At 42.1% G+C, this 51,776-nt stretch overlaps 5 protein-coding genes across 10 annotated transcripts; 2 read left to right on the top strand and 3 right to left on the bottom strand.

Annotated features, from left to right (window-relative positions):
• Window positions 1-24,370: 24,370 nt before the first annotated feature.
• Window positions 24,371-30,539, top strand: LOC127765062 (uncharacterized). Of its 6 annotated transcripts, none has more exons than XM_052289880.1 (4): window positions 24,371-24,521; window positions 24,684-25,174; window positions 25,328-26,293; window positions 27,188-30,538. In XM_052289880.1, the coding sequence occupies exons 1-4, from the start codon at window positions 24,418-24,420 to the stop codon at window positions 30,232-30,234; spliced, it is 4,608 nt and encodes a 1,535-aa protein (XP_052145840.1). In that variant the 5' UTR covers window positions 24,371-24,417; the 3' UTR covers window positions 30,235-30,538. The 6 variants fall into 6 exon arrangements, with proteins under 6 accessions (XP_052145840.1, XP_052145832.1, XP_052145847.1 ...); XM_052289872.1 differs by having other exon boundaries at window positions 25,328-26,893; window positions 27,290-30,538; XM_052289887.1 differs by having other exon boundaries at window positions 25,328-27,289; window positions 28,286-30,538.
• Window positions 30,540-31,198: 659 nt separating this feature from the next.
• LOC127783971 (zinc-finger homeodomain protein 5) lies at window positions 31,199-32,522 on the top strand. The gene has a single exon (XM_052311140.1). The coding sequence runs from the start codon at window positions 31,464-31,466 to the stop codon at window positions 32,160-32,162; it is 699 nt and encodes a 232-aa protein (XP_052167100.1). The 5' UTR covers window positions 31,199-31,463; the 3' UTR covers window positions 32,163-32,522.
• A 2,055-nt stretch (window positions 32,523-34,577) lies between these two features.
• Window positions 34,578-42,560, bottom strand: LOC127783963 (protein RAE1-like). The gene is made up of 11 exons (XM_052311128.1): window positions 42,403-42,560; window positions 42,188-42,274; window positions 41,996-42,064; window positions 41,687-41,880; window positions 41,255-41,396; window positions 40,434-40,514; window positions 39,530-39,658; window positions 39,141-39,218; window positions 36,450-36,521; window positions 35,298-35,378; window positions 34,578-35,015 (listed from the first exon to the last, which is right to left on the bottom strand). The coding sequence occupies exons 1-11, from the start codon at window positions 42,460-42,462 to the stop codon at window positions 34,974-34,976; spliced, it is 1,035 nt and encodes a 344-aa protein (XP_052167088.1). The 5' UTR covers window positions 42,463-42,560; the 3' UTR covers window positions 34,578-34,973.
• Window positions 42,561-45,230: 2,670 nt separating this feature from the next.
• Window positions 45,231-47,200, bottom strand: LOC127754993 (protein RADIALIS-like 2). The gene is made up of 2 exons (XM_052280616.1): window positions 46,610-47,200; window positions 45,231-45,492 (listed from the first exon to the last, which is right to left on the bottom strand). The coding sequence occupies exons 1-2, from the start codon at window positions 46,860-46,862 to the stop codon at window positions 45,488-45,490; spliced, it is 258 nt and encodes an 85-aa protein (XP_052136576.1). The 5' UTR covers window positions 46,863-47,200; the 3' UTR covers window positions 45,231-45,487.
• A 3,671-nt stretch (window positions 47,201-50,871) lies between these two features.
• LOC127760275 (protein RADIALIS-like 3) lies at window positions 50,872-51,428 on the bottom strand. Its single transcript, XM_052284505.1, has one exon. The coding sequence runs from the start codon at window positions 51,335-51,337 to the stop codon at window positions 51,056-51,058; it is 282 nt and encodes a 93-aa protein (XP_052140465.1). The 5' UTR covers window positions 51,338-51,428; the 3' UTR covers window positions 50,872-51,055.
• Between the last annotated feature and the right edge of the window lie 348 nt (window positions 51,429-51,776).

The following is a 51,776-nucleotide window of genomic DNA, read 5'->3' as shown; positions in this document are numbered from 1 at the left end:
GGCCTGGCCTGCCGGCCCATTATGCCGTGCTAGGCCGGCCCAACGTGCCGGTGGGGGGCCCAGGTACGGCTCGGTGGTCGGGCTGGGCTGGCACGGGCCCGACCCTGTTGGGCCGTTCCGTGCTTGGGCCGGGCAAAAATGCCGTGCCGTGGGCTGGGCTGTCGGGCCTTTTGGCCATCTATACTTGTGAATGAGTAAGAGGGTTAAATGCTACCCCCCCTCCCCCCCGAAAAAAAAAACTTCGCTAAGATTCTAGAACATATGAACACGAGGGGTTATACATGTTTAGGACATCCAAAGGTATAGTACTGTACCACTTTTCTATAAGTTATTTGTAAGGATCTTATAAGCTTATCGACTACACAGAGTAGTTCACCTTCCTTTCTATTCTGAGTTTCCTAAGAACTTAGACTAAACGTGTTAGTTTATCCTTGTCCACCTAGGATGTAATCCCCTCTCCCTTAGTCCCGATTCTTCCCTTATACTTGCTCCGGGAGACACCACATGATCGAAGTTCGAGGAAAGATTTTATTCATATCTTATTAAGTACGTAAAGTCTTGTCAGCAACTCCTATTTCTTTCAAACTCTGCCAGCCTCAGGGCTGACCCTAGCGGGGCCTGCTATGAGCTGGAAACTATAAGAGCTTGCCACACTAAGGTTGTGTTCCATCGAAGTAGAAAGGGAGTAGATTTATCTTTTTTTTTATGCGCATGCTTCCCGAACTGCTAAACAATGCATTTTTTACCAAAAAAAAAATCTATAGAAAACTTGCTTAAAGGATTAGGGATTTAGGTTGGATGTGGTTGATAGGACATTTAAAAACTATAAAAGAAAACACCAATAACGGTTAGGTTTGATATTAAAAATCCTAGTGATTATAAAGAGGAGGTGTGGTCGGCATGCCATAAATGAGTAGTTTCCCAGCCGTTGCAAAGACTTCGCGAGAACGGTCAGGGGCGCGGATTCGCCAAGCTAGGGCAAACAAAAGTTGCTATAGTTGATGGGACTTCTTGAAAGTGGAAAAAAAGAAATCCGATGGTGATTAGTTTCGAGTTTTAAAATACCAATTACAATAAAGAGGGGAGATAAAGGAGTAAGGTGTTGACGTTTGATGTAACTTCTAAAAACTATAAAACAGAACCTGACGTGATAATGAATTTTAAGAACTCAACTATAAGGTTCAGTTTTTTCAAGGATCGGGCAATATCACACCCTGCCCTGGCACCACCTAACAGCAACACCTTAACAATGACACCAGAGGTGTGCCATAGGAAATCAGTGCGAACTGACTCCCATGGAACCGCGATGCCAGTGGCAGTCCTAGGACACAATGCTGGAACCCACGGTCACTTGAGATACATCATTGCAACTAAACATAATATAAATAGATTACCCTATAGGAGGTCACACCTTCGAAGCAATTCCTGGAGTGTAACCAGCAAGCAAAGAAGCAACAGCGGAACCTAGCGTAGCTAGACCAAATCCACAAGCAAGTCATGAGGAGGGAAAAACGACGATTGAGTACATATGTACTTAGCAAGTCATGAGAAATATCAGTAAGCAGGCTACAAAGGAGGGCTTGATTTGTTGCGCAAACTTTTTGAAAACGTTTTTCAAAATACTGTGTGGGGTTGTTTACCATGTGTCAAAAAGAAGCTTTCGTCTCAACCCTATCTGTGAGTTGCTTTGCAACAACTCAAGCAAACGAAGCAAAATTTTAGTTAATTAAAATTATTCTGTCAGTTGTCCCACTATGACACCGGCCCATATCCTTCTACCCATCGGTAGCTCCTAGCTCATTTCTCATTGATTAGTTTCTTTTTCACTTTTAAATTTTAGCTGAAGAGAGGGAGGGAGATGAAGGAAATGGCGCTGCTGCCTGCTGAGGTAGATGGAGGGGATCGAGGATGGCTATGTGCGATGGATACCTACGCATCTTGCTGCGTGCCACTACCATCAAAGGAGGTAGACGCAGTGAAGAAGAGGGGAATCAGGAGAGCTACAGAGATGGAGAGGGAAGGTGAATGGGAAAGAATATGCAGCACAACAGCAGATCGATCGGTAGTCGGGACTCGGGAGAGAGGAAAGAGATAACCTGAGAAAAGAGATGGATTAGGATTGACACAAGAATGGGCCGGTTGGGCCATTGTCCTTTTCCTTTCGGCATCGTCTCTTTCAGAAAAAAGTACACCCAAGGTCCCTCAACCTATCATCGAGTTGCAAAATCATCCTCCAACCGCAAAACCAGATATCTGGCGTCCCTTAACTAATCAAAACCGGTCACACAATAGGTCCTTCGGTGGTTTTGACCCCAGTTTTGTCCTACGTGGTGGCTAAGTCAGCATGGGACCCACGTGGGGCCCACATGTCAGGATGCCACGTCATCCTTCTCCCTTCCTCCTCTCTCTCTCTCACACTCTTCTCTTTTCTTCTCTGAGCAAGCCGGCTGGTGGCTGGGGAGGAGGCCGCCGGGGCTAGGCAGGAGAGGGGGAGGGCGGCGCTACTATGGCGGCGGCGGCGACAGCCCGATGAAGAGAAGGAGGCGGCCAAAGATGGGGAAGCACGGTGGCAGCCTGACGCAGGGGAGATCCTGGTGGTCGACATCGAGGCCGCGGAGGGACTTGACGATAGGGGCAAGGTCGACGGCAATGGAGGCGTTCTTGTGAACGGAGTAGGCAAGGAGGAGAGGTCATCGGTGGAGAGGCTGAGGAGGGGAGCTCGACGTCCTCGAGCTCGCCAGCAGGGTCGGAGGAAGTAGAGTGCGAGCACGCGGGAGACAAGCCGCTCCTTCCTTCCCTGGATCACACCTGACACCCCACGTCATCGACGACATCTCGTACTCCGGCGGCAGCGCGACCGCCTTCGAGGAGAGCGGTGCCTCCGTCGCCCCCATCACCGTCGACCTCGCCTCCATTGTCAAGTCCCTCCGTGACCTCGACGTCGACCGCTAGAACCTCTCCCGCGTCGGGCTACCGGGTGTCGATGGGGAGGCGCGGGCGTGCACGGGCGTCGTGGGTGGCGGGAAGGCGCGGGCATCGACGGGGCGAGGCGGGAGAAGAGGAGGACGGCGCCGTGATGGCCGGCAGTGGGGAAGCACGGCGGCAGCCCAGCAGAGATGGGGAGAGGCGAAGGAGGGAGATGGCAGAAGGGGAAGGGGAAGGGTGGAGGGAGTTCGTCATTGTCGTCGTTGGCAAGGTGGGGGTGATGGTGGTTGCGTGTGGTGGAAAAAGGCCACGGGTGCGATGATGACCATCTCAACGTCAACCATCCCATAGTTCAGCCGCTCTACGCCGTCGGGAGGAAGGCGGATGGAGACTTGGTTGCTATCGCCGCTCTCCCTTGCGCGTTGACGCTTGGTCGAGATCGAGCTCGGTGACGCTGCCACTGCCACCGCCGCCCAGCTCGTCCCTCGCCGCCTGCCGCCCACGCCCGCCATACCTGCCGCGCCTAGCACCTGTCCGCCTGTCGCCGCCCGTGGAGAGAGGAGGATAGACGAGAGAAAGAGAGGTGGAGAGGGGAGGGGAATAAGAGGATGATATGTGGGGTCCACGTCGGTCCCACGCTGACTCATGCGCCACGTAGGACAAAACCAGGGTCAAAACTACCGAATGACCTATTGTAACCAGTTTTGATAAGTTAAGGGACGCCAGATATCTTGTTTTGCGGTTGGTGGAAGATTTTGTAACTCGATGACAAGTTGAGGGACCTTGGGTGTACTTTTTCCTCTCTATCCAAGGTTGGTGGAATAGGCCCATCCGAGAGGTTCCTGGCCCATTAAAATTTTACAAGGCTTTTAAATACAATTGAATATTTATCATGAGTGACTATCTTAGGGGTAATGTTGCATATATATATATATATATATATATATATATATATATATATATATATATATATATATATACATGCATCTGTTAATAGTTTCACAAGATTTTATAACCAAATGGTCTATACAAATGTATTTCTAGAGATGATTTTTAAAACATCAAATATGGTTTACTTTGTTAGCGTGTCCCCCTATTAGTTATGGAGATAATTAAGAGTTATGGAGATATTTAAGAAAAGAAAATCACATAGTGTCTATCACAGTATATTTTTGTTTTATATCATGGGATGCGACTCCTCAGTTAATCCCGTAACAACGTACGTGCATCATATAGTAGTTGAACTAGCCGTAATAATTATTTTTAATAGAAACATGCAATAAAATTCACATGTTAATTGAACTAGAAATAATATTTTTTTATAAAAAACTACAACAAAATTCTATTGGTCCCATAACGATGTACGGGCATTCTGCTAGTACTAATATAAAAGATGGTAGTCCACCATCACCACCCAACTACCATATGGAATCCATAAACTATGAGACAAAACTTTGCTTATCTTTTTTAGCCACCTGTTGACGGTCGTTAGCGAACGGTTTCGACCGTCAATATTACTAAAATAGAGGAGAACTAGTTATATGTCTCATACTTTGCTTATCTTTTTTAGCCACCTGTTGACGGTCATTAGCGAACGGTTTCGACCGTCAATATTACTAAAATGGAGGAGAACTAGTTATGTTTGCAATGCATATTTATGTTAGAATAATAATATTCCACTAGTATTTGGTTCACTAACTTTTTGCAGAGAATAACCATAAAGTGGAGAAGAATCCACATCAAATCAGACGATAAATCAATCGGACGATGTCGAGAATCAGACTTATATATGAATAGGCCAAGAACTTAGAATTGACACGATGAATTGGGCCAAAATTCACAAGTCTGCACAGAGAAGCAATAGAGGAGGCCACCTGCCGAGTTTGGGCCAGGTCGGCCCAGCCCATGGTTCAGCCCTATGGTGCCAATGGATGCAGAGTTTTAATGGACGGCTGGAATCGATCCCCAATGACGATTGGAGGGTATTACCGATCTTTCCAACCGTCATAACCGTCATTACCTGCCTATAAAAGGAGCTCATCTTCCCACTTCACTCACACATCTCAATCAAAGCTCTCTCATATTCTCTCAAGTTTAGTTTAGTGTTCTTAAGCTAGTGGAGTAGGAATAGAGTAGAAATCGGAGTCCAGAAGCCTTCGGAAGAGTTCGGGTATAGCTCTAGTAGCTTTTCTCTTCTCTTTTGTAAGCTTTGTACTTTCATTAGAATATTCTTCTATATATATTTATGGTATTGAAATACTTTCCGAGTATATGAATGCCAACTTTACATTATGTTCATGTTATATTGATTATACTGCTAGCTTATCTGGGAGATGCATAGGTATGGGTATAATGTTTGCTTATGCAATTACTTTATGTGATGATGATGATATTAGAGTAGTATTTGGTAGTTTAGGCGTGATGTCTAGATTACGGGATATCATTATTTGGGGTTATATGCTGCGGATGAGAGGTGGGCCGCTGATGGTGACAGCTCAGTACGGGTATTCCTCCGCGCATGTATATAGTCCTAAGTTAATTTCCTGGGAAGAATACTCCTCCTTATTTAGCCCCGGTTGTATGGTCATGACGGGCTGTCGTAAGGAACTCGGCAGTCAGGGGTGGCTTCTCGAAATACCAGGAGGGCATCAGATAGAGGGTATTAGCTAGTTAATCAGATACCTAGAATGTATGTATACTATGTATACTAGAAGTACAGGAATAGATTCTCTTTCTATTTTCTTTCCACTTAGCTTAGATATTTTAGTATGAGAATGAGTAGCTCCCTGTTTGTGTGTCACTCTACCCTTTGATTTATCTTAACCACAAGTAACATATAAATTATTAGTCCGGTTCTCTCTACTATGATCTTCCCACGGGATTTAATAAATATGATACCCTTGGAATACTCTCGGGTGAAATGCTATAATGATATATCTGTACGCTTGCGGATGAACTCTGTAACCATAATATACCAGAAGTATTTCTGTGTCATTGCTGAGAATTATATTTCTAGTAATGTTGTAAGAAATGCCAACACCACCACAACCCATAGAACTCTGAAGGAAAATATGATCAATAAAAATATTATATAATTTTTATCTTTACAAAATGATAACAAAATTAGCATAATGATACATTAGACAATTAGAAAAAAAACATTGCAACATACGGGTCTTATGCTAGTAATGAAAAATCAAATAAGTAAATACAACATATCATGAGAAGGAAGCACCACGTTTCTATACTACTTTTAAAAAGAAAGTAATGGTGGTGGCAGTGAATATGTCACCTCAACTACTCCCATTGCAGTTTTACAAATTACCTTAAACTTCTTAGTATTAAATATTGAGGTGATTATTCCCTTTAGCAAAATCATATGCTACACATGTCATAAAAAATATTTGTTATTTATTTTAGTAATATTATAATATATATTTTTTATCGGTGGCAAAGCACGAGCATTCAACTAGTAGTCTAGAAATTTCTACATTAATAAGAGAAAAAAGAATTATAATTCAAGTAGGAATGTAATTCGTAAATTGCTAAAATTTGGAATAAAAATAAGAAATTACGAAAGAAAAAGTCCATCTATTAGACACACTTTTGCTCTCAAGGCTTAGAAATTTCCATATTAATTTGATAAATAGAGAAGAATCTAAACTGTTTGATAATGGTGAGACTAGATTATAACAAAGCAAAACATCAACACATACATGAGCATTTCTAAATAATGAGGAAAAAGAGTATCCAGAGGACAAGCCAAGGGGGCGGCAAAAGAGTAGGGCAACAGCGGGCCTAAAAAAAGTGGCTAGCGAGATTCTAAAATATAGGAAAAGAGAACTCGAAAACAATCAAACTTGATTTTTAAAATCCCAATGATAATAAAGAGGAGAGACAATGGGAGTACATAAAGGTGTAGGACAACAACTGTTGATGGGACATTTAAAAACTATAAAACAAAACCTTAATAACGATCATATTTGATTTTTAAAATCCCAATAATAATAAAGAGGAGGAGTGACGGGAAGTTAGTAAAGGAGTACAGTTTTTAAAGGTCCCATGTAGAATGATGAATAGAAGCCATGGCCAGCAGGCAAACTAGTAAAGGGTAGTCAAAGAAGTAAAGGGTGGTGGCTAGTGTGACTTTTAATAAAAACTATAAATTGGAAAACCCGATGATAAGTTCGAGTTTTTAAAATCCTATGAAAATGATATGATTATTTATTTCTTTAAATGAAAATCATGTGTAAATAATTATATAATTTTATATGGGTCCTAGCCGCATAATTCGTAGGTCATACTGCTAGTTATAATAAGGGATAATTGCTTATTTGATCCTATTTTGAAACCCAGCTACCAATTTGACCATACCTTTTCAGGTTTGCTTATTTGACTCTGCTTTTCAAAATTAAAGTTTCTATCTGACCATGTTTTTACTTCATTGTTAAACTTCATTTATAAAAAAAGAAAAAAATACTACCCCAAAGTAACCAAAATACCCCCACGGTACTAATTAACCCTATCCCCATTCCAATCCCCACCTCTCCATCCCAATCCCCATCTTTCCCTAGTTTTTGTAACCAGCGACGGAGAGAGTCGCGGCCGGCCAGGCTAGAGGGAGCGGCGGGGAGCAGCAGCATTGGCGCTCGGAGGAAGCAGTGGCGTCGGTGCACGGAGCAGCGGTGGCGTCGGCTGCTGCCGTGAGGAAAGGCGGCTGCGTCGGTTACTGCCGCATGGAAAGAGGGAAGGAGGAGGAGGGATTGCAGCACCGGCTGCTGCCTGCGCGGAGGAGCGCCGCTAGCTTCTGCTGCGCTGAGGGGCGGTGACGCCAGCTGCTGGCGCATGGAGAGGGGAGGGAGGAGGAGGGGTAGCAGCCGGAGGGGGGCGGCGCCTGGCGCCGCGTGGATTGTTGGTCAGAGGAGAATTTTTTGTTGGATTTGGATGCGAATTTGTCATTGGATTCAGATCTGAAATTCGTTGTTGGACGATATGTTGTCAATTTTTTTTTAAAAAAAAATTGTGTCAAATTGAAGACAAATCTTTAAAACTTGTCTCAAATATGTTAAAGCTATGCCAAATATATTAAAAATATTTAAAAAGGTCCCAATGGAAAATAAAACTTTGATATAACATGGTTAAATGAGCAGGGGCAAAAATGACAAATTTCTTGTTAGTTAACACCGTTTTCTGGTCTTCACGAAATAGGGTAAGCTCTGATCTTCAGTTTGAAAAAGCATGGTTAATTGAGCTAACTTAAAAAAATGGATCATATTGGTAATTAGACAGCATAATAGGACAAATGAGCAATTTCCCCCTTACAATAAAAACCTTAAAAAGCGCCTAGCTTTTATCTGCATCCATGGCGATTTGGGCTCTGGCCAACCAATCGGCTTGCAACACGTCTCTAATCAGAACGGAATTGCATATGGCTGCGCTTATTTGGTGGGTTGCGTTTGAGGCCGTTCGATCCTGTGCATTGAGCCACATCCGTCCGTCCACGTCTTCGATGGGCCCATCCTTACTGAGCCGTGGTTTCCCTGTTGGCCGAGACATGAGACATCGTCCATCGGTGCTTGCTCTTCTTCTCTCCACCTCCCTTCCCAAATTTCCCCGTTCCTCTTACCCGCTGTGCATGCAGCGGCCGGCAGTGTGCCTCATCCCCGTCCCGAGCGTCAGCATCCCACGCAGCATTGCAGCTCCGTCTTTGTCCTTGGCACGGCAGCAAGGTTGCTTCACCGGTGGCATATATGGTAGGAACGGAGTAGAGCTTTCAGTTCCTCCTTGCGCCTCAACGACCTCCTCCTCCTTGGTGATGTTGCCGGCTGACTCTCATCCTAGGATATTCTTCTCCGATGGTCCTCCCCCTCCCCCTCCTCCTGAAATATGATGTTGTTGTGCTGGAAATTGTTCCAAGTTCATATACCGGCCGGTGCCCCAATTCCCTCCTCCTTTTTGTGATATGTGGAAGATCGAACACTGATGCCTCTGCATCCTCCACGAGGGGAATCCAAACAGAATAGTGTGATAACCCATTAGTGAATTGGTTGATTCGCAAACAACGTTGATGACTTGATGCTATGTCCACAACTCGTCAACTCCACAACCATGACAAAGGAGATGCAGGGCAGCAGTAACTAGGAACAGAATTGAACTTATTTTTGTTTTGCAGGAGCCAGGAGGGAGTAGCATGCAACAATCCACATGTTGAAATAATTTTTCATCCATCTTAGCTAAATTTTTACGCATCTTAGAGTGCAGTGGAATTTGATGTGTGCTCTGTGATTGCCGGTCAGTATTGTTTAAATTTTTTTCCCCATCTTAGATAAATTCTTACTCATCTTAGGACCCCTTTGAATCAAAGGATTTATCTAGGAATTTCATAGGATTAAAATCCTATAGGAAATTTTCCTACTTGGCCCTTTGATTCAAAAGATTGAAGTTTTCCAAATCCTATGAAATTCCTATGGAATGGCACATTGTATGTGGATTTTGGAGGAATATAGCAAGAGCTCTAACCTCTTGGAAAATTCCCTTTGAGTCTATCTCTCTTATCCGATTCCTGCGTTTTTCCTGCGCTCCAATTAAACAACTATTCCTGTGTTTTTTCTGTGTTTTGCAATTCTCTGTTTTACACTTCAATTCCTATCAGAATCCTGTGTTTTTACTATTCCTTCGTTTTTGTAAAATCAAAGGTGATTTTGATTATTATTCTGTGATGAACAATTGGGCATTGGAGATTATTGGTTTTGTTATTTGGAATTTATTCACGAAGTGGTTTTGGAGATGATTGGATTTCACAGGTGAATATACAGGAACTGCTGTGATTATATGTGGACCGGTCAGACCGGGCTTGTGCTGCCGGTCAGACCGGCGTGTAATGCGCGGTCAGACCGGCGCAGCCCGCGGTCTGACCGGCCGACACTGTGTCGGTTTCGGTTTCGGGTTGTTTATTTGGATATCTGAGTTTATTCCATGATTATGACTTCTAGATGGATACTATACGTATGTAATACTATTGTTTGCTGCTAATGAGTCAAGTTGGAGATAGCTTGGTCTCGGAATATGGTTTCTTTGTTTGTTCCATGTGTAGGTGACTCGATGTCTCGGGAGAGTATTTGCGGTGATGGACCGGGAGTCGGCTTGGGGATAAGACGACGTCCGTGGTGGTCAGAGATCATGCGGGATACTAAGGCTAGAGTTGATGCACGTGGTTGATGGAGATTCCATATGGCATACGATGGAGTTATTGTGTGCGTATGGAATGCGGAGTCGAATTTGGAAGGAGTCCAAATTTGGTACGTTTGGTTATGTAAAGTTTCTTTCTTGTACTAGTGGATTTCCTAAGGTGTTTAGGACTCCTAGTATGAGTTTGGTTCGTGGCTTTAGGCTGCCTACCTCATGTATAAATAGAGGGGGAGCGTGAGGCTTCCCGGTATCGCTTTTGAGAGCAATAGAGTTGAGTTTTGAGTTAGGGTTTCGAGTTTAGTCAAAATTTTTGTAAGGAGTGCTGTTGGTGCACTTTGTAAACACAGAGAGAAGTAATAAAGTCGTCATCCACTTTAAGAGTTCTTCAATTTGTGTTTACCGGGTTTCGGCGGTCAGACCGGCGGCTTACGGGCGGTCAGACCGGCGGCGACAGCGGGCGACAGGCGATCTCGGCGGTTAGACCGGTAGATCAACACCGGTCAGACCGGCGGCTACACTTCGGTCAGACCGGCTAATCTATTTCGGTCAGACCGCGATCCATCGATTTCGAGGGTAACTTTTATTTCCGCTAAAAGTTTTCGGTTTTTGGGTATACCAACCATTCACCCCCCTCTGGTTGGCTTAGTTCTTGTGATTCGATCCTACAAGTGGTATCAGAGCCTCGTTTTCTTCTTGGATTTTTATCGATCTAAAGTTTTTTCCATGGCTACTCCCGCTAGGTTTTCAACTAAGCCTCATGTTTTCGATGGAACTGATTTTCCTCGTTGGTGTAGTAAGATGCAATCTTACCTTATGGCTGAAAATTATTATATTTGGAGGAAAGTTTCTCATCCTTATGTGATTCCTGAAGCCATTAATTCTGATGCTTTAAAAACTGAGTTTGAAAATAATTGCAAAGCTCGTAATATTCTTTTGAGTGGGATTTCTCGTTCTGATTATGATCGTGTTGCACATCTTGAAACTGCTCATGAGATTTGGAATACTTTGAAAAACATTCATCAAGGAACAAATAATATTAAAGAGCTTCGTCGAGATCTTTTTAAAAAGGAGTACATTAAATTTGAGATGAAATCTGGAGAGGCTTTGAATGACTATCTTTCTAGATTTAATAAAATTTTGAGTGATCTTAGATCTGTTGATTCTTCTTATGATGATAATTATCCACAGTCTGAGATTTCTCGTCACTTTTTGAATGGTCTCGACATGTCTATTTGGGAGATGAAAGTTACATCTATTCAGGAGTCTGTTAACATATCTACTTTAACTTTGGATTCACTTTATACTAAATTGAAAACACATGAGATGAATATTCTTTCTCGCAAAGTTGATTCTAAATCGAGTGCTTTGGTTTCTTCTTCTTCTTCTTTGGTTGTTGATGCTTCTTCATCTATGCCTTCTTTTCTTGCTGCTTTTAATGCCACATCCGATGATCAACTCGCACAAATTGAGGAGAATTTGGCTTTGGTCGCTAACAGAATTGCTCGAGCTATGAATAATGCCAGGAACAGGAAAAGAGGTGGTTCAAATCGTTGCTTTGAATGTGGTTCAATTGATCATCTTCGTTCGCATTGTCCTAAGCTTGGGAGAGGCAAAAGAGAAGACAAAGATGGTGAGAAGACCAACAACAACAAGCCCAACAACTACAACAAGTCAAAGGGTTCTAACCAAGGGAGGAAGATGGAGAATCTTAGGAAGGCTTTTCAACAAGTTTGCGCTGCTTTCGAGCCACTAAGTGATGTAGATGGTGAAAGTGGAGATGATGATAAGGGAAAGAATGTCTCCGATGTTTGCTTCATGGCGCGTGGTGAATCTGACACAGAGTATGAAGATAATGAGGTGAGTGCTTTTGAAGAAGCTATTAATATTTTGAGTGCTAAAAATAAAAAGTGTGAGAAGATGTATAAAAAACAGAAATTTATCATTGAATCTCTTAAATCTGAAATTGATAGGTTAAAATCTCTTATTCCTAATGATGATGATTGTGAAAATTGTGAGGTTTTAATGAATGAGATTTCAAAAATTAGAGATGTTAATGCTGCACATGATTTGAAAAATAGATCTTCTCTTGCTTGTTGTTTTGCTTTGCACACACGCACTTTGGATGAGTTGTTTTTAACTAAAAAATTGTTGCAAAAATATCAAATTGCTTTTCATGCTAGTTTGATGTTTAACACGATTTCTGCTAAAAAGTTAAAACAACCTCATGATGTTTTGGATTGCTCAACATGTAATTTGAATAAGTTGAAACTAAAAGATGCTTTAGGTCGTGTTGAGTACATGGAAGATGTTGTGAAAAATAATGAAGTGCTTTCTTGCCCCAAATGTCGTAAAAGCAAAGGTGTCATGGTAGATTGTGAAAATTGTGCTAATTTGGAAAAAGAGGTTTCTTATTTGAAAAATTCTTTACTAAGATTTTCTGATGGTAAAAAGAACCTCAACATGATTTTGGATCAATCAAAGGTTAGCACAAATAACCGTGGTTTAGGTTTTGATCCTTATGCTCATAACTCTAGACATCCTCCTGTTGTGTTAGGTGTTAGTGCTAGAGGTGGTGAGATTTTGATTAAACATGATACTAATAAAACTGTGTTTAAATCTGCTGGTATCATGTCTACCATGAATGCATCTTCTTCAAAATCCAATGTTGTGCATGCAAAACCTCCTGTTTCTGCTTGTGTTGCTAAATCTTCTTGCTCTAACAATGTGTCTAAACAACGTGAAAAATATACTTGTTCTTTTTGTGGAAAAGATGGACATATTGTTGATTTTTGTTTCAGATTAGCTCATAAACAGAAAAAGGAGAGAGAGATTGCTTTTGCAAAATCAAAGTGGCAAAAATCTGGTTTTCCCTCGAGGAAACCGGTCAGACCGCAGTGGGTCCCGTGGTCAGACCGGCAACCGGTCAGACCGGCTGCAGAGCCTCGGTCAGACCGGACACCGGTCAGACCGGCGGTACAGAGGCGGTCAGACCGGCCCCCGGTCAGACCGGTCACTATACTTCGGTCAGACCGGCCTCGGAGGAATTTTTCTGAGAATTCTAAAATTGATTTTGCACGTGGATATATGCCTATTGGATCTTCTGGTCGTGTGTCTCAGTACTGGATTCCTAAATTTTTATTATCTAACCCCAGTACTGAGGCTTCGACTTCTGTTGTTATGTAGGCTTTGGTGGCAAGGAAGGAGAACGTGTGGATCGTGGATTCCGGTTGTTCGCGGCACATGACCGGTGATAAAAATTGGTTCTCCTCCCTCAAAAAGGCATCCAAGACTGAATCAATTGTCTTTGCTGATGCTTCTACTAGTGCCGTTGTCGCTACAGGTTTGGTTAAGGTAAATGAAAAATTTGAATTGAAGAATGTAGCTTTGGTTAAGGATTTAAAGTATAATTTGCTTTCAGTTTCACAAATTGTTGATGAAAATTTTGAGGTTCACTTTAAGAAAACTGGAAGTAAAGTTTTTGATTCTTGTGGTGATTCTGTGCTGAATATTTCTCGCTATGGAAGAGTGTTTAAAGCTGATTTTGAAAATTCTGTTTCACCTGTGATAACATGTTTGGTTGCTAAGTTTGATAAAGATGTGATTTTTGGCATCGTAGACTTGGACATGTTGGTTTTGATCATCTCACTAGGTTAAGTGGTTTGGATCTTGTTCGTGGTTTGCCTAAACTTAAGAAATATCTTGATTTGGTTTGTACACCGTGTCGTCATGCTAAGATGGTTTCTACTTCACATGCTCCTATTATTTCTGTGATGACGGATGCACCGGGACAGCTATTACATATGGACACTGTTGGTCCAGCTAGAGTGCAATCTGTTGGAGGAAAGTGGTATGTGTTGGTTGTTGTTGACAATTTTTCTCGATACTCTTGGGTTTTCTTTATGGCCACTAAGGACGAAGCTTTTCAACACTTTCGTGGTTTGTTTCTTTGATTGGAGCTTGAATTTCCTGCTTCTTTGAAAAGAATTCGAAGTGATAATGGTGGAGAGCTTAAAAATGCTTCATTTGAACAATTTTGCAACGAAAGAGGTCTTGAACATGAATTTTCTTCTCCTCGTGTTCCTCAACAAAACGGTGTTGTTGAAAGGAAAAATCGTGTTTTGGTTGAGATGGCTAGAACGATGTTGGATGAATATAAAACTCCTAGAAAATTTTGGGCTGAGGCAATTAACACTGCTTGTTATATTTCAAATCGAGTTTTCTTGCGTTCTAAACTTGGAAAAACTTCTTATGAACTTCGATTTGGTCATCAATCCAAAGTTTCACATTTGCGTGTTTTTGGTTGCAAGTGCTTTGTCTTGAAATCTGGAAATTTGGATAAGTTTGAGGCACGCTCTACCGATGGATTGTTTCTTGGTTACCCCGCACACACTCGTGGCTATCGTGTACTTATTTTACGGACTAACAAAATTGTTGAGACTTGCGAAGTTTCTTTTGATGAGGCTAGTCCTGGTACTAGACCCGATATTGCAGGTACACTGTCACAGGTTCAGGGGGACGATGGTCGTATTTTTGAAGATGAGAGCGACTACGACGACGATGATGAGGTCGGCTCGGCCGGTCAGACCGGGCGCCAGGCCGGTCAGACCGCCGGCACACCTCTGGTCAGACCGGCTCATGAGGAGCGGTCAGACCGGCCAGGTTCGTCGGGTTCGGGTACTGTTGATGCTGATCGAGATGGTCCTCCAGAGAATTCAACTTCGATTAGTACTGAAACAGAATGTGGATCAACTTCAGAAGTTACTGCTCCTTTTCACATTCAACGACGACATCCGCCGGAACAAATTATTGGTAATATAGGTGAGCGGACTACAAGGTCTAAGGTAACGACTCATGATGTTTGTGCAAATTCTGCATTTGTTGCTTCTTTTGAACCCAAAGATGTGTCACATGCATTAACTGATGAATCGTGGATTAACACCATGCATGAAGAACTTGAAAATTTTGTGAGAAACACAGTTTGGACTTTAGTTGAACCACCTTCTGGACATAATATTATTGGAACCAAGTGGGTTTTCAAAAATAAACAAAATGAGGATGGTTTGATTGTGAGAAATAAAGCTAGACTTGTTGCTCAAGGTTTTACTCAAGTTGAGGGTTTGGATTTTGATGAAACTTTTGCTCCTGTTGCTAGAATTGAGGCAATTAAACTTTTGTTGGCTTTTGCTGCTTCAAAAGGTTTTAAATTGTATCAAATGGGCGTGAAAAGTGCTTTTCTAAATGGTTTTATACAGGAGGAAGTTTATGTCAAACAACCACCAGGTTTTGAAAATCCTGATTTTCCCAACCATGTTTTTAAATTGTCTAAAGCTTTGTATGGTTTGAAACAAGCTCCTAGGGCATGGTATGATAGGCTTAAGAACTTTTTGCTTGCGAAAGGTTTTACAATGGGAAAGGTTGACAAAACGCTTTTTGTTCTTAAGCATGGTGATAATCAACTTTTCGTTCAGATTTATGTGGATGATATTATCTTTGGTTGTTCGACTCACGCTGTGGTTGTAGATTTTGCTGAGACTATGCGCAGGGAATTTGAGATGAGCATGATGGGTGAATTATCGTACTTTTTTGGATTGCAAATTAAGCAAACACCTCAAGGTACTTTTGTGCATCAAACGAAGTATACGAAGGATCTTTTGTGACGGTTCAAGATGGAGAATTGCAAGCCAATTTCAACACCAATTGGTTCTATAGCTGTGTTGGATCCTGATGAAGATGGTGAAGCTGTTGATCAAAAGGAGTATAGAAGTATGATTGGATCTTTGTTGTATCTAACTGCTTTTAGGCCAGACATACAATTTGCTGTGTGTTTGCGTGCACGCTTTCAAGCTTCTCCTCGTGCTTCACATCGTCAAGCGGTCAAGCGAATAATGAGGTATTTGAATCATACACTTGAGTTTGGAATTTGGTATTCTACTTCATCTTCTATATGTTTAAGTGGATATTCGGATGCTGATTTTGGAGGTTGTAGAATTGATAGGAAAAGTACTAGTGGAACATGTCATTTTCTTGGTACATCATTGATTGCATGGTCTTCTAGGAAACAATCTAGTGTTGCTCAATCAACTGCTGAATCTGAATATGTTGCTGCTACTAGTTGTTGTTCACAGATTCTTTGGCTTTTATCTACTTTGAAAGATTATGGTCTTACTTTTGAGAAAGTACCTCTCTTTTGTGATAATACTAGTGCTATCAATATTGCTAAGAATCCTGTTCAACACTCACGCACAAAGCATATTGATATTCGTTTTCATTTTTTGAGGGATCATGTTGAGAAAGGAGATGTTGAGTTGCAGTTTTTGGACACCAAGTTGCAAATTGCTGATATTTTCACTAAACCTTTGGATTCTAATCGCTTTGCTTTTCTTCGTGGTGAATTGGTGTCATTCATCCTTTTGGCATGGTTTGAGGGGGAGTTTGTACCTCATGGTTTTATCAAGCAATAATATGATAATAAAAAAAAATTGAGAAAAGAGAGCTTTGTTTATGCATATGGTATTTTCTTGTGCATGCTAGCAATACTTTGAAGGTTTATTTGTCTCTAGCATAGCTTGTATGTATTCTAGTCTTTTCATGAGATTTAGATTTTGCTTTTAAGGGAGATGATGCATGACACTTAAATTCTATACTTGAATTAAGAAAATATGCAATGTTGATGCTAGCATATGATTTGATTTATAAATGCTCTATATATATGCTTTATTGATTTGTTATTCCTCAAATACCTTTAATTGCTCATTGTGAAAAAGAGAATAAAAAATATAAAAAAATGAATACCGAATCCTTGGAAACAGTCTTGATGACAAGGACGTATTCGATGTGAGCAAAATAATGGGTGCCGAATCTCTGGAAACAGTCTTGACGACAGGGACGTACCCGGGATAAAAGAGGAAAAAAATATGAGCAAAAAGGCTCGAGAAAAGAAAAAGTTAAAAAAAATTCTCTTGGTTATTTTGTGCTAAAGGTTATTTGAGAAAAAGTGATAAATGCAATAGGTATATGTGTTTAGTGTTTATTCTTCAACCTATGTGCTTGTTAAGATGTTGCATTATAAATCGTATGAAATCATGAATTTTGACTGTTGATTCAAGCTTAATTGTAAAATCTTTGGTTCATGGTTATACTTTAATGCATGCTTGTTTTGTTATAGATGGGTTTATCTTCTTTTTATTGCAACACATGACTTGATATGCTATATGTATGCTAAGCTCTTGAATATTTATGAACATAATTCCTATGCTTGATGAAATCATTGTCAAAAGGGGGAGAAGTAATGTGAAAATTTTTGGATTTTTAAGAAGCGAGCATGTGTTTGGTTCAATTGGGAATTTCTTTCTTTTAAAAAGGGGGAGAAGTTTTCTTTTTGGATTTTTGAGAAGCGAGCATGTTTTTGGTTCAATTGGGAATTTCTTTCTTTTAAAAAGGGGGAGAAGTTTTCTTTTGGATTTTTGAGCACGATGTGTACATTTGTACGAAGTGTGTTTTTTACCACCAAATATCAAAACATTTTTATGCGTTTGCCAATGTGTTCATCAAGGGGGAGATTGTAAAATCAAAGGTGATTTTGATTATTATTCTGTGATGAACAATTGGGCATTGGAGATTATTGGTTTTGTTATTTGGAATTTATTCACGAAGTGGTTTTGGAGATGATTGGATTTCACAGGTGAATATACAGGAACTGCTGTGATTATATGTGGACCGGTCAGACCGGGCTTGTGCTGCCGGTCAGACCGGCGTGTAATGCGCGGTCAGACCGGCGCAGCCCGCGGTCTGACCGGCCGACACTGTGTCGGTTTCGGTTTCGGGTTGTTTATTTGGATATCTGAGTTTATTCCATGATTATGACTTCTAGATGGATACTATACGTATGTAATACTATTGTTTGCTGCTAATGAGTCAAGTTGGAGATAGCTTGGTCTCGGAATATGGTTTCTTTGTTTGTTCCATGTGTAGGTGACTCGATGTCTCGGGAGAGTATTTGCGGTGATGGACCGGGAGTCGGCTTAGGGATAAGACGACGTCCGTGGTGGTCAGAGATCATGCGGGATACTAAGGCTAGAGTTGATGCACGTGGTTGATGGAGATTCCATATGGCATACGATGGAGTTATTGTGTGCGTATGGAATGCGGAGTCGAATTTGGAAGGAGTCCAAATTTGGTACGTTTGGTTATGTAAAGTTTCTTTCTTGTACTAGTGGATTTCCTAAGGTGTTTAGGACTCCTAGTATGAGTTTGGTTCATGGCTTTAGGCTGCCTACCTCATGTATAAATAGAGGGGGAGCGTGAGGCTTCCCGGTATCGCTTTTGAGAGCAATAGAGTTGAGTTTTGAGTTAGGGTTTCGAGTTTAGTCGAAATTTTTGTAAGGAGTGCTGTTGGTGCACTTTGTAAACATAGAGAGAAGTAATAAAGTCGTCATCCACTTTAAGAGTTCTTCAATTTGTGTTTACTGGGTTTCGGCGGTCAGACCGGCGGCTTACGGGCGGTCAGACCGGCAGCGGCGACAGCGGGCGACAGGCGATCTCGGCGGTTAGACCGGGAGATCAACACCGGTCAGACCGGCAGCTACACTTCGGTCAGACCGGCTAATCTATTTCGGTCAGACCGCGATCCATCGATTTCGAGGGTAACTTTTATTTCCGCTAAAAGTTTTCGGTTTTTGGGTATACCAACCATTCACCCCCCCCCCCCCTCTGGTTGGCTTAGTTCTTGTGATTCGATCCTACAGTTTTTTCAACCATGCGATTCAAAGGGGCCCTTAGAGTGCACTGGAGTTTGATGTGTGCTCTGTGATTGCCTGTCAGTATTGTTCATGGGTGTGATTTTCAAACACCATTTCCTACTGTGATTCATTTAAACGGTTTGATATAAACCTTCATTGGTACCTTATAAACTCGCAAGACTGCAATAGCTAGGTCACCTCGTTTTTTTTGTTGAGATAGATAAAAGGCAAAATGACCAGCTTAAGCTCTGGATTGAAAGCTTACCAGAATCTTACACAAGTTGGGGTGACAACATGCGGCTGAATGAATGTTGCTTCAGTTCTTCTTAATGAAATTATTATGTAGTCCTACATAAGAACAATGATTTCATATTTGCAGGACAAGACAGCCGTTCATGTTCATGTTGTGGTGCTTGTGTTGCGGACTGAACAAAAATGAAGAATATCCATATGAACTTGCAATGAATCAGTCCAGGTGTCCACAGGTTCTTACTACAACTTAAAAGTATATGGAGGGACCTGATAACCAATTTCTTTGTCATGTTTTGATGTGCTCTGTGAAGCATTGTATCGTGCCGAATCATTGCTTAAATGTAAAGGTGTATACATTGATCATTAACGCTACGGGAATTTCCCAAATATTCCGAGGCTGGGCCGCGGAGCGCGTGAGCCCTTTTTAGTATCATTAAAACAAGCTTGAAAAGAGACACAAAGTTCATTCTGGAGGCTAGAAATTCTCATATTAATCGGAGATAAAAAAAATATTTTAGGAATATAATTTAGAACTAACTGAAATTTAGAATTAAAAACAAGAAATATTAGAAGAAGGATCCATATAGAACACAACAGGAGATTAACTAAAATTCAGAATAAAAAGTAAAATAAGCCCAAAAATTGGATTTCAATACAAATTCCAAATAAACTTAAAAATCATTAAAAAGAAATAAAAATATAATAAAAACTTGCTCTGAACACTAGAGATTCCCACCATAATTGGAGAAAAGGAAGAGTTCAAGTTGAAATATAATTTAGAAATAACTGAAATTCAAAAAAGAAGTGGACATTTGAAAGAAGATTCCATCTAGAACACAACATGAGTGTCGACTCTTATGATCAGCAATATAATTTATAGGGTGCACAAGATTAAGGAGAGAGGTGACACAGATGTTTATACTGGTTTAGACCCTCAGTGTGAGGTAATACCCTAGTCCAGTTAGTGTAGATTAGATCTGTGTAAGTGTGTGCAACACGATGTTGGAATAGGTTGTGGGCACGCATGTAGAGAATGAATAATTACCCCTAATAATTTCCCTCGGCGCCCCTTATAGCCTTGCCGTGAGTACCCGGGTACCGTGTACATGTTAATAGCAAAATTTGGCAAGATATACTCGGATTTGGAGATAAACACCGAGGTGGATTTGGAGGAGATTGGATCTTACTGAAACAAATTGTGTATCAGCTGGAGACTGTATCGGCTAGAAACAAAGACGAACTAGGATTGAGCCAATGAGGCGAGACACGAGCCGATACAGACACAGTTGGGCTCACGACAGACCCAAGTCGGATTGCAAAGCATTGCTGTTTAAGGAAAGAGTCCGTTTTAGGCAATTGTAATTATTGATTAGGTATTTAATGTCGGTTTCTCAGAGATTTGGCAAGAGTCCGACGTGTGGACTTGTTTGTATCTTTTTGTAGCTTAGGAAAGTTTGATTCATGTCCATAATGGACATAGTTAGTCAGCCCATGTAAAAAGAGGGAGGAATACAACACTTTCGGTGCATCGCCACCTTTTCTTTTAGTTCTTTTCGATGAGTTCTTGCTTCGAGTTAGAGCATCGGCTTCGATCTTCTAACAACAGGTAACTTGTCTCGATGGTTTGCATTATCGGGGCTATTATATCACTTTAGATGTATTAATCTCTTTATTTCAAGTCATCATTATCATATACCTTAGTTAATCTAGTTTAACATCGTAATTTGGTCATATCGGATGTGATTCATTTTAGGGTTTATGTTGGTATTGGCTAAATTATTTTGCTAGATTAGATTAGCTAAGGTATATACCATCCTAAAAATTAGTCAGTTACTTGATTGTTTAGACTTTAGGTTTCTTCACATACTTTGAGTTGCATCAACCCTATTCTTGTTTAGAACCCTAAAAACTAACCTAGAATTGATTAAGAATAAGGATAGTATTGGAGTTTCAGCCGATCTTGCCTGATATCATTGTTTCATCTTAATTTTTTAACTTTCTACATATTATATCTGCCACTTATATAAGAGAATTGATCCTTTTTAATATAGTATTAAGCATGACTCAATCTCGGTCAGATCGTTATATTTAAAGATTGAAACTTGTTTAGTATATTCGATTTGACCAACACTTTTATATAAGTTTGTGTTAGAATAATAGCTGATACATTATCTTTTTGCTCTAAATAATGGGTCATCGTCTGATCTTTTACAATATTGACATACATGATTGATATTATAGCCGATGGGACATATTTAGGGTTTTGTTCTACTCAAATTCATCACACATGAGCTGATTTGATCTGATTGCATCAGTTGATCCTTGATGATACGACATCGGTTTAATCAACCGATCGACTATCGTTTACCTAATTTTGTTTCTTCTTTGTCCTTGCTGGTTGCAGGATCAAACCAGCTGACACGCTCTGAACCCGAAAGCAAGATTTGGACAAGTACTAGAGTTAAGCAGATCTCTCAGTTCAGTGTGTGTGTGTTTTTTTTTTGCATCAACAGTACCCCACAATGAGTTTAATAAAATTCTAAAATCATTAAAATTTGGAAAAATACAATATTACATATCCAAAAGTAAAGAATACATGCCAACAAGATTTCATGGAAAATACAAAATTAAATTTCCAAAGTAAGATTTTTTTAAAAAAAAATAATATATAAAACTAAAACTGATGGAGAAAAATAAAAGAAATGGCTCCATGAGGAATATTGAGAGAAAAGCCCAACATGAAATAATTCAGAATAGAAAAATTCCATCCATTTATTATATTATTAAAGTAAATTTCAGATAACCCCATGTTTTATGGTAAAAGTTCTAGAAAACCACATGTATTATGACATGCATCACCTAACCCTAGGTATTGTGGTTCTAAAGTTTCACAAACCACACCCTTATGCATTTTGAGCATGGATTTACTTAAAATTTTAAACCGTAGAGTGTATATGAAAATTTTAATTATTAAGTTCTTGACTTAGATTGATAGTTGAAATTTTCACTACATTAAAAAAATTGTTTAAGATATGCTGAAACTAATCAACATTAATTTTAATAAAGGAAAAGAACCTTGAATGGAGGCACCATGCTACTTAAAATATACAAAAATATACAACTTTAGATTATGGTGGACCCATATTATGTTGATATTTAATTGAATAAATGAGCAAATTTAACTAGGTGTCTTCTTTTAAATTTAAATTGGACATAGATGTACAAGGGTAGTACTAGAATATCTACGTATGCCATTATTTTACTCATAATATATTTATGCATTGGTGGTATGTGGGGGTAAAACTTTTACCCATGCTTGTGTGATATATCATATAGCATTTTGCGTATAACATATCACCATACGAAGAAATTAAAGCTGATATAGCATGGTCACAACTCAACCTAGCCTGGAAAACAGTTTGAGGCGACCGAGGAGCAAATACATACCAGACAATTTACCAATTGTCCAAACAATATATCCAATCCATACATAAAGCATCTCCAAGTAACAAGGAAGAGGAGAGGCCAAAGGATGAGCCAAGGGGCGGCAAAGAAGTAGGGTAATGGTTAGCGAGACTTCTGAAAATTATAAAAATAGAACCCTAGCGATGATAAGATTTGATTTTTAAATCCCAAAAATAACAGAGAGTGGGGGTTGCGGGTGGGTGGGTGAGCAAAGGGACCACAAACAAGTAGACAGTATTGGTTGACAAGACTTTAAAAATATATATATAAAGCACCTCAACAAGATAAGGTTATATTTTTTTTAAGGTCCCAAGGAAAACAAAAGGAAGGAGCAGCCTGCTATGTGAGCAAGTGGAGGGGTAGCAAAGCACTAGGCTAATGGAGGCTGATGTGACTTTTCAAAATATTTTTCTTAGACCCAAAACAATGAGTCAACTATTTAATGAATTTTAAAAATAATTAACCATGCGTATAAAAAATACATATACTTTTATGTCATAATACAAATTTTTATTGGTGCTAACCGTGTAATTACGTCGGCCATCCTGCTTGTTCAGACAATATTAGTTCTATGTTGGTTATATCATACATATTCAGAAGGGCGTGTCATACAACTTATATTTTAGTTTTCTGATGCATATGATCAACTTGTTTAAATAAAACTATAGCATTATTTCTTTTCATAATGTTTGGTTTGTTCCTTTCCGGAAAAAAAAAAGAGAATGTTTTGTTTGGTCAAAAGCCTAGACTATTTTTTTATGACAGAGTCAAGTCACAAGAGAACAAAGGAACTTGAACAAGAAGGCAAGCATGTACTACAACATCTCAATAACACGTTAGCGATGGGTTGTACCCAACTACGGTATTTGCAAAGTATTGGGGATTTTGGTACCAAGACATACGTGAGATTATGGTAAAGAAGACTGGAGATATGATTTTTATACAAGTTCAGCCCCCACCTGATGGGTAATAGCCCTATTCCTGTTAGCCAAAGCCAGTGTTGCCATTATATAATCAATCTCTCACAAGTATAATAGAGAGGAGAACCACATTTAGTCTCTATCATTCTAGCAGTGTAAAGCTCGAGTAGATGGTCGACGGCTAGCAGTCATCAGCTTCCTCAAATTGAGAGGCGGCAATAGATCCCTCTTGACTTTTGTGGCGCTTGTGGATCGTATAGTCTGGTCTTGGTGTCTCTTTGTTGGCTTCTGTGGCTCTTGTGTTGGTTTGTCCTCTCTCTCCTCCTAGAGTTCTTGTATTTATACCCTTGGATGCCCATTTGTCCAAGTAGAACTAAGGAGGCAAGTATGGATACGATCCGAGTAGACCTTGTAACATCCAAGTAGGACTATATTTCTCCTTTCTTATTCGGAACATCTTCCATATATGAGAGTTGATTATGTATTGGACTTGATATATGGTGGGCCTTGTCGAGATTAATACACAAGTATTGGGTATCCCATATCTAGGATACCGACACATGTGTAGTTAAAAAGAACGTGACATTTTTCGATTGCTCCCGTCCCTTCAAAATTTTTGGGTTAACACTAAATATGGCTATCCTAAATGTCATTGTACAATCTTGTGTCCCTGTAATGAAAATTCTCTACTCCACTCGAAAAAACACATGCACGGTGGTATCCTAATATTGTCCTCAAGACTGGTTGCAGTTGATCCGGGCAATGTTCTTGTCCACACAACAATCCAAGCCTCTTATTTTGGACACAAAAAGCCAAACATAGGAGGGAATTCCATCCTATAAAAGTACATGCACCATGCATTTCCATTCGGTCGTACGCCCATCTACAAGGAAAGGAAAGAGATAATTGAGAGAGGGAGAAGCTCACCAATGGCGAACTTCTATAGCGGTGTTCTAATCTTCTCTGTGTTGCTCATCTCACTATGGACGGTGACTCCGGTGCTGTCCCATAGTGAGTTGGACTACGGACGCCGGTATGAAAACAATATTCTCCTAAATCTAAAGGCGCATGCATATCATGTGGGCTTATTACGATACATATTTAAATGTCAATCCTATACATGCATGTACAAAAAAAAGTGATTGTATTTTGCTTATGCCTATAATTTTCACACATTTATATCTTTTCTACTTAGGGCGAAGAATGAGAAAACGCCAAATGATGGCAATGATATGAGCAAGGAAATTGGAAAAGGGGAAGAGCAACATGTAAACCAGGAAGCAGCTGATGCTGCTGTTGTCCTAAAGACCAAAGAAGAAATTGCTAAACGTACAGCAGAACACATACAAAGTACCATTGGAAGTTCACGAGTTGCAATACATGAAAAAGAGGAGTTACTAGAGAAAACAGCTGAGGTAATGAGCCATATGGCAGGAGAGGTCTCAGATCAACTCTCTAAAGTAGCAAAGGAACACACGAAGATTGCTGTGGGTAGCATTGCAACTGCACTCAAGTTTAAGCAAGAAGTCCTAAAGCAGGCTGCACAACGTGTGAAGGATGTTTCAGAAGATGTTCATATGGCGACTAAGGCAAAGCAGGAAATCTTGCAAAACGTGGCCCATGATATGGGCAAAGTTGCAGGAGACATGGCAACCAGCATGGCTAAGATGGCTGAGGTTGCAGCAGGTAATACTAATATCAATGATGTAATGAATCAATATTTAAGGTATAAATATACCGTAGCAGAAAAGGAATATTAAAAATAGCCCATTAAACACAATTAAGCTAGTTAGGATTTACTTATATAAAAATATAACAAGACATTTCCATCCTTTATAGGAGTGGCTGGTGGTGCAGCGGCAGGAGTAGCTACTGGAATTGCTGGGGGTTTTGCTGGTGGTGCTCGGGTTCATGTATCTGGAGGTATACATGCAAATATTCATATTAGTGCTAGCGCTAGTGCCCATGCTAAAGCTAGTGCGGCTGCAAGTGCTGGGGTTGGAGCTAAAGCGAGTAAAAGTGTCAGTGGCAATGTAGGCAACAACGCAGAAGAATATGCAGGTGCCAACGGTAATGTCCATGGAAAAGCAAAAGCTGGTATCAGTGCTGGTTTTGGTATCTCCGCGGGTGCTACAGTTGCTGCTGGCATAGGAGCGAATGCTAGAGTTGGCGGTGATGCACAGACAAATGCAAAAGCCGGTGTAGGTGCTGGTGTTGGTATATCTGGAGACGCCAAAGTTGCTAGTGGCATTGGAGCGCAGGCGGGAGTTGGTGCTGATGCGAATGCAAATGCAAAAGCCGGTATAGGTGCTGGTGTTGGTATCTCGGGAGGTGCTAAAGTTGGCGCTGACATCGGAGCGAAGGCAGGAGTTGGTGGTAACGCCAATGCAAAAGCTGGTGTCGGTGCTAGTGTTGGTATCTCGGGAGGTGCTAAAGTTGGCGCTGAGATTGGAGCAAAGGCGGGAGTTGGTGGTGACGTGAATGCAAAAGCCGGTATAGGTGCTGGAGTTGGTATCTCAGGAGGCGCTAAAGTTGGCGCTGACAATGGAGCGAAGGCGGGAGTTGGTGCTAATGCGAATGCAAATGCAAAAGCCGGTATAGGTGCTAGAGTTGGTATCTCAGGAGGCGCTAAAGTTGGCGCTGACATTGGAGCGAAGGCGGGAGTTGGTGGTGATGCGTATACAAAGGCAAAAGCCGGTGTCGGTGCTGGTGTTAGGATCTCAGGAGGCGCTAAAGTTGCCGGTGGCATTGGAGCGAACGCGGGAGTTGGTGCTGATGCGAATGCAAATGCAAAAGCCGGTATAGGTGCTGGAGTTGGTATCTCGGGAGCCGCTAAAGTTGGCGCTGACATTGGAGTGAAGGCGGGAGTTGGTGATGACGTGAATACAAAAGCCGGTATAGGTGCTGGTGTTGGTATCTCGGGAGGTGCTAAAGTTGGCGCTGACATCGGAGCGAAGGCTGGAGTTGGTGCTGACGCGAATGCAAATGCAAAAGCTGGTATAGGTGCTGGAGCTGGCATCTCGGGAGGCGCTAAAGTTGGCGTAGATATTGGAGCGAAGGCGGGAGTTGGTGCTGACGCGAATGCAAAAGCTGGTATAGGTGCTGGCGTTGGTATCTCGGGAGGCGCTAAAGTTGGCGCTGACATTGGAGCGAAGGCGGGAGTTGGTGGTGACACGTATACAAAGGCAAAAGCCGGTGTCGGTGCCGGTGTTGGGATCTCTGGAGGAGCTAAAGTTGGCGCTGAAATCGGAGCGAAGGCTGGAGTTGGTGCTGACGCAAATGCAAATGCAAAAGCCGGTATAGGTGCTGGAGTTGGTATCTCGGGACGCGCTAAAGTTGGCGCTGGTATCGGAGCGAAGGCTAGAATTGGTGCTAACGCGAATGCAAATGCAAAAGCTGGTATAGGTGCTGGTGTTGGTATCTCGGGAGGCGCTAAAGTTGACGCTGACATCGGAGCGAAGGCTGGAGTTGGTGCTGACGCGAATGCAAATGCAAAAGCTGGTATAGTTGCTGGAGCTGGTATCTCGGGAGGCGCTAAAGTTGGCGCAGATATTGGAGCGAAGGCGGGTGTTGGTGGTGGAGCGAATGCAAAAGCCGGTATAGGTGCTGGTGTTGGTATATCGGGAGGTGCCAAAGTTGGTGCTGACATTGGAGCGAAGGCGGGAGTTGCTGGTGACGCGAATGCAAAAGCTGGTATAGGTGCTGGTGTTGGTATCTCGGGAGGTGCTAAAGTTGGCGCTGACATCGGAGCGAAGGCAGGAGTTGGTGCTGATGCGAATGCAAATGCAAAAGCCGGTATAGGTGCTGGAGTTGGTATCTCGGGAGGCGCTAAAGTTGGTGCTGACATCGGAGCGAAGGCGGAAGTTGGTGGTGACGCGAATGCAAAAGCCGGTATAGGTGCTGGAGTTGGTATCTCCGGAGGCGCTAAAGTTGACGCTGACATTGGAGCGAAGGCAGGAGTTGGTGCTGATGCGAATGCAAAAGCAAAAGCCAGTATAGGTGCTGGAGTTGGTATCTCAGGAGGCGCTAAAGTTGGCGCTGACATTGGAGCGAAGGCGGGAGTTGGTGGTGATGCGTATACAAAGGCAAAAGCCGGTGTCGGTGCTGGTGTTGGGATCTCGGGAGGCGCTAAAGTTGCCGGTGGCATCGGAACGAACGCGGGACTTGGTGCTGATGCGAATGCAAATGCAAAAGCCGGTATAGGTGCTGGAGTTGGTATCTCGGGAGCCGCTAAAGTTGGCGCTGACATTGGAGCGAAAGCGGGAGTTGGTGGTGACGTGAATGCAAAAGCCGGTATAGGTGCTGGTGTTGATATCTCGGGAGGCGCTAAAGTTGGCACTGACATCGGAGCGAAGGCTGGAGTTGGTGCTGATGCGAATGCAAATGCAAAAGCTGGTATAGGTGCTGTAGCTGGTATCTCGAGTGGCGCTAAAGTTGGCGCAGATATTGGAGCGAAGGCGGGAGTTGGTGCTGACGCGAATAAAAAAGCTAGTATAGGTGCTGGTGTTGGTATCTCGGGAGGCGCTAAAGTTGGCGCTGATATCGGAGCGAAGGCTGGAGTTGGTGCTGGCGCGAATGCAAATGCAAAAGCTGGTATAGGTGCTGGAGCTGGTATCTCGGGAGGCGCTAAAGTTGGTGCAGATATTGGAGCGAAGGCGGGAGTTGGTGCTGACGCGAATGCAAAAGCTGGTATAGGTGCTGGTGTTGGTATCTCGGGAGGTGCTAAAGTTGGCGCTGATATCGGAGCGAAGGCTGGAGGTGGTGCTGACGCAAATGCAAATGCAAAAGCTGGTATAGGTGCTGGCGTTGGTATCTCGGGAGGCGCTAAAGTTGGTGCTGACATTGGAGCGAAGGCGGGAGTTGGTGGTGACGCGTATACAAAGGCAAAAGCCGGTGTAGGTGCTGGTGTTGGGATCTCTGGAGGAGCTAAAGTTGGCGTTGATATCGGAGCGAAGGCTGGAGTTGGTGCTGACGCGAATGCAAATGCAAAAGCCGGTATAGGTGCTGGAGTTGGTATCTCGGGAGGCGCTAAAGTTGGTGGTGGCATCGGAGTGAATGCTGGAGTTGGTGGTGATGCGAAAGCTAATGCTAATGCTGGCGTCGGCGCAAACGCTAAAGCTGGTGTTGGTGCTAGAATTGGTGGTAGTATTGGAGCAAAGGCGGATGTTGGTGGTGATGCAAAAGCGAATGTGGATGCTGGTGCCGCTATCTCTAAAGACGCTAAAATTGATGCTGGTATTTCTAAAGAGGATAAAATCAATGCAAGTATTGGAGGAAATGCAGGTGCTAACGCTAATGCCAGTGTTGGTGCCGGTGTCGGGCTCGGCATTGGTGCTGGTATCACAGGAGGTGCTAAAGTTGGTGGTGGTATTGGAGCAAATGCCGGTGTTGGTGGAGATGCAAAAGCTAATGCTGATGTTGGTATCAATGCTGGTGCTGGTATTTCTAAAGACGCTAAAATTGGTGCTAGTATCTCTAAAGAAGATAATATCAGTGCCGGTATTGGAGGAAATGCAGGTGTTAATGCTAATGCTGGTATTGGTGCTGGTGCTGGTCTTGGTATTGGCGCCGGTATCTTAGGAGGTGCTAAAGTTGGTGGTGGTATTGGAGCAAATGCCGGTGTTGGTGGTGATGCGAAAGCTAATGCTAATACTGGTCTCAACGCTGATGCGGGTATCTCTAAAGACGCAAAAATTGGTGCTAGTATCTCTAAGGAGGATAAAATCAATGCTGGTGTTGGAGGAAATGCAGGTGCTAACGCTAATGCCGGTGTTGGTATCAGTGCCGGTCTCTCAGGAGGTGCTAAAGTTGGTGGTGATATTGGAGCAAATGCCGGTGTTGGTGGTAATGCAAAAGCTAACGCTGATGCTGGTCTCAATGCCGGTGCCGGTATCTCTAAAGAGGATAAAATCAGTGCTGGTATTGGAGGAAATGCAGGTGCTAATGTTAATGCCGGTGTTGGTGCTGGTGTTGGTATCGGTATTGGTGCCGGTATCTCAGGAGGTGCTAAAGTTGGTGGTGGTATTGGAGCAAATGCCGGTGTTGGTGTTGATGCGAAAGCTAATGCTGATGCTGGTCTCAATGCTGGTGCCGGTATCGCTAAATACGATAAAATTGGTGTTGGTATCTCTAAAGAGGATAAAATCAGTGCTGGTATCGGAGGAAATGCAGGTGCTAATGCTAATGCCGGTGTTGGTGTCGGTGCTAATCTCGGTATTGGTGCCAGTATCTCAGGAGGTGCTAAAGTTGGTGGTGGTATTGGAGCAAATGCGGGTGTTGGTGGTGATGCAAAAGCTAATGCTGATGCTGATGCTAGTGGAGGTGGAAGTGGAGGTGCTGTTGGAGGACAAGCTGGAGCAAATGCTAATGCTAATGCTAACGCTGGTGCTAACGTTGGTATTGGTGCTAGCAAGCATATTGGTTTTGGTTTTGGAGCTGGTGGTAGTTTCCATTTCCGTGCATCAGCCAAGGCACACGCAAATGCTAACGCCGCTATTAGTGGATCCGAAGGTTCTAACATAGCTGCTGGAGCTAGTGCGTCGAAGAGTGTTGGTGCTGGTATCGGTGCCGGTGTAGGAGTACACACTGGAATGAACATTGGATTTCACGGAGGAATTGGGGGCAATGCAAATGTTGGTAGTAATGCTGGCATAGGTGCTTCTGGTAAGAAAAACAATGATGTTGAGGAAGAAAAAGGCAAATCGGCTGAAGCTAGCACAAATAAGGAATATGGTTCGGCAAATTAAAGAGGAATTCTAAAGAAGAAGCCCATTATACGAAGATCGATATGCTCATTACAAACGTTTGAGATGTTTTTTTTTTAACACATTCAGTAACTATATGATTTTTTTTCTATATTTTTAGTCTGGAGATCTTATGGCAAGATAAGGCTCTCCTTGACGACATAAGCCGATGAATAAATGTTGGCTATGCATGTAACCTGACATGTTGATTTTGATGATAAGCATCACCATTTTATATTTGATGTTTTTGTGGTTTTGTTTACTTTTTGCCAACAAGATACAATGTCGTGCCTTAACTCTTAGTGTTTCCGCACCATGTAGTAACATGTTATACTAACAACACTGACAAAGTTAGATAAGTAGGCTAGATATATACTTCCAAAAAGCTAAAGCTTATTATTGATTATCTAATTATTTTTAGGGTTTTTTTTTTTTTGCTTTTGTTGGACAACTTTGTTCTTCATGAGCTAAAAGGACAAATAAAAGTTATACTTAAAATTATTCTTGAAATAAAAATATCAAACTCAAAATTAGTTAAAACTTTTAATTACACAAAAGTCACACACGCACATCACACTCATGCACAGCGAATGCACCTCTTGACACACACTCAAAGAGACGAATTCAAAGAGCCACAGATGACCTCACTAAAATTCTAAATTTGTAACGCCTCACTCAAATCTTATTGAAAACCCACCTTTTAAGATCATAAGGATTTAGCCCTTGATTGATAGAATCAGGTATATGACTTCACCGTCGTACCACCGGTATGCCAACAAAAGGCTAAACCAAGCACGCAAACACGCCTTACAATGTTTGAACTCCAACGTTATAGATCGGTGAGAAACCGAATGGAAGTAGTCTAGAGCAATCGCTACATACCCACAGGGAGGTGCTCAATCAACCTGAAGTGGTGAGAAGCCAGGAGCGTTGTCAGCCGTTTACTGAGTAAGCAAACCACGGCCCAGCAAGATCGAGTGTGCGCGAAGTCTGCCGCTGTCGGTGGTCAGCACCGGCCGCGGGAAACAGCATACACGCCGACGCGGCCGGTCGCCGTTGCAAACCTGACCCCGGCATCGCCAGCCTGACCTGCTGCCCGCACCCAAAAATATCCCCGACATGATCACACGCATCCCCACCGCGACGACCACGTATTACACGCTATTCCCCCACCGAGCCCGCCGCGGCAAGCAACGCTAGCTAGCTTTGCACACTGCACGTACGTGGCTGGCATGGAGCTCAGCGAGCACGAGGAGGACGCCGGCGACGTGGGCGGTGGCTGCTCATCCCCGCCCACGCCGCCTCACCGCGTGCTGACGTCGGCCGCCCCCGAGACGATCAGGTGCCGGTACCACGAGTGCCTCCGGAACCACGCGGCGGCCTCGGGCGGCCACGTCGTGGATGGCTGCGGCGAGTTCATGCCGGCGTCCACCGAGGAGCCGCTCGCCTGCGCGGCCTGCGGCTGCCACCGCAGCTTCCACCGCCGGGACCCTTCCCCGGGCCGCGCGGGCGCAGCACGGCTGCTGCAGCTGCACCTGCCGGCGTCCATCAACTCGCGCGCACCACCCGTGCTGCTGCTGCCGCCTGCAGCGGCCGCCAGCAAGCAAGGTTTGCCGTTCCCTGGCTACGGCACGCCCAGCGGCGGCACTGGCACCACGACCGCGTCCTCCAGCGACGAGCGGCTGCGGCCCTCGCCGGTGCAGCCACGGAGGCGGTCACGCACGACGTTCACGCGGGAGCAGAAGGAGCAGATGCTGGCGTTCGCGGAGCGCGTGGGGTGGAGGATCCAGCGGCAGGAGGAGGCGACGGTGGAGCACTTCTGCGCGCAGGTCGGCGTCCGGAGGCAAGCGCTCAAGGTGTGGATGCACAACAACAAGCATAGCTTCAAGCAGAAACAGCAGCAGGAGAACAGGCAGGAACAGCAGCAGTAGGCAGGATGCCATGTATGGGAGGAGACAAAGGTTCGATCGAAATGAGCGGGGAAGGTAGAGCCCCCCTCCTTCCTGCCATTTGATGTTCTTTTCCTATTCTTGTACTAATCAAATTATTATTCTTCTTCTGACCTTTTAATTACTGAATAATTGGTACGGTAGATGCAATATAGGTTGGATTAGATTCTTCTTCTTATATATAGAAAAAAGTCCATTTTAAGACCAATAGGTGGGTTAGATTTTGGCATCCCGCGTTTGCGTAGCTGTGAGCTCTGATTCGTTACTGTCTTACACTGTTAGTATATTTTTGTAAGCCAAACAGATCAAAAAAAAATTGACCATTCAGAGCATGGATTACAATCAACTGCCATTAAAATCGAAAGGAATCTCATGCCAGTCAACTGAAGATAACTGTATACATACACACGGCTTTTTTCTCTGATTGGTAACTTGCGCTAGTGACAAAAGGCGGTAAAAGGGCTGGTCAAAAGTCAGAACTATGGCTGGATTAATGAAAATCCATTATCTAAAAAAAAAGTCAGAACTATGGCCGTGATCAGCCTCTAAGCTGTATATCTGTGTGATGATGGTTCGAAAGATAAGGCAGTTTATTATATTTCTCGACGTTTTCCTTCTTTCTGGGAGGAGTTGGTACATACTCCCTTCGTTTCACAATATAAGTTATTCTAGCATTTCCCACATTCATATTAATGTTAATGAATCTATATATATATATATATCTATTTAGATTTATTAACATCAATATAAATGTAGAAAATGCTAAAATGACTTATATTGTAAAGCGGAGGAAGTAACAAGAAAATTCAGCATCCAGCATCGATGGCACACCAGTCACCATTCATTTCCGGTTGATTTTTTCCGTCCGGAATTAGGGTGGGTCAGGGAGGAAGAGATATGAAGGAAATGGTCTGATAGTAACCGGAGGTGCTGAACAATCTATCTATAGTTGGCATTTGCAATTTGTGCACTGGTGGGCGGCTGGGATTTACGTGCATGGCCGGACATCACATGGTACGTGTCCACATCTATCATCTATAAGCTTGATTGCAAAGATTTTGTTGATTTTGTTTGAAGAAATTGTGAGGTCCGTGTTGCGAAGGAGGAAAAGGTTGACAAGGATGTAATAAATGCGCTCAAAGAATTTAGCAGAACAGACAAGCTGAAAAAAACAAAAGGAAAAAAAAAAGAAAACTTCAACGTCTAAGAGCAAGTTTAATAGTATAGCCAACTACTAGCTTCGAATCATCTATAGCCAATTCATACAATAGTTACTTAGTACACTATTAATGCCTGGTTCCACCTGTCATACACACATTATGTCTTGGAGTCTGTGCTGCAGCTGGCTACAGATTTATAGTCCGCTACTCTTCTCTTTTCTTTTATCTTTTCAAAATATGTTTATAGCTGATTTGTAGCCTACTATTGTACCTGCTCTAATAAAGATCTTGGGTATTCATTAACGCTTCATGGTGTAAGAAAAAACCATGTGGAGTCTAAAATAGATGAAGACAAACAAATATTACTATGCCATAGTATTATATGAATGTTTGGGCACTGCCATCAAAATTTATACGGTTTTTTTTTAACCAAATACCCACTCACATTGGAATGCAATACTCTGAAATTTCATTCTGAAATCATGCTTCAAACTCATGTTTACAGCACCACGAATTCGTTAGTTAGCTTAATAGTCGATTCTAAAGCATGTCGTTGAAGGTATTTATTTCTTAAGGCAGAACCTAACACATTTTAGTCACAGCTGCTCAAATGTGTACACTTAGGCCATGTTCGTTACTTGTGGTTGAGAGCAAATCCCTCCCGCAAAAAAAACGGAGCAATCCATTAGCACGTGATTAATTAAATATTAGTTTTTTTTCAAAAATAGATCAATTTGATTTTTTTAAGCAACTTTCGTATATAATTTTTTTAAAAAATATCATTTAGCAGTTTGAAAAGAGGGGAGTGAATTCCCAACCCTAGATGCCGAACTTAGCCTTAATTTGTAATTAGTAAAACTCCCGATAATCTTCCTGGTATCTCTTGTTACCATGAGTTACTAAAATTTTAATGAAAAATTTGATATATCATAGTATCTAGAAAATGTGGTATCTCATGGTACCTCCTTAAGAAATATAAAATTGCTCTTTAAATAAACACTTCCTAGTCAGTGCAATTTCTCGTAAAATGTAACATGTGGCTTAGCAAGCAAAAATATTTTTGCGCACCATCCCAGGTGCTTAAGATTGTTGGAGCTATGCTTGAGAGAGTCGTCTTTTACAAATGGTGACAGTATGAAGTGGTCAGCTATTTATATAGCTTGTGCGCCTGGACAAGGACAGAGAAAGAATGTCTAGTAATGGTTAAGTAATCTACTACTCCCTTGATTCCAAAATATAACAACTTAAATCCGAATTAGACATAGTACTTCAAATCTGGATAAACCCCTATCCAACATTGTCTTTGCCTGTGATGACGTTTAATGCTGTTGAATGACTGTATTAGGTTTGTACTTCGCAGGCCCCAGAAAATCTGGACCTGGGAGAACAAAGTTGGATCCAATACCAGGATTGATCTGAACGCATTTGGTGTAAAGATTGCATATAACTACCATTGTCCACTATTGCAATTCACAACAATGACGACCAGAAAAGTATGTGTTTACAAGTTACCGTCTCATAGACGAAGAGATGGCATAAAGAGTTCGGAAGGAGGATACTCATGCAGGAAATTAGCATCAGCGAGATGATGTTATGATTATGATAACCAATCCTCAACTTCTTGTTGTCAGGTCTACTTCTTATTAACACGGGGCTTTCCTTTGACCTCAGATTCCTACACACAAAAATAATGACAAAACAAGAACCTATCAGAGAAGAATAACCAGACCAAGCATATATGTCTTCATCCAAGAAAAAACAACAAAGAGGATGGTATTAGCACATCGAAACTCAAGCAAATTTACAGAGTCTGTTTGAAAGTAAAGTGTAACTTGTCAGATAAAAGTACAATTAGTTATTGCCCCAGGTCTTTTTTATGTCTATGTAACCACTTCAAATTGATCAAACAAACTAAAAATGTTATACATCACATAATAATTACTATAAGAGAACCAACCTGGACACTATGGAGAAAGATATTTGTTTTTGCAGTAGAAGGATTGTGCTTCTCGGCACCCTTGCTCCAATCATAGCATACCTAACACAGGTCAGCAAGACAAGTTGCGTGAGCAATTTAATTAAATTTCAGAACAATCTGAAGAATACAAAATCATTTATAGTTGATGTTCGAGCCAAATAGGAACTTATCTCCACACATGCTTTCTAACATCAAAAGTGCCATAGTTACAAGAAGTCAAACTTAGCATTTCTACTGTTCATTTATCAAAAAATATTCCAAAACATTTAAGACACATTAAATTACACTCTGCAATATGATGTATTAAATTGCACCCTGCAATATGACGTATTAAATTGCATTCTGCAATATGACGTATTCCCCTAATCTGAAATACTCCCTACGTCCCAAATTATAAGGCGCGGTTTGACTTGGAACGGCCTTCAACATCAAACTTTGATTGCTAATTTCTGTGAAAGTATATTATCATCCATAGTGAAACTAAGGCCTTGTTTAGTTCCCAAAAACATCACATCGAATATTTGGACACATACATGGAGTATTAAATATAGATAAATTAACAGTTAGGGGGGAAATCGCGAGACGAATCTTTTGAGCCTAATTAGTCCATGATTAGCCATAAGTGCTACAGTAACCCACATGTGCTAATGACGGATTAATTAGGCTCAAAAGATTCGTCTCGCGGTTTCCATGCGAGTTATGAAATTAGTTTTTTCATTCATGTCCGAAAACCCCTTCCGACATCCGGTCAAACGTCTGATCCCAAAAATTTTCTTTTCGCGAACTAAACAGGCCCTAAAATCATATGAAAGTACATCTGAAATTCTGAATATGAATCTAACAGTACCATATTAATATCACTAAACCTATATATTGTAACACCAATTAAAAGTCAAAATTTATGGTGTGAATTTTGAAATGTGTGCGCGCCTTATAATTTGGGGTGGAATGAGTACTATCACGTTAAGGTCTATGGTATTATATGCATCCCTCGCTCTTGGCTACTGCTGGTTGTAATGTTAATTATTGAGGTGAATGACAATCCAGGAGAAATAAATCTAGCAAAAGTATCAGAAGTAACAATGCATGTCTAACAATTCATTATGGTGCAGATGGCAAGAGATAGCCTACCGCATAAGCAAATATTGAGCCATCCTGATTGAATGTACTGCATGTGATGGGTGACGGACACTTATTGAAAGCCTGCAAAACAATAGAGTTAGGTATATCATGACACATTAATATGGGAATTGAGAAGTAAAGACTTGACAAAGGAAATTTTAATATAATGATTTTCTTCCTCATAGTGTAACTATTGTATGAACTACACTAAAGACTAATATGTTAACCATGAGCTTTAGCGCTTGCTGGCAATTCTTTTGCACTAAACAACACATTAAACAACCACAAAATAGGATAGCTGGATATGTCGCACCAGTGATATCGGCATGGCCAGTGAGGAAGGGAACCATACATCAACTCTTGTTCTGATGCCCGTCTGCTACCTTAATTTATAGCAGTTAGTTAAATTGAGTATGATTTATTCCTGTTAGTTATCTCATCTATTAGTTGAGTGTTAACTGTTAGCTGAATTGCTAGGCTCTATCTAAGAAGAGACCATTACGTTAAAATTTAATCATTTCAAGAAGGGTAAAAACCAGAAACTTGCACCAGGATTGGTCTGAGTCTCAGGCACATACATGCTCAGTGAGTAAGGAACCCAGCTGTGGGACAAATAGCAAAAATATGTGTTATCCCATCTATTCCCACAAGTAAGCCAAACATGCCCATAACATGACTGCTTGGAACTAGAAGTTTCAGTGAATGGGGTTACTTAGTTTGTTTCTCAAAAGAAAATTAGCAGTTTCTGTTCGCTAACAGATAATGTGAGTGTGTAAATCATCAAAATAATTTGCAGTTCTCAGAACAAAGACCTCATTTTGTGATCGATCTGACCTTATCTCTACTACTTAGAATATCTCAGTAGACAAGTCTGGCGTTTGTATGATTTTTTACATAATGACGCTGTGCAGAGAAGTGCATACATATAGGTCTGCTACTGGGTTGAGAAACAGTCCAAAACCGCTCTAACCCAGCTCCCTAGTGAAGCAGCGATCCAAAACAATCCACACCGCTCCCTCAACTCTAGAACCCAAACCAAACCAATCCAATCCATAACAGATTTTAACCATCCATTCAAGTTAAATGGACTCAATCCATTTTAAATCCATGGACTCAAACCATTTGCTGCTAACTAGTCGAGGTCCAGGCTGGAAGCTCATCTCTTCTACACCATAGACGTTACCGAGACGGACTGCCGCTGCCATCAAAGCCGACATCTCAGATCTCACATGCTGCCACCATCTGAGCTCGTACACCAGCTCTGCCAACCGCCGCGCACCAAGTGCAACAGTGTGTTCATTTTTGTGAGCTCTATATACTACTACCAACTTGTGTGAGCTCATTCTGCATGGAGCCTTCTTCAGTGTGCATCCAGATCCAGCCAGCGCGCTTCATGCCCAAGCTGTTCAGCCAGAGGAGCAAGAAGCAGAGAGTAGGAAAACGAGGTCCGAGCTGGGGGAGGGCAGTGCCACCCTGCCAGAGCTCATCGTGGAGCCAACGGCGGCGTGGTCGATGTCCTTCATGGGGTCACACGAGTATCTGGCACTGGAGATCATCAAGGGGGAAGGCCATGGCAGCGCCGTCGACTGGTGGATGTTTAGCTTCTTCCTGCACGAGCTCCTCTGCGGCAAGACACCATTCAAGGGGTCAGGCGACCGCGCCGCTGTTCAACATGACCAGCCAGCAGCTGCGCTTCCCGGAGACCGCCGCCGGTGCACCCTCAACCCAGTGCCTACAGCGCCGGCCAAGTCACAGGTCACCGCAACGCAGGGATACAACTCTTCGATAGCCATGCGGTACGCACTCCGGCTCCGGCTCCGGCTCCGGCTCACGCTAGTGAAGCATCGCGTGTACGACAAGTTGAATCCACTTTCACCCATGGGTTGAATCCATGGATAAAATCCAATTTGGGGCCACAAAACTGTAACCACAACCAACCCGCCCCAAACCTTTTCTTTAGTGCATCCAACCCGCTGCATTCACAGCATCAATCCATCCAAAGTCAATCCACATCATAGTTATTAAGACCGGACCGGAGAATGAACCGGTTGAGCTCTCGGTTCACTGGTCTGGTGGTTCGACCACTAGTTAGACCGGTCCAACCACGGTTCGATGTATAATATGATGTAAATTAGCGCATGCTGCTGTTCGAATCCCCACTCCTACACCCTTTTCTAGCGATTTTCAGTGGAGTTTGCTCAGTGGGCCTCGCCTCAGCCCATCACCAAAATCCCAACAGCTTGTAACCCAGTCTGACCACTCCGGTTCAAAACTTGGTTTATATAAAAACCGCCCGGTTCAATAGGTTTTTCCCAGTTTAATTGCACAGCCGGTCTTTTAAGGGGGACCGGACCGGCCGAGGCCCTGGTTCCGGTTTTTCCCGATCAGACCGCCGGTCAGATCCGGTACTAATAATTATGATCCACATAGGAAACCGACCCATTTAACACATTCCAACCCGTTCCACTAGCATGCCTACACACATAGATGGCCGATTAATTTCATTTATTTAGTTTTAGATCTGAAGATACTGATTTTCTCATTTGTAAGATTATAGTATATGGTATATATTATATTTATTTGAAAACCTCCACAGCGCACAGGCATCATCATGTCTATAGAATTGGCAATACAACTACATCACTCCCATGTTAGTTAAAAAGAAATACATAAAATAAATAGACATATGATGTGCAGTACCTTAAGCCTTTGCTTACTGTCCTTGTCCCAAAAGTTGAAACCTCCATCAGAGCCCGAAGTGGCAAAAGTATGGTGCACCTAGATGAAATGTGCAGTATAACAAACAAATCAACAAAAGTAGTTATTTCAAGAGAGCTGCTGATAATTTAATCCTGAGGCAATAGGCAAGTAATCAAATATTATATCCCACATAAAAAGTAATCAGTTATTATTATAATTCAAATGAACATCCACAATGACCATGTGTAATTTGCTTCTCCAGATTTAAAATTTTATGCATATTCAAATTCTTCCATCCAGTTGTCTCAGAAAAAATCCGTCAAGCTTAGGAAGCAAGTAACCAACAATTCAAAATATTAAATGAAATTACATTGAGCAAGGGATCTTACAGGGTGAAAGTTCAATGCGTTAACAGCGTATATGTCATTGCCATCACGGTGACATTTAAATGTAAAGTTTTTCCCTTGTTGACCATCATCAACATGATGAACACCAACTCGTCCTTCTATCGATCCAACCTTCAAATAAATCATAGGTTAATTAAGCATTTAAGCGCTCAAATGATCAGAAACAGTTGACCTTTTATAAGGTACACCAAACACAATTATGCAGTAAAGTCAAACAAAAAAGGCAAACAAAAGACAAAATAAAAGCAGCTGACGATGGATATAAAATGACCAAGATTGAGAAACAAAATATAATGGACTAAAGACAACAAAGAGGACTGCTAATGACTAAAATTGGAAGAATCACTAAGAAAGATAGGACATACCTGCTACACATAACAAGATCAGTTGTCATAAACAATTGTAAAATGGTGAATTTAGCAAGTATTTATTTCACTGTGCCAGAGAAAAACTGACTGATGATATAGCAACTGTCAATTTGACTGCTAAAAATTGAATGGCGACAAAATCAACACAGATTTACGGTATATCTAACTTCTAGGTACTTGCCAAAAACTTACTGCATTTATTTTTCTTATGCATAAAGAACAACTTATTGTTTCAACCTCCAAATATAGGCCATCTACACTGTAGTTGCATTTTACACCACCTTTCAAATTAAAAGGTTAATCCTTTTACACATATGTTAGACTAGAGGTCAGAAATGGTCACAGTTGAAGTTGGGTGCAAACTACCTAGTTTGACCCTTTTTTTTATTTTTTAGTACAGAATTTAGGCATTAGTTAACTACTGAGATTGCAATTAGGATGTACATGGGAGCTAAAATTATTAGGAAGAAACATCGAACGGAACCCACATTTAGACCAAAGAGAAAACAAGGCATTACCAGAAACCCTTGCTGATCAGGAAATGCAGCAAGACACCTTGTCTGGAGTTTTAAAGGTGACACAATCCTCTTGAATTCAGCCTGTTGAAGCATCGGAAGCGTCAGTTGCAACTTGCAAATGACATTTAAAGTGTCCAGCGTTACAGTGATAAACACAGAAATTTGAACTGGTTGTAGAGAGGGGCACAGCTGTTACTGGCTAATTTACTCTTGTTAAAAAAAATCTAGAAATATCATTTCACCTAATAAACTTTTCACCTCCACTTCACACAAATTAAATATTGATCACATGAGGATAAAAGACCTAAAGCCTACACGATTGGAAATCTCTATATGATGACAGGGTATATAATATATTGCAACATTTAATTCTCCAATCCTTTAGCAACTGAGCAAAGGCAGAATAATTGCTCTCACTGATTTACATACCACAAAATTTACTTGATTCCCTGAAAGTAACTTGGTAAAACTACATACAATGAAACAATTTCATTTTCATGTAATAAAATATGCAGCAAAACTAAAAAAAAAGAGAAATAGACTTCAGAAGGTAAGAAAGTGTATCAAACATTAAACTATAATATAGAGGTAGTAGTTGAGTTAGAAGAAAGATGTGTGTAAACTACAAGAATTATGCATAAAGCTCACATTGACTATAAACTATGATAACTATTAAGTTGAGTAGGAAAACAGAACGTGCTAACATATATATAAATTATGGATAACAAAAAAAACTGAGCATATATGTCTCCTAAATCCTTACACATAACTAGGATAAAAGTATAGAACACAAACCACCACGAGAATTTAATATAAATTACCTGTGGATTCTGCATATTGAAGACTATTACATTTCGATCAGCAGTGCCAACCACCATGAGAGGATAACTAAGTGAGAGAGCATAACAGCGCTCAGGTAGTTGCTGAACATGTGCTGGCTGAGGTTGTCGAACATCCCAGTACCTTAATGAATTTGGTTATAAATCTGTTGTTAGACATTAGTTGCAAAAAATGATCATTCTCCTCATTGTGTTCACATGTATGTATGCGTTGGTGCAGAGGCCAGAAGTTATACTTCCATTGTCCAAAAAAAAAAAACATGCAGGTATACATTAGGAGAACAAAATTTGTGGTGCTTGAAAATAATTGTTCCCTGAACATTACATCAGAGGGAATACTCGATATCACAAACAGGAAACATCAGCATACATTAAGCGAGTTCAAATAAATGTAGTTTGCGCAAATTTCCTCACCTCAGAGTCTTGTCCCAGCTCCCACTAACAAGAAGGTTCATCTGTGGTATCCAGGCAAGCTCTTTGACCGGTGCTTCATGCCCTGATAAAACCGTGGGCTGCCCACCGGAGAGCAGCGGCCACATCTTAATCTGTTTATCACAACCTCCCGAAAAAACAGTAGTCCCATCATCCTTCCATGCCGAGCACAGCACCTGCATGAAATCAACCAACTAGATGTCAATGCAGGGAAATACAGAGTGCAGAAATCGAAGATTCCACATCTATAACGAGCTAATGGGAGCAAACTATATGGAAGGGCCGCAGTACCGGCTGATCGTGCGAGATCGAGGCCTTCGCTTGGCATTGGCCTCCAGGCTGGATCTCCCAGCAACGAACCTGCAAAATTCCAACCGCAATCTCAGGATTCCACTAGCGGATTCGCCGAAACAAACAAAAATGTTTAAAAAATAAAAAACGAAGCGTCTAGGGCTCGAGCGACGGTGGGCGGGCGGGGCTCACCTGGTTGTCCCATGATGTGGCGACGAGGTGGTTCGCCTTGGGACTGAAGCTGAGGCTGGAAACCGAGTCCCCGGGCGCCGGATTCACCTGCAAGGAACGCGAACAAATCCATCTGAATCGAAACGAATCGAATCGAGACTCAGCCAGGGAAAAAGTTGAGCCGTGCAGGCGAAGGGTGGCGGCGGCCGCGCGCGCGCGACGGCGCGAGGACGCACCTCGAGGGACTTGTTGGGGTTGTTGTTGGCGCCGCCGCCGCCGGCGGTAAAGCTCGCCATTGTGTTGGGCGGCGGGGAGTTTGGGAAATTTTGGGGAGCGAGGGGAGGGGAGGACAGGGAAGCGGAGGAGGCGGGGGTTTTGGGGAGGGTTTTGGTTTTAGGGGAAGGGGAATCGCGTGGGATGGACGCGGGACGCCACAAGCCCGGACGAGGCGGCCAAAGGCCGGGCCAGGTCGCGTGGAAGTGGGTAGAGATGGCAATGGGGCCCCACGACCCGAGACCCGATGGGTTTTTACTTCATTAGGAGTTTTTAACAGGCACAAAACCTCATCCATGGGTTTGCTATCGGGCATAATTCTCACCCATCGGGTGGACCGGGTCCAATAGCGTTCTATAGTCACCCGAACCCATTAATCCATGGGTTAAAAACAACCGCATGGCCTAGCCCATGAGTGTAATTGGCCCAAGGCCCAACAAAGAAAAAAAAAACCCTAGCTATATAAGCTGTCCACCCAAGCAACACTAAGCTCCATTTCTCTCCCTCCTCTAAAGCCACACACAGTGGGAATGGGGATAGCGGCGGCGGGGGCGGGCCAGCGGCTCGCGTCATAGAGGCCGTGAGGTGCGCCAGCCTCGCGAACGCTGCCTCCTCCTCACGAGCCCCACTGCCATCGCTGCCGCGTGAGACGCTGTTCGCGAGCTCTAGGCCTCTTGTGCCGCTGCGGCCTCCTCCCGTGAGCGCCGCTATTGCTGGATCCATGCTTATCTGTGACCGCCGCCGCAGCTCTTGCGACCTGCGTCTCCCTGCTGCTCACCGAGACCATTGCTGCAGCATGCAAGCAGCAACACGTGCATCTCCACTCACTCGCCATCACCATCTCGCCCATTGGCCTACCTATTTCTGTTGTGCTTCTCCTGTTTGTGATGTTAATTGATTTGTTTCAGCCAAGTTTGATATGGCGGTTGGGTTCAATTGTCAAAGCCAAGTAGCTAACAATAGCTTATACTGTGATCTGGAATGATTTGCTAATACTGTGGTTGTATTTATGTCAATTGAGGTGTGATGTGCTCTCTTAACAGTGCCACTTTTTATGTATTATCATCTGACATGTTGATTTTGCAATGTGGCCATATAGTTTTCCTGGATCTGATTGTTGCACAATGTTTAACTACTGTAATGGGTATGGGTACCCAACGGGTACCCATCACCCGCGTGGGTATGGATATGGGGAAATTTCTCACTCGACAGCGGGTGTGGGTATTGAAATGGGCAAAGTTCACTCTTCATGGGTGTGGGTACGGGGGAAGAGAACCCGATGGGTACACACCCGTTGCCATCTCTAGAAGTGGGATCGCGGGTGAATTTTTTTTAGAACCTTTCCAATTTTATTTAAAAAAAATTAAAAAACATATTTTCAAGACGTGAAACTTCTGACCATGGCTGGTGTGGCAAAACACATTACCACATTGATAGAGATGACGTGTCAATGTTGTCTTATCACGCCGGTCAAACTAACATGGCAGGACAAAAATATCATTTTGATTTTGAAAATAAATTTTGAAAGGGATTAGTTTTAAAATTAATAGGTTTAGAAAATTATAAAATTTCATCGCGGTTGTGCGAGAGAGTGTCGCCGCTTACACCCTTCCAAATCTAGCCACACCTCACGCAGTTCAATAGCGTAGAAGATAAAACTGTACCAGCTATCTAGCTGACCTCCTAGTTCATATGTCCGTTGGTCTGACTGGTTCAATTGAAAGGTTGTGACTAATGTGGTAAAGAGAAAGGCATGCTACAAGTATGGCTACAGACTAAATGGATGGCTACCTCGATCAAACTTAACTAACATGAAGTATGAAGTATGGTAATATGAGGCAAATTATGATGGGCAACCAAATATACCTATGTTTTTATGTTTTTCTTACAGCTAGGTGATAGCCCACTTGGTCACTGAGACATGCTTCATTTTTTTCACCCTTTTGGTGTTGTGTTATGTTACGTACTCCTTCTATAAAAAAAAAACTAATTCTTGATTTGAATCTGGACATTTATTATGTCCACATTCAAATCTAGGATTGGTTTTTTTTAAGGAACGGATGAAGTATTTGAAACTGGTGAAATGTATGTTTAAAAGAATAAAGCTAATATGCTTTCTAAATAAGTTTAGATGTATTTGCTAAAAAAATATTAAGTTTTGAGGCACACAGGAATATCAAGAAAGGGAACTAGCCGCCACCATTTTTTATGGTGTGACTTTTTATATAATTGTCCTTTGGAGTTAGATAAAAAAATCGACATGCATAAGAGTTGACTCCACCATAGTATTCACCTAAGAAAAAAGATCAGGATTTCTCATTTGGCTAGCTAGGCCTTGGGTTTGGTGGACTTTAGACAAACTGTCCAAAAATGTCGACCCTCTTTTCGTTCTAGCTAAATTAAAGATTGATAACTTTACAAAATAAGAGTTATGTCACAATAATAACCCCCCCCCCCACCCACCACCCCACCCCCGCATAAAAAAAAGTCCAATCCTAAGTACAAATCTAGACACATGCGTGTATGTCTAGATTTATAATTAGAGTTTGCCTCTTTTTTTTGACAGAGTAGTTAGTAGTAAGTTTCTGATGTTTACACAATCTTTAGCAAAAAAGGAAAGAGAGAACCCATTTCAAGAACAAAAGAAAAACGAAGAAGATGGTAAATGCACGTTGTGTCTACAATATGCAAGACGAGCAGACGAGAATAGCGCATATATTATAGCACCCTAAAACGTAAATATACACTAAAATATTTTCTAATTAAAGAAAATTTTAGCGAAAATCGGGTGACCATTTTTTTATCGGAAACATTTAGAAATTCGATTCAATATTTACACTTCAAACTAATAGGTGTAGGAGTGTCATTCATTACCCCCAAATATGCTATTACACATATATTAATTACATTATTGCACGCGTGCATAAATTTACAAATAAGCACGCTCGCGGGAGATCGATTGATCAACGTAGTACAGAGTGCAGACTAGGATATTATTCATGCCGCATAGCTAGATCTTCAGGTGCAGTCGTGCAGATCGAGGTGCTTTCAGCCTGCACATTGTATACATATATAGTTGATATCAGCGATATGGATAAGAGATTCCCAATCTACAAGTTGATCAATGCATATATTGATGCATGCAAATCTAGTTGGCTAGCTACTTCAATTCACGATATGTAATGTACGTAGCCATGGCTAATCAACAGTCCGGAGTGCAGCATCCGTGTACCACACAAGGGTCCGGTATTACCTGGTTTTTGATTTCCAAATTTACGTACGGCAGATAAAATTTAGATCAAACTTAACTTTTATAATTTTGACTAGTAATAACTTTAAAAATATATAATTTAAAAGCACTAGAGCAACATAGATTTGTCATACAAAGTAATATAACAAAAGTAAAAAAAATTATTTATTGTATATATTTTACTAGAATAATTAGTCAAAGATATATTTTGAAAACCGTCTCGTTGTTCAAAACGTTTTATAGAACTGGATGAAGTACTCATCTACCCATAAACATAAGGGTTTTAAATATTCTTGGTATATTTTAAGAAAGAAGATAAAAAGCTACAATGCAGTTAGGGTGGAACTTAGGTGAGGGAGTTCAGCGGTAAAATAGGTAGAAATTAAATAAATGGGTGATTGGGTAATACTCTAGAATTTAAGTCATGATATTTATGGGGAAATTTCAAACATCAGAAGTCTTTATTTGTAGGCAAAGAAGTACTCCTAAACAAAGCTTAATAAAATTGTAAGGTGAATTTATAAATCGTTTTGCCTAACTTTAGAAGGTTCTTCCCTAAAGCTAAACTAAACCTTGACTGGCCAATTGGCCATTCGCTACCAGATTCCAGAATTTTCTTGAGATGGATAGACCGCCAAGAACAACATCAAAACGGTCAATTTAATAAGTTTTGTCGACCAACCGATAAGAAATAACTGTAAAGGTAATATAACGAGTAAATTTGGCTGTCGGGATTTAACCCGTCAAGAAAATTAACGGGCCACCAAAAAAAAAAAAATCTTCATTCCTGTGGACTGTGGTGATTGCTGCAAACTTCGAAACATAGCAAAACAACGACTTGATCGATTAGTAAACTCCGGTGAACAACACGATCGAAATTAAGCGGCCGCGCGCGGTGGCCTTCTTTCCGATGCACTGACCTGCAGTCGCGGGCGGGGGGCACCTGTACGCGGGGAAGGGCACCTTCCCGGTCTCGATGCGCTTGACGTCCTCCACGAGCAGGTCGTAGTAGCGCTTCACCTCGTCGGCGGACTTCCCCGCAACGTCGCGCGCGATGTTGTGCCACCGCTCCGGCGTGTCCCTGTCGTACACCGCCAGCGCCCGCTCGAACTGCTCGTTCTGCCTCGCCGTCCACTGCGGCGCCCTCGACGAGCTCACCGACATCGACGCCATCGAGTCTCACACAGCAAATTCTCTTTCTGAACTGGTTATCGATGTGTTTGCAGCGCTGATCAGCTCGTCAGCAGCAGCGCTACTTATAGCAGCCTGCCGGGCTGGAAGCCTGGAAGACGATGAGCTCTCTGCTAGCTAGATGCAGATTCTCTTGTGGGGTCAAAGCAGGGGAGAAAAGCTAAGCATCGAGAATAAAGTCACAATCTAACCGATCGAGCCACTGGAGACGGCCACTACATGAACGATGATGAGCTTTGCTGAGAATAAGGCATATAACTTAACCGATATATCGTCATGTTGAGCCAGTGACAAAGCTTTGCAAAAGAAAATTATTGGAAGAAAGATTTGTGTCGAACGCGGTGGATATATCATATATCTCTCTCACCTTTTTATCCCTTCGATCTATCTCCTCGAGCAAGATCTATATATCGATCGATCGATAGTCATGGCACGTAAAGCTCATGGATATAGATCAGAAGGTTATTCCGCCGTGCGCGTTTGTCAACTGTGACATGCACGTATTCCGTCCTGCATCGCGCGCATTGGATTGGCGTGCGCTGCGTCTGGTCTCTGGGCGATACACCTCGCTGCTGCTCATGTGTGCAAACGGAGATCACACGCGCACTTGTCCCAGGGTCATTATTGACCTCTGCCTCTCTGCCACTATTCACAGGTGGAGTATGAGTATCCTATTCCCACGGACTTCTTCTTTCTGTCGTGGCTTTACGTGGTGCACATCGGCTTGTGACAGGGTTTCGGTGCTTTCTTCTTTAATTAGAGGTATACTTTAGTGTAGTTTTCTTCAAAAACTTAATTTCTTCATTAGCATTGTTGTTAACTTCTTTCCGATCTATTTGGTAACTTTATAATATTTAATGTTTAATTGATCCCTATTGTTCACTTTTTGATCATCTAGTTCAAACTGGTCAATTGACACTGCTAGTCAAGAGACGACCCTTCTTTCAATTCCACAAAATAGCATCGAATATATTGTCACCTATATTGTTCATGGCACTCCCTTTTTATCGCAAATGCTTAATGATTTGGACATCTGACAAAAATTTTAACTTTAAGGTTTCGTCTGGCAAATGTGTCAGGGTTATGAATACCACATACCTAATAGTAGTTGACTAAATCTCGGCAAGACCCACCATGTACCATGTCCTATACGGAAACAACCTGTGGATATAGGAGGAGTTCCGGATAAGGAAAGACAACCAGAGTTCTACATGGAAACGACAACGACTACTCGAATTGTATCCATATTGGTTCCCTAGTTCTACTTGGACAAGGGGACACATATGAGTATAAATACAAGCCCCCCTAGGAGGAGAGGGAGGGGATCAACACCCAACACAATCGACATAGAAGCCACAACATAGAAGCCTACATACGCCAAGACACGCCGCCGGATATTGACTTCAAGGATAAGCACAGCTAGTACCCTACGGTGTCTCCGGATACTGTCAGGAGAGACGAAAGTGCTATCTCTGATCTCGCCGGGCACGGATTCGAGGAGAAAAGCTACCCTGTTGTTGACTACGAGTCAGATCGTCAGACCACCATATCGACAACAGTTAGATAGGCTACCACAAATATTGTACTGGTGTGATTATCATGAATAAGAGCAATACCGGCTTCGGCCAACAGGATGTAGGGTTATTACCTGACAATTCAGGGGCCCGAACCTGTATAAAAATCCTCGTCTCCATCTCTTTTACCTCAGTCTCGCGTATACCCTAGTACCAACGATCCCCATGCCATACAAATACCGTAGTCGAGACATCAAACGTCGACAAAATGAAATAGGGAAATAATATCCCACCCTCTAAAGGAAAATATCGTATCCTAGCCATCCATTCTACACGACTCATTTAATCCTAGCTAGCCATTCATCTATTTCCCTTTCCTAATTCCATCTCATAACCCACCCAAAAATCTATCACCAACCATTTAGCCATTCCTCTTTTGAATTCTCTTTCATAATCTCGTAAAATTATTATATTTTATATATCTATTCTGTACTGGAGAGAACTGCACTATAACTAATTAAGTACACTACGATTATAATTAACTTAATAACAACATATGCTTGTCGATTCCATAAGCATTAGGTGGAATCTTCGAACAGCAAGTTGTGGGACATTTGATTCCATCCAAAAAAAAGTGATCTCTTCACATATCAGAATAAATATCTTTTCTTTGATTTTTCAAACATAACAATATCATGCTGAAGGATCCATGAATGATTCTCCCTTGGGTTTTTGAGTATTTTATTTCCACTTTTCCATCAGCATTCTGAAACAGTACGCTGCTCTGAAAATAAGTTTACTTATTTGCACCTTTTTAAAGTATTAAAAAAATTAAAGCAGCAAAGTACAGTGTAGCAAGTATAGCAATTGTTTTTTTTGGCATAATCATCAGTATAATTTAATCCAAAATATTTGGCTGAACGCGACCATGGCTCCATGAGCGCGGACACCATGGCCGGAGCACCGACGCCGGTGTTCAATGGCGGCGACGACCAGTGGCGAAAATGGGCATCGAAGGCCGAACAAGGAGGTGGAGGGGACATCGGTGGCACAGCGCCAGTCTTCGGATGGAGTGGATGCGGTGTTCGACGGGGAGGCGAATGCCAAGATTTGGGAAGAAAAGGGGAATGGCAGCGCGAGAGGAGGTGGCGGCCTCAATGATCACAGTGCGAGAGAGATAGAAAGAGGTGAGAGGGGGAAAATATAAAGAGGGGAGAGTATGACATGTTGGGTCTACTATTTTTTTTAAAAAAAATTGTTGAATGAATTGCTAGGTAGGAACAAAATCACCCCGGATTAAGTCGGGGTTATTTATCTAGTTTACATAGTTAAGAGTGTAAAATATATAGTATTTAAGTTTATGGGGTAATTTGGTCGATTACAATAGTTTGGAGAGGTAATTCTAACTTTTTCCTTAATTACACGCTGACTGGAGATCGATAGTACAAATTAAGATTATTGTGAAATGCAAACTCTCCACTATTATATTTCACCATTCTTTCAGAATAAAGGAAATTAATAATGACACCTCTGCATGAGAATATGCATGAGTATCTCGAGGAGCATGCAGGAACGACAACAATACTATGCATAAAGATGACCAGCACATATATTGGAACGTTGATTGCCAAAAGCTTGACACGGACAATCTACAATGGTTATCGTACCAATCAAACATCGGAATTATCATCCTGGATGCGTACATGGTACATACAAGCAAATTAATTAAGACGTACACTATCACACCCCCACCGCCCACGCCATATCATGATTTCTCTAGTATAGTCCTAAAAAGCACCTACACTTCACTTCTAGAGTATCACTGTCGATAACTATAAAACAGACAGGGATAAAAGTATATACATGGACAAGTACGTGTCTCAACTCTCAAATCACGTGTTTTTTCAAGTAAAATACGCATACTGCGCTTTATTAATTAATTGGCTTCAAACTGACAACCTCTCCCTCTCTGCACAAACCTTTTCTCACCATCTTTGGATGCGAATTTTAACTAAAATTTCCTAAATCCTGGCGTTCGCCTCCCCGTCGAACAGCAGGATTAAGTTAACATGTTGCGCATAACCACATGTATTAAGGTCCCATTGTTTCATAAAACCACGCAGTTAAGTAAATTTTATTTGATCTACTATACATGCACATGAGATTCTAAACTTATGTACTAATTAAGTTGATGAGCTCGTTCAATCCATCATTTAAATGATGGTGCTATCCATGAAAGTTAGTTATTTTTTTATTTGCTAACATATTATGCTATAAATTAGTTAACAGTATAATTTTGTGAAGACCATGATAGCTGAGGTTATATGCTACATACCGAAATTATTGTGATTTTGTGCAAATCGAACCAAAAAACGTACCCGGGGTTCTACAAATTAATTTGCTCCATTCAATATAAATCTCACAAAACCCCATACATATATTATAAAAGTACGCCATATATTAAAACATATAATAGTCGCTTTGATGATTCCTAAGACAAAATTATTTTTATTGGATTAGTTGATAATTGAGCGCAAGGAGAAATACATCGACAGGCCAGTAGCAAACATTTGAAAGTGCATGCACCTACGATGACAAGGAACGGAATGCGCCTTTAATTGATTAATCGCCTTTCTACGACGTGATCGACGCTAGCTAGAGCTAGCGGCGGCCGGCCTGTGGCGTGGCGCCGTAGCCCAAGGAGAACGGCACGCCGCCGGCCTCAATCTGCTCGACATCCGCCTGGAGCCGCTCGTAGTGGCGGCGCACCTCCTCGGCGGACTTGGCGCCGCCCATGTAGCGGGCGACGTTGTGCCACCGGTCCGGGGCGTCGGTGTCGTACACCGCCAGGGCGCGCTCGAACTGCTTGTTCTGCTGCTTCGTCCACTCCGACGACGCCGCCGACGCCGACGACGAGGACGAGGCCTTGGAGCTGGATGCCATGTCTCGTCTTGAAACGGGCGAACGGGTCCTGATCTCCTGGAGAGAAGAGAGAGTTAATTGCTGCGGCTTGTGCGTAGAATGAAACGGATGGAGTGAAAATGGTTCCTGAGGTTAAAATCGCTCATGAGAGCTGAGTATATATAGGAGCAGTAAGGTTGATTTTGGACTCCTTTAGGAAACCTCAACGCGGAAAAAAAGAATCACCGCAGAAATCATGGGTGTGACGCGCGCTAGTTAATTACTATAAATCAGCCTGGTTTGAACCTTCCAATTGCATCGAACCAGGGCTGAATTAGTGTAATTTCCATAGTTTTGTTCTTTCTGCATGCTTTAAAATTCCATAAATTGAAGTGTTATTTCAATGGGTATTTAGGCCCGAGAGGACTATAGCACTAACTGCCTACTTACTATGGTTTACATTTTTTGTTGCAAACCGGTT

Source organism: Oryza glaberrima, chromosome 1, assembly GCF_000147395.1.
Source record: "Oryza glaberrima chromosome 1, OglaRS2, whole genome shotgun sequence".
NCBI lineage: Eukaryota > Viridiplantae > Streptophyta > Magnoliopsida > Poales > Poaceae > Oryza > Oryza glaberrima.
The sequence above is the reverse complement of the archived record's forward strand: the minus strand, read 5'-3'. Positions and strand labels throughout refer to the sequence as shown.

Coding starts and splice junctions, on each gene's coding strand:
- LOC127765062 (XM_052289864.1), top strand. CDS start 24,418: ATGGCGAACTTCTATAGCGGTGTTCTAATCTTCTCTGTGTTGCTCATC. Junction 24,522..24,683: donor GAGTTGGACTACGGACGCCG/GTATGAAAACAA, acceptor TTTTCTACTTAG/GGCGAAGAATGAGAAAACGC. Junction 25,175..25,327: donor GATGGCTGAGGTTGCAGCAG/GTAATACTAATA, acceptor CATCCTTTATAG/GAGTGGCTGGTGGTGCAGCG.
- LOC127783971 (XM_052311140.1), top strand. CDS start 31,464: ATGGAGCTCAGCGAGCACGAGGAGGACGCCGGCGACGTGGGCGGTGGC.
- LOC127783963 (XM_052311128.1), bottom strand. CDS start 42,462: ATGGCGAGCTTTACCGCCGGCGGCGGCGGCGCCAACAACAACCCCAAC. Junction 41,397..41,686: donor AGCTGGGACAAGACTCTGAG/GTGAGGAAATTT, acceptor AAATTCATTAAG/GTACTGGGATGTTCGACAAC. Junction 35,016..35,297: donor TCTTTCTCCATAGTGTCCAG/GTTGGTTCTCTT, acceptor TTTTGTGTGTAG/GAATCTGAGGTCAAAGGAAA.
- LOC127754993 (XM_052280616.1), bottom strand. CDS start 46,862: ATGGCGTCGATGTCGGTGAGCTCGTCGAGGGCGCCGCAGTGGACGGCG.
- LOC127760275 (XM_052284505.1), bottom strand. CDS start 51,337: ATGGCATCCAGCTCCAAGGCCTCGTCCTCGTCGTCGGCGTCGGCGGCG.